Source organism: Solanum dulcamara, chromosome 1 (assembly GCF_947179165.1).
Source record: "Solanum dulcamara chromosome 1, daSolDulc1.2, whole genome shotgun sequence".
NCBI classification, from domain to species: Eukaryota; Viridiplantae; Streptophyta; class Magnoliopsida; order Solanales; family Solanaceae; genus Solanum; species Solanum dulcamara.
Window position 1 is genome coordinate 74887324 of NC_077237.1, and position 72089 is coordinate 74959412.

Below are 72089 nucleotides of genomic sequence, written 5' to 3' on the forward strand. Positions count from 1 at the left end.
CGACCCAATACCCAAGGCGTATTGGGCCCATTAGGAAGACCACCTTGAGTTCAAAACGGCCCTCGGCCTAAATGGACAATCATACCTATATGTTTAAATTTGAAGGTTTTATACGCGGTTTGGCAAACCATTGTCCCTCGGGGCTGAGAGTTTTTTTTTGTAGCTTAGTCTAATCAAAGAAGGACCTTCAGTAAATGACACTTCATCCAGAAGGCGTTGGCATTCAGAGATGTCAAAAAATCAAGAAAGAAGGATTTTCCACGAAGGCTTAGTTAGGATTGTACCCCTGCGTGAGACTGATTATTTATATTCCTTTTTTCCATTTATGTATCCCCATTCAAATTATTCATAATATTTGTATAAATATAAGTTTTGGGGCAATGGAATGTTTCAAATGACGTAATACATCCTTCAAATCGTTAGGCCTACCTTTGGCACAAAAAGGTCACATATCTGTTTAGGATGTGCAATAATTGTTTGTGTGTTATATGCTATAACTGTTTTGTGAATATGTTGTTTTATTTGGAGACATGCTAGTCCACTCTTTTAGATTTTTTTAGAGCCTCATAGGCATAAATATCGAGTCACTATCGATAGTGCGTCCAAATATTTAATGAGTCTTTAATTTCCTAACAAAATTCGAACTTTACACTCAAATCATAAACTTTGCTTTCTCATCTCCACAAAAAAAAAAATCAAGTGGTCGAACTACGTAGGACCTGAATTCTCCTTTGTGAGATACGTAGGCAGTCTTTCAAGGCTCGGTCCCTGTTTTTAAAGTTTTCAGTTTTCCTCATTCTTTCAAAGAAATTGAGAACTTTTTCTGCATCTAAGAAAAACAAGGGTACAAAAGTTGAAACGCAAAAAAATCTGTGATTCACAAGTCAACTTTTCTCACACATTTATCATAAAATTAATTTTTGTCCGTTTACTCTTTCTTCACCCATAGATTAGTTTGTCTTAAAACAAAGCAATATTTATGTGTTTAGTGTTTATGTGATATTTTGCATTAATTATTATAAACACAAACTAATACTTTAGCTTTTGAGTTATTCTTCTTTTTCAGGGAAAGACTAATTTATGTCGGAAAACAAACTTGCTTACTTCTCAAAGATCGAGGGTTCAACAAAGTTGTTTCTTTCTTTGTAGGGGCTGTTATCAAAGGACATCATGCGATAAATGAAAGGATCTCAATTTTGAGGTCAATTCTCTCTCCCTAACTAAGAAGTTTCTTTGTACACAGAAGAGACGACATTATTTCAAGAGAGGGGATCACGGGACAAAGAGTTCATGGGAAATAACGATAACATTAAATTTCACAAGACACCAATACACAGACTGAAAGATAAATCGGGGGAGTCTTTGACTATGAAATCTTACTCCTATATCTTGTTACTTATTTTTTTTATAATGGCCCCGCTTTCACACTTTTCTCATGTCTTTGCAGGAAAACTGTCCCCGACAATAGTCGGGGATGGTTATAACAATGTATGATTCTTTGAATAGTTGGAAGAATTCAAATCATAAGAGACAGTCCTCAAGAAAAACACAACAACAATAACCAGAGCTCAAGAAATTGGATTTATTGGAGAAGTATCAATTTGAGGAAGAAAGATATAGGGTGATAAACATCCAACCTTTATATTGGATGAAGAATTAAAGAGATACATATTCCAAGAGTCTCCTAAAAAATGATGTAAAAATTCAAGATAAACAAGAAATAGTTACTGAGTATGACAACATACAATACTGAAAGCAGAGAGCTAAATATTTGGATAAATTATTGGAAACAAGTGTTCAACAGGATGCAAATACTAATTGAGAAATTACAGGAAAGCATAGAAAACATTGAAAGACAATCCTCTCGAGTAGAAGAATTATCCCAGATTCTGAAAAGAGCAGATAATTTCGTACAATTTGTCCTCCAAAATGCACCCGTTATTATCCGTCACCAGGACAATAAGTTATGTTATCTACAATTGTTTGTCAAGTCTGCATGAAGAGGACATCATCAATAAATAAATGTAAAGATTTTACTAGTACTGATGTAAAGGAATCTCGAGACTTCAAACAAGAGGTTTTGGAAAGGGGAATATCGGCAAAGAAGGGATTATTTAGGTCAAAGAATTCTCTAATATATGTTGAACCTGTGTTCAGTAAGGCAGGAGAGACAATTGGTGTAAATTACATAGGAATGGAGATAACTGATCAGATAAGGAAAAAAAAATAGCAAAATTGCAAGAAGAGATAGTTGTACAGAAAGCCAAGGAGACTGAACTTAACAAAACTATTCACATAACAGAGAAAACTATGTGAGAGAAACACATGCTTGCAACCATGTCTCATTAGATTAGATCCTTTTGTCAGGAGTGGTCAATATGATCGCGATTTTTTCTACCATAAAATTGGATAAGGAACATCGTCAGCTTGTGAATGTAATATTGTCTTCAGGAGATTTGGTTCTTCAACTAATAAATGACATCATTGACCTCTCCAAAGTCGAATCAGGAGTAATGAAGTTGGAAGCCACAACATTCCGACCAAGAGAGGTTATAAAGCACGCTGCAGCATCTCCACAGAAAATATTAACATTGGAAGACCACACCAAGTTTGTCTAAAGCTCTAAATTATTTTATATATCATATCTGCAAGAACTACGCACACCTGATTCTCATCTCGATGAGATACGTAGGCAGCCCTTCTTGGGTTCGGTATTTCTTTTTTCATAAAAAAAAATGATTAAAAAAATAGAAAATAAATAAAATAATAAATTGTGTACATATGTTAAGTGTCATATCTTCTTGATTGGAACGAATACAGTTAGGAGCATGCGAAATATTTGGTATGATGAAAATGATTGGCTTTGTGGTAAACCATAGCTTCTGTTGGTATCTTTCATTCGTACTTTTGTGATGCTTAAAAATTCTCTTGCGGGCATTCAAGGTAAGAATATAACCAACCTCATGGCTTCATGTGCATTGTGTGGTGAGCTTTAGATTAAAATTCAATTGCATCGCACTGTTGATCTAGAACTTGGCCTGATATGTTTGTTGAGGCGAAATCTTGAGTTATGTTTGGTTTGAGAAAGGATTGTAGGCCTTTTTTGACCCGATTGTGCCTTTCAAAGCCTACCAAATAACATTAATCCCTAGTTTTCCCACTTTGAGCCTAAAACCTTTTCTTTGGAATACCACATCTTAGCCCTTTCCCTTCTGAGTGCTTACATGCACTATCCCTCTCTTGGCCCAACCTCCTTGAGCGCACCAAAAATGTGCAAATTATAGGAGAAGATCCAACTTTGAAATTGCCAAACGCAAAAGACGTAAAGTCTCCAAAGTTAAGAAAGCAAAGAAGACTTTCTCATAAAAAAAAATTCATACAAGATCGATGTAAGACAAAAAGAAAACTACTTCAGCAAAAGAGGAGAAACCTTAAAAGAAAGGGGTGAAAAAGAGAAAACCTCTAACAAATAAAGACTCAAAGAAGTCAAGACAAAAGAAAGAGGTGAAAAGAGGAAAAACTCTATCTAATAAAGACTCGAAGAAGTTGAGACAAAAGAAAGAGGATTAGACGTCAAAGGCATATCAATCATCAAAAGCACAAGTTTAGTGTGATGCTCAAGGAGAGATTAAGTCACTTTTATCCCAAATTAATATCTCACCCGTTCCCTAAGCCTACATTACAAGCCAATAAACAAGCCCTATATGATCTCATTCCAAATATTCTCACATTAGTGGAGACTTACAGGCAGGCCAAGCATATGATATCACGGTTGCATGCGTTGAACTTTCTTGAGAGTGTGAGTGCACTTTGTAAAATGTTCTCAAATCAAACACTTCATATATGTGCGAAATAGAACTTTCTTTATTGTGAGGGCATTTGAAACATGATGATTGGTATAATTCTAAACTTTTGTTGGAAGCAGGATGAAAAAATCTTGTCGACACTTAAGTATGTTTGAGGTACTACTTGAAGCTATAGGAATTACCTTGAAGTCAATCTCAGTTATAAAAAAGGAAATGAGAAATATTTCTATGCATTCCTAACTGTTGATACCAATTGTAGTCAAAATTTGACTATCTCTTTACACTCACTTAAAAAAAAAAAAACTCTTGCATTTGTCCTTTGAAGGTGGATAGTTTGCTCTAAATAATGTAACATTAGGCTAATCCCATTGATGTGAGATGCCTGTTTTACTTCATTGAATCATCCATATCAAACGGGTGGAATATCTCGTGTTTTTAAGCTAGAAATGTTGTAAGTAATACAGTTTTCCATGTCATTATGCTCATATTACACATGTGTCTACTGATTATCTTGTCTCAGATTTTGCAGCATTCATCATCCAGAGAATTAGAACTACATTTGACCCGATTCTTGCACCAATAGGATATGTAGGCGCCACAATGGCTCAATCATGTTCCCGATAAGATTTTCATTTCTCCATTACAATAAAAATTGAGACAGAATTTTTGAGAAGATCTCAAAAATTCACAAGAAGATACTATCTCCAGCAAGTCAAGATTGAAGATCATGTTAATATGTGCAACTGGGACAGAATTTTTGAGAGGATCTCAAAAATTCCACAAAAATGTCAAATTCTTTTTCAGCAGCTCGACATTTGTCAAGAGATCTAATTGGGATAGAACTTTTGAGGAAGATCTCAAATAATAATAATAATAATAAAAAAAAAATAAAAAATAAAAATCTGTCAAGAATTGTCAGAAGTTCGAATTCAACTCCAAATGATCTCCAACATTGCTAGAATGGAACACAAATTCAAGATGCGACCCACCGATGTCTCATATAAACTTCTATCAAGACATGAGTTCCAACGAAAACAAATTGTTCAAAAAAAAAAATAAAAAAAATTTAAAAATAAAATAATAATAATAAAAATGATAACATTCCATTGCATTTTCATTTGCCAAGAGGGCCATTGCATATTCATTGCCAAGAGGGCCATTCATATTTTATTTTATTCATGTTATATTACCGGAGATGGTAATATCATTGCCAAGAGGGCCATTGCATATTCATTGCCAAGAGGGCCATTCATATTTTATTTTATTCATGTTATATTACCGGATGTGGTAATATCATTGCCAAGAGGGCTATTGCATATTCATTGCCAAGAGGGCCATTCATATTTTATTTTATTCATGTTATATTACCGGATGTGGTAATATCATTTGCCAAAAGGGCCATTGCATTTTCATTTGCCAAGAGGGCCATTCATATTTTATTTTATTCATATTATATTACCGGAGGTGGTAATATCATTTGCCAAGAGGGCCATTGCATTTTCATTTGCCAAGAGGGCCGTTACATTTTCATTTGCCAAGAGGGCCATTACATTTTCATTTGCCAAGAGGGCCATTCATATTTTATTTTATTCATATTATATTACCGGAGGTGGTAATATCATTTGCCAAGAGGGCCACTGCATTCATCATTGCCAAGAGAGCCATTCATATTTTATTTTATTCATATTATATTACCGGAGGTGGTAATATCATTTGCCAAGAGGGTCATTGCATATTCATTGCCAAGAGGGCCATTCATATTTTATTTTATTCATGTTATATTACCGGAGGTGGTAATATCATTTGCCAAAAGGGCCATTGCATTCATCATTGCCAAGAGGGCCATTGCATTTTCATTTGCCAAGAGGGCCATTGCATATTCATTGCCAAGAGGGCCATTCATATTTTATTTTATTCATGTTATATTACCGGAGGTGGTAATATCATTTGCCAAAAGGGCCATTGCATTCATCATTGCCAAGAGGGCCATTGCATTTTCATTTGCCAAGAGGGCCATTGCATTTTCATTTGCCAAGAGGGCCATTTATATTTTATTTTATTCATGTTATATTACCGGAGGTGGTAATATCATTTGCCAAAAGGGCCACTGCATTCATCATTGCCAAGAGGGCTATTGCATTTTCATTTGCCAAGAGGGCCATTCATATTTTATTTTATTCATATTATATTACCGGAGGTGGTAATATCATTTGCCAAGAGGGCCATTGCATTTTCATTTGCCAAGAGGGCTATTGCATTCATCATTGCCAAGAGGGCCATTGCATATTCATTGCCAAGAGGGCCATTCATATTTTATTTTATTCATATTATATTACCGGAGGTGGTAATATCATTTGCCAAGAGGGCCATTGCATTTTTATTTGCCAAGAGGGCCGTTGCATTTTCATTTGCCAAGAGGGCCATTGCATATTCATTTGCCAAGAGGGCCATTCATATTTTATTGTATTCATATTATATTACCGGAGGTGGTAATATCATTTGCCAAGAGGGCCATTGCATTTTCATTTGCCAAGAGGGCTATTGCATTCATCATTGCTAAGAGGGCCGTTGCATTTTCATTTGCCAAGAGGGTCATTCATATTTTATTTTATTCATATTATATTACCGGAGGTGGTAATATCATTTGTCAAGAGGGTCATTGCATTTTCATTTGCTAAGAGGGCCATTGCATTTTCATTTGCTAAGAGGGCCATTGCATATTCATTACCAAAAGGGCATTGCATTTTCATTTGCCAAGATGGCCATTGTATATTCATTGCTAAGAGGGTCATTACATATTCATTGCCAAGAAGGTCATTGCATATATCCTACCAATGGATCTTCATTCGTCCTATCAATGGACATGCAAATATCCTACCAATGGATCTTTATTCGTCCTACCAATGGACATGCATCATATCCTACCGATGGATCAGCTTCATTCATCCTATCGATGGACACGCATTTTGTATCCTACCAATGGATCAATTGAGATTTTCAACATGCAAAAAGAATGAAAGAAAGTGCAAACGACATCAAAAAGGATGCAACCCAACGTGGAATCTTTCTGTAGCTACGAACTAGACACAATCCGAAGAGGAATATCAAGCTCATAGGGCATGAGCTGAGAAACGACTTCCACCACAGTAAATCACATTTCTATCGGAAAGCGTGTGGTTATTTCGGGGTCTAACCATAATTCCAAAATCCATATCAACCCCTTTTAAAAAGATGAAATGTGGTCGGTCAAAATTGGTTTTGTCAATTTTCTTTGTCCAGGATCTCTTTCATCGACCCTACCCAAAGAAAGGGACAACTGTTGACACCCAATTTGACCCTTCACAAAGGAAATTAATTTTCATATAGTAATTTTTTTTTATAAATCTAACCATTTCTTTTTCACTCCACCCTTAACCAAATTTCAAGTCATTTTTTTTAAACTCAAAATTTGGGCCCAAATTCATCCAATCCAATATTGTCATCCACTCTCTACAAGTCCAATAACAACAACAACCTACATTACTACAACATTCTAACACCTATTCACCTAAAGCCCAATTCTTATAATAGTTTTGGCCCAACACCAACTTACTACAATACATATATTATACTTATACAATACTAACCCCACCCCTTTCTACTTTTTCCTTTTCCACCTCTCAATCCCACCTAAACCACCTTTTCTTAAAATCCCAAACATCATCATTCTCCTATCTTCATCTTTTTTCTTTTCCTTTTTTTCTTTTTCCTTTTTCACCCCACCAAACCCATCATTATTCAAAACTTCATTATTATTCTCACCAACCTCATTCTTTTTAAAAGACATCTTCATCTTCTTCATAAAAAAAAAGATGAACAAGAAAGAGAGAGACACCATTTTTTTTTACCAAGAACACACACACAAAAAAATAAATCAAAAACACACAAAAAAAAAGGAGAGAAAGGAAGAAGAACAAAAGGGAGAATTAATCTACAATCATCAATATTCATCAACATACAAGAAGAAAAAAAAAAGGAAGCAAGAACATAATACTACAAAAAAGAAAATCATAAAAAAAAAAGTTTAGTCTCGGATTTTTCATTTTTTTTTTAGTTCTTTCTCTCATTTCTTGATAGGTTAAAGGAGTTCATCGCCCTCAAATTCGTTGTCTCAATCGCTGCCCGAAAATAGGTAAGAATCTTTTCTCGATTTTATTTACTTAATTAATAATTATTTCATGTCTTCTATGTAGTTGATTTGTAATTATTTTTTAGTTAGCATGTGTTAGAATCAATTAGATTAATAATAAAAAAAATAAATTTTTTTTGTCTTGCTTAAAGTGTAGAGACATCTTATAAAAAAAAAGAAAAATCTCAATTTCGTTCATGACTTTTTTAGTAGTTTTGTTTGACCATATAGATTCTCATATTTTTAATTTCTTCTTTATCATGATTTAAATAATAAATATATACTTAAGTTATCATTGAGTTAGAATTTCATTTTTTCATGGCTTAATTGATGTAAATCTTGCTTTAAAATTTGAGTTAGTTTACTATATAGGTTAATTTCATGTTCTTTAGTTATTTGAATATATTTCTCTCTCTCTCTCTCTCTCTATATATATATATATATATATATATTATTATTATTTTTTTTTTACATGTATGCATGTTATTAGTCACTATGTTACTTTATATGCACTTCTAGTTGCATTCTCCAAATTGACATAGAAAGATAATCTTCAATTTATTGTCTTAAAATATTATGTTATATTTGTTTGTTCAATTTAAAATGAGTAGTAGCTTATATGATTTTATTTTGGTGCATGTGACACCATCCGAGTCCATCTTTGGACTAAATCCTCGCATATCATTGAGTTTTGAGTCAACTTCACCCTTGTTCGAATTTTGAAAGCTGATACGCAGATGTAAAGGAGGTTTACTATAGGTTCCGGAGGAAGAAAATAGGCTGATATACAATCTATATATAGGAGATACAGAAAAAGGATGACTGTATATATTGATATATATTTATATATAATCATGATATACAGAAACGAAATGGGCCAAAGGCCCAAAATACAGGTGGCCCAATATCTTAGTCCAGGTGTACAGAAAATAAGTATTGGGCCGGATTTTTGTTTTGTTTATATTGTTATTCTATTTATTTGGGTTGTAATAATTTAATTTATTTATGGTTGTGTATACTTGCTTAGATGTTATTTTTAGTTTGGTTTGACTTAATCGAACTCCCCTTAAAAGAGAAACCATTTTTGTATTAATTTGCTCTAAAAATGACTTTGTTCAAGTATTTTTCTTTTAGTTAGACATTTTAAAAAAAAAGAATTTTCTTTCAAATTATCTTAAAGTTTATTTTTATAAGTTGATGTTCTTTCAAATCAATTGAGTTTAAAGTGTCTTTCTCTAAAAAAATAAAAATAAAAATATTCTAAATAGCTCAAATGATTTGTCTTATGTAATCAAAGTCTTAATCATCTTTAATTATATATATATATATATATATACATGTATATTATAATCAAATGTTTAAGTTTTATCAATTTTGTTATTTATTTTATTTATTTTTTTTCTAAAAAATAATTTCAAAGTCTTCGTTTTCTTTTAAATTAATATTTCCCAAAGTTAGTCAAATAAATTTCAAATCGTTGGATAACCGCATGTTAGCGGCTATTTTAAGTGCTAAAACCTTCTTAAAATAGTAATATGAACCTCGTACCCCTTTCTCTAAATTTTTAAGACTTAAATCTGTTAGAGTCTTTTAAATTAAGTTTTCTTAATTTCTTTAAAAAATTAAGTGGCGACTCTTTTTTTACTAAAATTGATTTTTTCTTATAAAGATGAAATTAATTTTGCACTTTGTCCATTTTTCGACATAACAAGAAGAATACAAAGATCCAATTTTTTTTTAAATTGTGTGCGCAAGCAAAGAGTTCAAATCTCTAAAATTACTGCACCAATAGTTCACCATTGATGGCCATTAAAAAGATTCAAGCTTTGAATTCATTATTTGGATTTTACGAATTTTTGATTTGTTTGGATTGGTTGTTCTTTCAAATAATAGAAAATAACATTTGGATTTTATATATCAATTTTAAGGTGGATTGGTTAAGTTTAGAATTGATTTTAGAAGTAATATTAGATTAAAGCTCAAAGAGGATGAAATTTTCGGAATTGTCTCGCAATTGAATTAAAATTGAATTAGATTTGTTTCATAATTGTATTAAATTGTATTAAAACCATAAAAAATATATTTATAATATATATTGCAGACATATCATCTTCTTAGTGACACCAATCAGATTAATTTAGGTAACTCACTTATAATACATGCACAATACATTTTTAATACATATTGCAAACATCACTCATTTTCTTAGTGATACAAATCAAAATAATTTATAAGACATATAATACATATTTTTATTCATGAAAAATATATTTATAATACAAATTGCAAACTTTACTTCCTTCTTAGTGATATACCAACCAGAATAATTTAGATAACACTTTTATAATACATTTATAATATATGCACAATAAATTTTAGATATATATTGCAAACATCATTCATTTTCTTAGTGATACAAACCAAAAAAAATTTATAAGACACATATAATATATATTTTATTCATTAACAACATATTTATAATACATATTGCAGACATCACTCTCCTTTTAGTGATACCTACCAGATTAATTTATAATACACTTATAATACAATATAATACATGCACAATACATTTTAAATACATATTGTAGATCTCATTCCAATTTTAATACAATATTCAAATCTTCATATCTTCAAACTTTCACATATTCAGATTTTCATATCTCCATATCTTCAAACCTTTATATATATTCATATATTCAAATCCTCATATATTCAAATATTCATAACTTCAAACCTTCAAATATTTATAAGGTATGAAAAAGATTATTAATATAACTTTCACTAGAATGGGAATCGTCTCCAACGCCAAAGCGACAAATGAGAAACAGACCAACTTCTCCAACAAATTGAGTAGCCAAGTTCTTCGGTCTATGAAAATAGCCCTAACTTCTCTATGGATCTTCAGTCTTTGATAAAAGCTCAACTTTTTTCACAATATTGAGACATCAAGAAATAGCATATATATATATATAGAGAGAGAGAGTAGAGAGAGAGAGATAGGGAGAAAGAGAGAGAGAGAAGAAAGGAAAAAAGAGCGCGAGATAGAAATAAAGAGAGATATATCTAATAAAATACTATAATGACCCTCCTGGTCATTTCTGGATTTTCGTGCATTTTTTAGCATGTCAAGTTTTTATCAACAGCTACATGTCTTTTATGACTTGTGGGGATTGTCGGTTCGACTCCCGGGCTGCTCGTTTGGTCTTTATGCAAGTTTCCCTATTTTGGAGGTTTTGAAGTTTGAATATTTGACTTCAGTCAAAACATTAGGTAGACAGCCTCAAAATACAATTTTGATGGTTTTTATAGCTCTAAAAGGTTGATTTTAGTCTAGAAGGACCTTTGGTTCGGGTCTCGAGGCTTTCGGGTTCAGCCCGAGCTTTCTTGTGGACTTAAGTTGAAATGGGCCTTATTGGTATGGGGCCACTTTTCATTGAGATGACTTGTTGGACATTTCGACAGCTTCGTTTAGTCTAGAATGTTGAATTTGATAGGGTGGCATAGTTCGTTTGCACCCATGAGGTCCAATCCGAATCCCAAGTACCCAAACGAACATCGGAGTCTTAGATGATTTTTGACTTTTCTGATGCACGTCAAAATCTTCGTTGCGATTGCGAGAGAGGCCTTCGCAATCGAAATGGTCAATCTTTTGCTTTTTGTGATCGTGGCCCCTGGGTTTCGCGATGAACAAATTCCAAGCCTTTAAATATCAACCCCACGATTTTTAACTAATTCTCTAAGCCCTTTTCTTCATTAAAGGTTCGTTTGAGCTTGAATTTTTGTGGGAATTTAGGGGTTCAAGCTGCGGATCGCTTAGGAGCGTGTTGAGGGTAGATATTCTTCCATTGTTCTTGTAAGTTTCCATTAATTCTTTCATTAAATTTCCTTTAATAAGTGTTCTTGAGGTTGTTGGTTGCGAGACTGTTTTGAGGTCATTGGGGGCACGGATTTTGGCCAACTTTTAGGCACAAGTTCCTTGAGCTATTGGAACCTATTGATGGAGTCAATTTTGTGATTCCATGCGCGGGTTTCATGAGCCTATTTTTGACCCAATTTTAGGCCCAAGTTGTATTATAAAAATATGGATATCACTTTTTTTGTAGTGACACATAGTTTACGATATGGATAGTGACGTGGCATTCTGAGGACATGAAGTAGAGATGAGCAGCTCGTGGATGGTATGAGTTTGCAGTTTGGCTTCTAAGTAAGCTATGGCGTACTTTATTTTAGATTGTGCTATATGTGATATTATTTAGTATAGATTGCATGTGGGGAAGAGATGTATATGGTAGGTTTAGATCATTTCCTTATTCCTATTTTCTTGAATCTCGTAGGAGCTCCAGGCTAGTATTGTGTTGCATAATCATTAGGCTAGGCGGGAAATGTTATACCCCGTACTTTTGTACCTTGAAAGGTTCTTAAGCTTCTTAGAAGTCACCATTTGAGCCGGATAATCTATAACGCTATCAAACAACTCTAAAAAAGGAAGAATGTGACACCCCATAGTAAGGAAGATTGGAAATATGTTATATTAAGAAAATATTTACTATTTATGATAATTAATTTTTAAAAAATTAAATATAAATTTTTTTGGAATTAGAAATAGTACAACACTCAAAGGACTCATTTTATCTCTATTTCTCTCTCTCTCTCTACCATTTTTTTGCAAACTCATGATTTCTCATTCTCTTATTCTTCAAACATCCAAATAAATATTTTTAAATATTCGTATATTGAAATCAATTTTCGCTCATGTTTCACGACTTTCACTCAAAATCGACGAGGAGAAGAATAGAAAGATCCAAAATTTGCACAAATAACTATCTTTAAATATTCATATCTTCAAATTAATTTTCGCTCATGTTTCACGATTTTCACCCAAAAAACTACAAGGAGAAGTAGGGGTGTGCAAAAACCGAACCAACCAATAAACCGAATAAAAAAAAGTGTCATTGGCTAATTGCTATTGGGTTAACGGTTATTTAATGGTTTTACAAAAAATTACTGGGTTATCGGTTCGGTATTGATTTTTTAATAATGGGTTATTGAGTAAATCGATAACCCATTAAGACTAGAATAGTTTACTAATTTAATTTTTAGTTTTTTACTCATACACAAATATCAAAAAAAAATATCAATATAAATATATAATCAGTTAATCACTATATCATACTATTTAATATTTGGTATTTACCCAAAAATCGATAACCAATATTTTATTAATTTGGTTATCCATTTAGCAATTTAGAAATCAAAAATCAATAAACCGAACCGATAATACTTAAAATCAAACCGAACCAACCAATACACACCCCTAAGGAGAAGAATACAAAGATCCAATTTTTTTTAAAATTGTGTGTGCAAGCAAAGACTTCAAATCTCTAAAATTACTGCACCAATAGTTCACCATTGATGGCCATTAAAAAGATTCAAGCTTTGAATTCATTATTTGAATTTTACGAATTTTTGATTAGTTTGGATTGGTTGTTCTTTCAAATAATAGAAAATAACATTTGGAGTTTATATATCAATTTTAAGGAGGATTGGTTAAGTTTAGAATTGATTTTAGAAGTAATATTAGATTAAAGCTCAAAGAGGATGAATTTTTCGGAATTGTCTCGCAATTGAATTAAAATTGAATTAGATTTGTTTCATAATTGTATTAAATTGTATTAAAATCATAAACAATATATTTATAATATATATTGCAGACATATCATCTTCTTAGTGATACCAATTAAATTAATTTAGGTAACTCACTTATAATACATGCACAATACATTTTTAATACATATTGCAAACATCACTCATTTTCTTAGCATATATATATATATATAGAGAGAGAGTAGAGAGAGAGTAGAGAGAGAGAGATAGGGAGAAAGAGAGAGAGAGAAGAAAGGAAAAAAGAGCGCGAGATAGAAAAAAAGAGAGATATATCTAATAAAATACTATAATGACCCTCCTGGTCATTTCTGGATTTTCGTGCATTTTTTAGCATGTCAAGTTTTTATCAACAGCTACATGTCTTTTATGACTTGTGGGGATTGTCGGTTCGACTCCCGGGCTGCTCGTTTGGTCTTTATGCAAGTTTCCCTATTTTGGAGGTTTTGAAGTTTGAATATTTGACTTCAGTCAAAACATTAGGTAGACAGCCTCAAAATACAATTTTGATGGTTTTTATAGCTCTAAAAGGTTGATTTTAGTCTAGAAGGACCTTTGGTTCGGGTCTCGAGGCTTTCGGGTTCAGCCCGAGCTTTCTTGTGGACTTAAGTTGAAATGGGCCTTATTGGTGTGGGGCCACTTTTCGTTGAGATGACTTGTTGGACATTTCGACAGCTTCGTTTAGTCTAGAATGTTGAATTTGATAGGGTGGCATAGTTCGTTTGCACCCATGAGGTCCAATCCGAATCCCAAGTACCCAAACGAACATCGGAGTCTTAGATGATTTTTGACTTTTCTGATGCAGGTCAAAATCTTCGTTGCGATTGCGAGAGAGGCCTTCGCAATCGAAATGGTCAATCTTTTGCTTTTTGTGATCGTGGCCCCTGGGTTTCGCGATGAACAAATTCCAAGCCTTTAAATATCAACCCCACGATTTTTAACTAATTCTCTAAGCCTTTTTCTTCATTAAAGGTTCGTTTGAGCTTGAATTTTTGTGGGAATTTAGGGGTTCAAGCTGCGGATCGCTTAGGAGCGTGTTGAGGGTAGATATTCTTCCATTTTTCTTGTAAGTTTCCATTAATTCTTTCGTTAAATTTCCTTTAATAAGTGTTCTTGAGGTTGTTGGTTGCGAGACTGTTTTGAGGTCATTGGGGGCACGGATTTTGGCCAACTATGGAGTCAATTTTGTGATTCCATGCGCGGGTTCCATGAGCTTATTTTGTCCTAATTTTAGGCCCAAGTTGTATTATAACAATATGGATATCATTTTTCTTGTAGTGACACATAGTTTACGATATGGATAGTGACGTGGCATTCTGAGGACATGAAGTAGAGACGAGCCGCTCGTGGATGGTATGAGTTTGCAGTTTGGCTTCTAAGTAAGCTATGGCGTACTTTATTTTAGATTGTGCTATATGTGATATTATTTAGTATAGATTGCATGTGGGGAAGAGATGTATATGGTAGGTTTAGATTATTTCCTTATTCCTATTTTCTTGAATCTCGTAGGAGCTCCAGGCTAGTATTGTGTTGCATAATCATTAGGCTAGGTGGGAAATTCCTCCCTTATGTCTTAGTTGGTGTTATTAGCCTCTTCATAGTTAATGTTCGACGCTTTAAAATATTTTGGTAATCCGTGTGCCTTAAAATGAGTTCTTAATGATCCTTTAGTTAACATAGTTGCCCTTTGTAGTAATTACTTTGGATTGGTACCCTTTGTTAGTGCCTGGACCTTGTGTTAGCTTTCATATTGTAGAAATTCACCCTGAATAGACCCTTAGACTTGATATTGACCCATATCTCAGATTAGGCTTTGAAACCTTAGTTTCTTGTTATAGTTATAGGTTGACATAGCTGTACTTAGTGTTGACTTGAGTAGGACCTTTGGGTAAAGGTTGACAGCTTTTAATCACTACTATATAATACCAACAACTACATAATTATAAAGGGCAGCCCGGTGCACTAAAGCTCCCGTTATGCGCAGGGTTTGGGGAAGGGCCCGACCACAAGGGTCTATTATACACAGCCTTACCTTGCATTTCTTCCAGAGGCTATTTCCAAGGCTTGAACCCGTGACCTCCTGGTCACGTGACAACAACTTTATCAGTTGCTCCAAGGCTCCCCTTCAACTATATCATTATAAGAAAACTAGAAAAATCTAAAACCTAAAAAATCGAAAGAACCAATTAAAACTGAAGCCAAAAACCCGACTTTATATTGAGTTGATATGGTTTATAGATTTAATAAACCGATATAATTGGTTTAGTTAATTTTAGTGAAAAATCAAATCAAACCGACCTATGTACACCCCTAATTGTCATTCTTAGTGTTGAATTGATCTTTTTTGTTAGCATTAATATTGGTTTGAGCTTTATTAAAGTTACAAATATCTAGGACTATAAACTTTATTGTACCATTTAAAATTCTAAGTCTCAAACTTGAAATAATATGTTAAAAGATAAAAACTATGAAAAAGTATAAGAAATATTTAAAAATTATATGAAAGTAAATACTTTTATGTATAAAATAATTTTTAAAAAATTATATATATAATGTCGGGTAGGTTTAGTCTCGGGTTGGCTAATTTTAGTTAAAATCAAATCAAACCAATCCAAGTATAGTCCATTTGTTTTCCAATACCAAACCACCAGTCGAATTGTTTTCTGATTTGACTCAATTTACGATTTGATTCGATTCTCGATTCGATTTTGTTCACCCTATAAACATAGTTGAACCTAGGGGTGGTCATGGTCCGATTTGACTCGATATTTGGCTAAAACTAAACCAAACCAATTAAGGCGGCTTTTTTAATATTCCAACCAAACCAAACCAAACCATTATAGTATAAATTCTATCAGTTTTATTGGTTTGGTTCATTTTTTATGGGTTGAAATAATATATTTTATAATGCAAAAAAATTGACAAACTTATTTACTATCTTCATACTGCAAATCAATAGAATTTCAAAACAACTGCCATTAATCTTCAAAGATACCTGAACTCGTTCAGGGATAGTGAGGACAGAAGAAAAGTATATAAGCTAAATAAGTTACCATTTAAAGTCCAAGCTGGAGCTATAAGAGAGAAGCAAATATGGTTTTAATAATAACAAACTTGAATATGTACTGACTGAAACTATGCTTGATGTTCTTGTAAAGTATATAAGCTAATATGATAAGCTCTAAAAAGGGAAAAATATTAGCAACATAAATTCATAAGTTGGTGGATTGTTCAACTCCTACGGTCCACGAAGGAAATGACTTCAAAAATAAAGAATTGATAGCCTGTTTTGACTTTCCAAGTTCGATACCGAATCTGAGAAGAGGAACCACCAGAACAAAAAGAAGTCCTTTAAGAAACATCATTTTTTTCACTATTGCATGAAGTAATTGAAGCATTCCAGCCATGACCAATAGAAAACTTGCTACTTTACCTTTCTCCAAGATGAAACTATTTGAAAGAAAACTGAAAGCACGGATCAGCACAACAACATATGCAAAAATAGCCTCGAAAGAAATTACAAAATTTCCATCGTGAGGAAGATAGCAACTACTGCATAGTAGTACAACCTCCATAGAAATAAAATTAAGAAGGCTAGCCCATAAAAGGTTAATTATATACATTACTTTTTCATTAATCAAGTTGGGAAAAATAACAAGATTTTTAAACAGTCCTCCAATGATCAACATTCAACACAAAAGAACCATATACCCAACTGTCACCAGAGAAAAATCACTTAGTTGCTTGCATAACAGTGTGATTAAATATAAAAAATAAGTCAATAGCATAATCCAAAAGTACTTCAGGAGAGGCAACAACAAAAACCTGAAAATTAACTACCAAAGAGCAAAACAGTTGCACTATGAATTTTAATTGCAACATCCAAACTAATCAATGCTCAAGGTTGTGCCAGCATATTCTGAAAAAAAGAAAGAAGAAAGTTTAACAAAGTAGGTGTTAAAACTTTTTAAAACATAAAAGACATATTCATAAATAGTTAAATGTGTAAATTTACCTTTTTCAACTATCTCAAGTTTTTGAATTTCTTCTAAAAGATCTTCAAGCTTGCATTTTTTGGAAGTTGATCTTAACCATTGTTGAGTGCAAATAAGAGCTTCTACTATCTTTGGAGATAAATAACTTCGATAAGAGTCAAGAATCCGACCGCTGGTGTTAAAAGTTGATTCAGAAGCAACGGTAGAAATAGAAATAGAAAGAACATCTCTTGCCATCCTAGAAATAATTAGATATCTAGCCGAAGAAAATTTCCACCAAGCCAAAATATCTAACTCTTTGGTCTTTTCCAAATCATCTACCAAGTACTTCTCAAGTTCTGATTTATTTTCAGTATTGTCTTCATCTACCAAATATTTCTTCCATTGTGATTGCCACATCTCGTCACTATGCATGGTATCAATTTCATTATTCAAGCTTGTTTGACCACCAATTTTATCGATATGAGTCCTACAAAAAGAACTCATGTAATAATCATACAAGCGACTCAAAGTATCCATCACCTTTTTTGATTTTTCGGCTCCTACCAAACAACCATAAGAGTTTTTAAACAGATATTCCACATATTTCAATTTGTATCGAGGATCCAAAACAACAGCAATGAATAATAACTTGTTCATACTTTCAAAAGTACCAAGTATTTATTAAATTTAAGCTCCATCTTTTTAGCCATGCCACTCATAGAATCTTCACTACGAATATATTTGCATATCTTTTGAAGATTAAAGATCTCATGGAAGAAAGAATTGGAAGTAAAAAAATGAAGTTCCCGAGAATTTCAAAGTTACCTCGTAGAAAATCTCAAGGAACTTAATGAAAACTTTAACATTCTTCCAATCATCTATCGATGGATGCCCTCCCACATTATTTGTTTCTAAACAATACTTGAGGTACTTGTGATCATCATCATACATTCTTGAAAATGCCCTTTCAAATTTTATAGCTGTATCTAGCATCATATACGTGGAGATCCACCTAGTCTCAGTATCTAAAGTCAAAAGACCATGAGTGTCAATCTTAAACTTCTCAAAAAATGACTTAAAGGAATCAAACCTTCCAACTGAGGACTTAAACTATTTGATAGCATTTCTTACTCGAGAAATAGACTCATTTTATTCACCGAGTTCTTCTTTTACGATCAAATTTTGAATATGAGCATTACATCTAACATGTAAGAACTCATTTCCTAAGATGCCTCCTTTTCAATCCTCAATTCTTCTCTTCAAGTGTTTAATTGCAGAATCATTAGCAGTTGCATTATCTAAGGTCACTGTGAATATGCTATCAATTTTCCAATCAAATAAGCACGCATCAATCCCCTTAGCAATTGTTTCACCCTTATGATCTGATGTTTGGAAAAAGTTGAGAATTTTCTTTTTTAGATTCCACTCATCATCGATCCAATGGGCAGTGACAATCATATAAGTTAGATTTTGAAGTGATGTCCACGTATCACTAGTAACACATACACGTTGATTATGAATAAACTTTTCTTTCTCTTCTTGATATATTTTCAAACATTGTCTAGCAGCAGTCAAACGAGAAGGTAATTGAAAATTAGGCAAAGAAACTGCCATTAATATCCTAAAACCTTCCCCTTCTACAACTTTAAAAGGTTGTTCGTCAATAATGACAAACTCAACAATGGCTCTCCTAATCTCATTGACGTTAATCACAACCTTTTTTACAGTACATGTACTATATGCTTGTTCCCCATTTTTAATTACCTTAATTCTTGTTTGATTTCTGTCAATAATTCTAAGAGGGGAATTAGGACAAACCTCATTTAAATGTCTCCATAGTGTTGAGGTCCCATTCGTACTTTCAGAAGCAAAGTTACTAGTATAGTAGTTACATTTCGCTCTTTTCTTACCCCATTTATCAAGATATTCAGTATAGTGTTTCCAAACGCCGGATGTTCTCATGTCACTACTCACAAGGCTGTGATCAGGGTCGCAAAGAGTTGTTTGTTTCCGCTTTTTAGCATGATTGGGAGTAATATCACGAGTTTTATCACCGTCAAGCTCAGGTTCCAGCAAAGTAGTTGGAGATACTTTGTTGGTTACCTCCACTAGCTCCCCCTCTTTTTGAGTAGTTGTAGTTTCTATCTGAAAAAAGTATCCGAAAATCTAAATAAATAGAGAAATCCAAAATCATTAGATAAAAACTAAATCAACAGAAAAAACCTAAATCAGTGGAGAAAATCTAAAATAACAGAGAAATAAAATAAAAAACATATACAAGATGAAAGACTAGAGAAGCAATTCATTCAAGTAAAACTTCAAAGACACAAAAATAATTGCACAAACAAAGAGTAGGAAACATACAAAAAGTAACCAAAAAAGTAAAAGGAAGAAAAAGTTACAGACTTGCACGGATTAAAGCTTCTTGCACTCAATTGTTATCGTAAGAGACTGAGAGCAGAATAGAGTTCTACAGGGTTTGGGAGGAAATAAGAGGGAACTGAAAATCTAACGAGGGAAAAAATTATTTATGCTAACTATTCAGTAAGGATTTTTTATTTTACTTTAAATGTAAATGGGCTTGGGGAACATGGACTAGACTTTTTTCTTAGAATGGTCCTAAATTATGAAGAAGTTAAAAAATAGATAAAATTTAATAAATATATATAAATATATATAATATTTTAAATATGTACATATTTATCGGTTCGGTTCGGTTTAGTTCGATTTTCTTTATGGGTAACACCAAACCAAACCGAGCCGGTTTTCGATTTATTAAATCGGTTTGACTTGATTTATCGGTTTGGATCGATTTTTCGGTCTCGTTCGAACACCCCTGATTGAACCGCTTTAATTATTTACCCAAGAAAAGGAAATCTAAAAGTGAACGTAGTCACCTCTTAAAATGCTCAAGGGAAAAGAAAGAAAGGAAGCACATTAGATTTTCTTGAAAATTTGTAAAAGGAGAGAACATTAGATTTTTGCCAAATATTTTGGGATGAAAATCAGTTGCTGGATGTCTGCAGTGCAACAATTTGGGTCCTTAATATAAGAAAATGGGGAGATAGACATGTCATATATCGTATAGGTATGGGATGAAAAAAATAGAGACTGCCTGCTTAGTCCTTTGTGATGAGAATGTAGCTCTAAAATTTAAAAGTAATTTTATAAAGTGATGGTTAGACTGTGTATGTTGTATGAGACGGTGTGTTAGCTAGATGAGAACTTCCATAGTTAGCTAACATATGTAAAATTTGTAGATACGTGATTTTGACCCTTCTCGAGTTTCAACCCATTTTTAGCTTTTAAAAATTTATTTCTAAATCTAATCTTTATTTCAATTTTTGTTTCATTTTTCTTACTAAATTTTACTTGAGAAAGCTGAAAATAACACAAATAGTTGTTTTTAGATAACACTCTTGTTTTCGATTTTTACGGAAAAAGAAAAATTACAAAAAATATGGTTTTTTATTTTTCTTATATTTAATATTGACATAATATATAAATATGCTCTTTAATTTGGCTTCAGCTGATAAGTATGCCCTTCAACTTTTGGTGTGCATAAGTAGATACTTAAACTTGTATAAAATTGAACAAGTAGACACACGCGTTCTATGTGGCATAATACACGTAGAATGCTACATAGGACACAAAATTTCCATATAGGACACCACATAAGACAAATGCGTCTATTTGTTTAATTTTGTACAAATTTAAGTGCCTACTTGTACACACAAAAAAATAGAAGACATAGATGTCACTTGAGACTTAGTTAAATGACACGTTTATGTATTATGCCTTTAATATTCTAGTAATATTATTATTGGTTATTTTCAAAATTGAAAATCCAAAATAAAATAAAATGATTGAAATCGTCAGATGGTAAATTTCATCCTAATTTTGTTCAGAAGCTTATTCCATGGGAGAGAAAAATATTCCATTCTTCCTAAGCTTTTTGATATTATCCAAAATTAATAAGGACATTTATGAAGGATTGGACCAAAATATCGACATCAAACCTTAGACCTAGTAGAAACTATAAATAGAAAACTATAGGAGAGCTAAAAAAAAATGAATGAAACACCAGCCCCAAAACCAGCCACCAACCTCAACCCATTAAAATCAGCTCCTGATAACTCCATTTTTGATAGCCATGTGACCACCGAAAATAGCCGTGAACCACAGCTGGCCAGTCATCGAGTTTAAAGTCCTGGTAGCTCCGATCTGAACAAAGAAAAATGTTGGTTCGATGAGGTTTCCCATTGATGATTTCAGTTTGAAGCTCTAAAAGGCTCGAGTTTGCTATACATGATCCAGAATTGTGAAAGTTCTTCTATATAAGGTCCATTCCAAAGCCTATATAATTGTTTATTATTTTAAAATGTGTGGATTAAGCGTTTATTTACTCTTGAAAAAAAATGAACGTGTGATAATTTGGTTTGCTCAGATTTTGGAGATAGAAGTTTGGCTTAAGTGAACCGTAGGCAAACAATTTATCCAATATTAATTTAAGTCATGTATAAATTGATAAAAGTGATCGTGTTAAAATCATGGGACTCAGGGCTGCCTTATATCTTCCCGAGTCGACAAAATTTCTTACTTGTCATTTGTTTTCGCATATCAATTAAAAGAGTCATTGCCTTTTGATTAGAGATTCAAAAAGGTTAATTGAAACACCATAATTCAATTCAAGTGACGACTCTATAAATAATATAATCCATATTAAATATCATCACTTTAATTGGAAAAAACCTTCGCCATGCATATAACAGGGTGTGACAAAAAAATAATACGATATTTGATTTGTAATTTAAAAACCTACACATCATGAACTAAAAATAACTAAACCCCCGTATAACTAATTTCCACGTAAAATAATACAAATTCTCTCCTAACTACTCTTTGTATTACTTGTATACTTGCATAAGCATCTACCAAACGACAATGTGTAGGGACTAATTGATTTTATAAAGTAATCCTCATATTTTGTCAAACTTTATTGAAGGAAGAAATATGACCCTCAGGTTTCATTTCATCTATAGGAAAACGGTCATAATCAAAGGTTTCTGATTTACTTTGTAGATTTTGTAATCTAGTCAATGTATAGTTCAAGATTATTTAATATTTTACTTATTTAATACTATTATTTATGAAAGTTGGTATATAAAGGTTTTCTCATTTACTTTCTCATTTCCACCTTTTTGAGTCCAATTTATCAAGATTTACCCAAATTGTTGCTATCATCTATTCTTAGATCCATGATCATCAACTTGAAAGTTGCACGCTATTTTCATTGTTGAAATAGTAGTTGCAATTATATTCAATTATATCAGGCCATACCGAACTGAACTGAATTGTTTTCGGTTCGGTAAGCACCAGTGAAAAATTGAGTATCGAAGAATCAAATTAGAGTTTTGAAGAATCGAATCGAAGAACCAAACATCCACTCCTAGTTTTGAGGTATTATGACAAAATTATAAGTTAATACTCACTAAGGTCCATTTTAGTTAGAAAATCAAGATATAATTAATTATTTATTTTCATATTTATTTTTACTCAATATGTGTGAAGAAAAATTAATTTATGTGGTGAAATAGAGAATACTATTAACATTGAAGTAGCAGGGTTTCACCTTTTTACTGTCCCATTAGGGTTTGATAATTCAAGTCTGGCTAATCGAAATTCGTGCCAATAATGCTCTGAAATCTAATCGAGACCTTTGATTAAGGTAAAGTTTTTTTCATTCTTATAAGGCTTATTTTGTTGGAATAGTAGTTGCAACTTCAAATAGTATTAGAATGAAACATCGTCAATACCAATTGTTTATTTATGAGGAAATCATAATTAAAATACTAAATCATCTGCCTTTGAAATCGCTAGCAAGGTTTGATTGCATATCAAAAAAATGGTAAACGTATATCGTAGAAATTGCTACTTCTGTCAGTTCTTTAATATGCATTTAAACTTTGCTAGTGATTTCAGTAGCAAACGATTCAGTATATTAATTATGATTCCTTACAAAGAAACAATTTGCATTGACGAGGTTTCATTCAAATACTACTTGAACTTGCAACTACTATTCCAACAAAATAAGCCTTAGAAGAATTAACAGAACTTCATTTTAATCAGAGGTATCGATTAGACTTCCGAGCATTATTGGAACGAATTCCGATTAGTCACACTTGAAATATCAAACTCTAATGGGAAAATGAAAAAGTGAAACCTCGCCACTTCAATGCTAATACGATTCTCTTTTTCGTCACATAAATTAGTTTTTCTTCACATGTATTGAGTAAAAATAAATAATTAATTATATCTTGATTTTCTAATTAAAATGGACCTAAGTGGTTTTAACTTTTTTATTTTGTCATAATACCTCAAAACTAGGAGTGGACGTTGATTTTCGATTAGAAACTTGTGAGTACCAAATTCCATAGTTCATAGTTCCAGCGATATAACACAAAACTCTATTTGCTGCTCCAAAATGAAACTTTGAAGGTTGTTGCATAAACCTAGAAATGAAACCAACAAAGAATGTAATATTACGGCATGTGTGGATTAGATAAATTAAACCTCCAACCAAGCTCCTAAAAGTTTTGTTTTCTCTGCTCCATCATTAAGTTGCAATTTTTCACCAACATTCGTAGGTGTAGTTGGAGGCTTGCAATTAAGCAAACCAAATTTTATATCAACATAAATGCAAACAATGATGAAATCATTACCTTCCTTCTTTACATAAAAAGTACATTCATTCTCACTTCTTATGTATCCTGTTTTTTGAAAATATCCATCGATTTTTCTATACCACACTCGAGGAGATTGCTTCAAATCATACAATGCCTTTTTTAGCTTGTAGACCTTTGTTTCATCGCCCTCATTTATGAAACCTTCTGGTTGTGCTACGTAGACCTCTTCTTGTAAGCTTCCATTGAGAGATGCCGACTTACATCAAATTGATAAACTGCCATTGCGACTGAGCAACCAATGCTAGAACAAGTCTCACAGTTTCAAACCAAGATACTAGAGAAAACTTTGTCTTGAACACCCACTTCAAGCCAATTGACATTTTGCTTTCTGGTAATTCCACCATCTCCCATGTGCCATATATTCAATAGATTTCATATCTTCGAACATCGCTCTCTACCACTCTTCCTTTTCAGCTACTTCTCCATAATGTGTAGGATTTGAAACAACAAAAGAAGATTGACAAGTTGTATACATGTCATTAGCATACTTGAGGTTAGACTTTGTTAAAACAACTTATAGAATAGATAGAGAATGAGAACAACCGTTGTTTATTCATACACTAATCAAGAATATATAGGAGATGATACAACAATGAGTCCTAAAGTGATACAACATCTAATGCAAGTTGTACAAGCAGATAATTATGACATAATTAAAAATTATTCACGTATATGCCTTTACACTCTCGCAAGTTGGTGTTCCGTCACGACTTGATTTCTTAGGTCATGATGACATCTATTATAACACACTAGTAGGTAAATCAACCCGTAACCCGGAACAACTAATAATGGGTTTAAGGATAGAAACTAAACAGGAATAACCAATTCTAACATAAATAGCATAAGTATGCGGGAGACAAACCAAAATGAATATATATAACTGATCCCTCCCAGAACCTGGAAGTCACTAGTATAGAGCTGTCTAACTAAAGAGTACGTCCCAAAAGTGGAACAAGGAAATAAGACATCTCAAAAGGCAAAACACTAGTATATAACTATTGATGGAGACCAGAATAGTACAAAATGCCAAGTGCTCACCCCTGTCTCTGAATTAGACCGCTCTAAGCTCGAATCAAGCAAGCCACTAGTGCTTGAATCTGCATCACGAAAACAAATTTAGAGTGTAGTATGAGTACCATAACAACATGTACCCAGTAGGCATCATAGGCCGGCTGAGCTTAAAAAGTAAAGGCGATATGAAAAGAGAGAACATATTCGAATAGAGGTCAAGAGTGGAAGTCTAAAGTAAAGTAAACAAATGAGATGCACACGAGTGTAGAAAGAACTAACTAAAGTAATCTACAACTAAACTACACCTAACTAGACCCCCAGAAGGTACACTCGTGCGAACTTGAAATATAAATTCGAATAGACCCTTTTAAGCCCGATGAGTACACAAAATAGCTATAACTATTGAGATTTGAGAACCAAAGATCGGAGGATATGTGATACGATTCGACCTAGGAAAATAATAACAAAATAAGAAATCGAAAGACAAGAAAATAAAGATAGATAGATAGACACAAGATGGGAAATCGAAAGCAAATAAAGGGTATATTAAACCCAATAACCTCAATCGAATTAATCCTACAAAGTACCTAACTCTTACGAAGACCTCGAGGGAATTGAATTCACCCCCCAACCTATGTTTCTAAGAAAAAGACAATCAAAGCTTAACCAAGCTCTCAATCTCTCTCTAGGAGTATTGTTCATCAATAGTCAAAATAATCTACCTAAGAATGAAGACTAAGCTAGCTATTTATAGTGTTTGACTAGTTATTACAAAAATGGCCATATTCTGGCCGATGCTCTAGTGACGCCCAAAGTGAAGGGCCGTCACCCACTTGACGAGGCATCACTACCTACTTCACTCCTAGGCAGTGTACTGCCAACAACCTTTCAAGCGATGCCCATGCTGATAGGCCGTCACCTCTTTGACGCCCAAGTTGACGATAGTCACTCCTAAGTAGTGAACAACTTGTCTTTTCTCTAATTCCATCATCATGTTGTGGAACCCTTTGTATGGACTCAAAATATGCTCAAAGATTTCCAACACGGCCATCTTCACAAATATGCTTTGAAGAACTTGTAGCTCTCGTACTTGGCTCTTTGTAAATGGATTAGAGGCGACTTGGGTCGCATCATTCTCCCCTTCTTGAAAAGGATTCATCGTCGAATCTAAATCTTGCAAAATCCTAGGAGAAACAAGCAGCAATAATATCTTCATAATATGAGGGTTTGCATTAGTAACAATAATTTTATCACCATGCCAAGGTTGCATACACTTAACATATAACCAAGTATCATGTTGCACAATCACAGGTTTGTAACCCCACAAAATAAAAGACACTTGGCTACTAAAGATATTTTGACAAAAGGGCAAATCATAAGGACCAACATTGGCTATACATTTAGACAAGTACAATTCCCCTTTTAAGTCAAACAAGATAGGACATCCCTCATTTCACTTCTTCATTGAAGGACACTCTTTATCGTTGAAAGTTTCCCCCATACACAACTTTGATCCATCAAGGAGATCGTAAATCCACAAGAAAGACCTTTTGTCATAGGGAAGAAGTTCAACAACCTTAACCAATTTTTGCTTCTCATCGTGACCAAGAACCAAATTGTCACACCCCGGGAGGGTACCCTAGACGTGGCTGGCACTCGAGAGCCATTTCTAGCCTTCAAGAGAACCACTTGGTCCAGTCACACTTTCATTCATTCATATTTTATCAGCGGAAGACTCTATTATGGGACTACTAACCATAATATAGGGCCAAAGGCCGAACAACCATCAAATCATTACTCAGCTAGAACAAAACTAATCAAAACAAATGAATCATCATTTTCACACTCTAGTCTATGAATCCTCTATCAATAATGTAGGAGGTGCCAATGACAAGCCCATGGCTACCAACAATCAAAAATAAAGGAGACAAAACAAAGCTATAGAGATAATCTCGGTATCCTACGGAAACTGGGAGGACTCACCAACTAGCTGGAAGTGAGGAGATCTTCAATGGTGCGCCGGTTGATGATCTCTAGTACCTGTCTCTGCATCATGAAATGATGCAGGCCAAATGGCGTCAGTACATGGAATGTACGAGTATGTATAATGGCCAAATGAAACAACATCAAAAAGAATCGAACCAATTCGGAATCTCAACTCAGAAAGAAGAACAACTCAATCAAGTGTCCTAAGTCTAAACAAGAATATGGTTTAGATAGGACCAATCACATACAATTCAACCCAATCCGACTCAGAGTACTATCAAGACCTATATGAGAGTTTCTCTTATCCGACAACCATCACTTATGAGCCAGTAAAAGTACAACAAACCGACATGCCGCGTCCGTTTATACTTTTCCAGGGTATGAATGAATCAACCAATCATGGATCCAATCCAAATAAGTCCTATAATGTCAGGACAATAAATTTGGGGAAACATTCGACTTTAACGGTTCAATCCCCTCCTAAGTTTGGCGACATAGTTATTGGATTCGAATTATTACTTACTCTTACCTAATTCGGTGCTCGATACTCCTCCCAAGACTCAATGCTCATAAAACTCCATCTAATCAACTCAATCAAATCATATTGACAAGTCTCATTTACAACCTTGTCAACTCATCAACTCTATCACAATCAAACCTTTCCCAGTCATACTATCCGATCAATCCCAACCATATCTTTCAAGAGTAGATTACATATGCATTTATGACAACATACAAACCTATCCAATCGTTCCTCTATTCATTTAACAAATCTTTTGGGACTCAACACAACTCCAAGGTTCTAAATCAACAATTCAAAGTGAGAATTCACATATAAGGAAATTAACATATTTAGCATAGTCAACGTAGTTAAGAAAATCAACGAAATATATATATTCAACCTCTCATCTCAATCAACTCATACCAACATCACTTTCTTGACTCCACAACATCAACATAATAAAAAGTTAGGATAATAGATGAAAAGACCTAGTTGGACATAAATCTATCATTAAACTCTATTCTTATGAATAATAAATATCAAAGAAGATGTAGGGCACATGGGTGGACTCAACCCATGCTTTGAGTAGCCTTACATACCTTAGTGAAGACTTGAAGAAAATCTTGATGTTGGGTCTTCAATGGAAAGCTTGAATCTTTGAAGTTCTTGAAGCAATCCTTGTTGGAAATGGAGAAGAAGCAGAAGAGAGGGAAATTTCTAGGGCTTTTATATATAGAGAGAGAGACTAAAAAATGTTCCAAAAACATTCAAGGCTTGTGTATATATAATTTAAGAAATACCCAAATTGCTTCGAAAATGTGAATAAAATGGCTAAAACACTCTTGGCGCAATAGTGGCGCATCGCGCCACTGCGGCGCCATGTCGAATTTAGGCTTAAAACCTGCACATTTGATAGTGGTGCATCGCCCCAAGGACCAAACTACTGAGGCTATTTTGTGGCGCGATAGTAGCGCGTCGCGCCCTTACAGCGCCAAGCCCACATTTTCTAGGTTTTAGAAAATAGGCTTAGAAACCCTGCACATCTCCTAGTGGCACACCGCGCCAGGGACCAAATTATTGAGGCTTGTTCCTGGCGCGTCGCGCCACTGTGGTGCCAAGCCCAGGTTTCCAGTAGTTGTCACCCAGGCCTGAAATTCCTGCAGTACTAGTCCGTCTTAGGATAGTTATAACTTTTGACTCCGAACTCCAAAAATTACGATCTTGGCGGAGATGGAAAGAAGACTCAAATACCTTTAATTCAATAGGTCATGGGCCACCCAGATCGTCCTATTTCAAAAGATATGGTCGCTAGAAGTCGACCCCTTATATGAACTCATTCTAAAACTTAGGCAGGACGAATTCTTTGGGCTTAGCTTGGTTCTAAAGATCCTTTATGACCCCACATCACCTCTAACACTCTTCAATTCCTTGGGAACTCATACTAACTCATTCATACACTTCACAATAGTCGGGTTCGATCCTACACATATACGAAGAAGGGTTTGAATCCTAGTGAAGAATTTTGGGAGGTGTTACACAAATAGTAGAAATCACAAACATCTCCTTCCAAATGATCACCGGGGTCAAATGGAAAGATTGTCCATGAACAAGGATCAAGACCATACCCAATTTCCCCATGGGTGTCATTATCATCACAAGTCATACTCTCCACACAAACACATGTATCATCAAAAGAAAATAGAGAGTAAAGAAACATGTCACGCAAATGAACTTCATCTAAGGTGCCTTCATGTACATACTTACTATTAAATTCAAGATCATTGCCATGAGTACTCTCAAGAATTGGGACATACAAAGAAGAAGTAGCAATTTCTAAGCAAATTTCACCTTCCTTCTTAAGAGAAGATTCCCCGATTTGACACAAACCACCACTAATGCTAAAGATGTAATAACTCAAGTCATCCCCGAATTAATTAAAACACTCATGTATTCATCAAACATAGGTGGGGTGTCATACAAAGGATCACAACCATCATCACAAGAACGATCATTAGTTGGGATTCTCAAATAATCAAGCAAATAAATATCATATTTACCCCAATGATCATCCTTTTTAAGAATTGAAAGATCACTACCATCAATCGGGTAGCCAGCACAATCTTCACTCAACCCTATATTCTTAATGGATTTTAAAAAATAGGATAACGTGTGAATTTTAAGCTTACCATCCTTCCTTACAAGCACATCAAATGAAAAAGGATTCTTAGTCAAGTTCTAAGTTCCAACACTAGGTGGACTCAAATTGACCTTACTAGAAGTCAATACGGTCATCTATAGGATCAACTAGTGTTTGCAAACTGACAACAAGGGCATGCTCATCATGAAACAAAGTGTTATCAAGGGTATCATAAAATAAAGACTCATTATGTTTAAATAAAGACAAGCCATCACTCACACTTTTTTGGTCACTAGCCACACCATGAATTTTTACGTTTAAAAAAGTGTAAGAGTTAGCGTTGTTACCTTGATGTTCATATGAGTGAGTCCCTTCACATTGTTCATCAACATGGGAGTACATTTTCTCCCTTGGAAGTGTTTTCTCGTGGAAAAGGTATTACCATACAATTTATGTGGATCATAGACAGTAATACCTTTTCCATCATATGTTTTTTTTACCATCCTCATCACTTTTAAACTCATCATCTTCTTGGTTTTCTTCTTCATAACCCTCATCTTGTCCTCCTTCTCCTCCGAGATACAATTCCTCTCCTTACACAAGAGCATTCAAATGATTGGGGCACTCATGCATCATATGGCCCCATTCTCAGTATTTATGACATTGAATACCTTTTGGGAACTTGGTTGGTTCTTTGTTACCTCCCTCTCTAGGTGGATACGTAGGAGTGCACTTTTCAAAGGGTTCTTTATCATAGGGCTTCTTGAAGTGCTTACTTTTTCTCCAACCTGGTGACTTTTGAACTACCTCTTTGTTTTCACCCCAAGAATTTGAAGATGAATTACCTTTGTATTTGTAGCTCTTCTCCTCTTTGAGTTCTCTCTATCTTAATAGCCACTTCAAAGATGTCACTCAAGCTAGAAAACTTTTGAATGGTCAGCTTTGAAGAGATGTCTTTGTTCAACCCCACCTTGAAGCGAATAATGGAATGTTCTTCATTTTCACGGTACTCAAGCTTCAAGATCATGTTTTGAAGCTCATCGAAATAAGCCACAACACCTTTGTTTCCTTGTTTCAAGTTGTAAAATTTAGCAAGAAAGTCTTATCTATACCTCTCTGGTACATATTTAACTCTCGTAAGTGTTTTTAATTCAGTCCATGGTGGAGGTAGTCCTCCTTGAAGGATTAGATGATACTTCTTTATGTATTCCCACCATGTTATCGCATACCCTTTAAATTGAACAATAGCAAAGAAACTCTTCTTGACTTCGATCAAATCATTGATTTGGAAGATCCTCTCACAAAGTGACTTTCATTCTAGATACACACCGGGTTAACAATCTCCTTTGAAAGTGGGCAAACTAGTTTTGATTGAATTGATTCTCACATCTCGACCTCCATTGTCGCCTTGTTCCCCAAAATAATTTCTCCATCCTTTACCTCCTTGGTTGTTGTTATGGTAACCTTTTTGACCTTCCTCTTGTTGTTGGTTACCTTGATCTTCTTTAGGACTTAACCATATTGATGATACCCATAAGCTTCTCTTGGTCTTACAACTTGAGGAGGGTTTCCATAGTTCCTCCTACCACATGGCATTGGGCCAAATCTACCTCCTCGCCCTCGATAACCCATTTGACCTCTTGGTCTACTTTTTTGTACATCATTCCATGGGGCTTCTTTGCCTTCACCTTCATACACTCATTGGTATTCATCATCCCTCACTTCATCTACTTGGATTGGTCAATTTTGGTTTTGGAGAACTTGGTAGGGTGGATTTTGTTTTTGGGGTATTTGGTAGGGGAATTTTGGTTTAGTGGAGCTTGGTATGGTTGGTTTTGGTTTGGTGGAGCTTCTTGATTGAGTTGGTGTTGTAATGGTCGAATGGTGTTTTGGATATTTGGATCGGGACTGGTTGGGGTTGGGTTAAATGCTTGATGGAAGGCCCCGATTGTGATAGTAGGAGAAGTAGCATGGGTAGGCCACTTTTGGAAGCTCGATAGGTAACTTGTGGGGTAGAATTGGTAAAGTTAAGGTGACCCTCCATATTGATCCTTCTACCATCCATGGCCTTCTACCATCCATGGTAGATACACTACCTTGGACAACGGTCACTTGGTTTTCCATTGCTTCCATTCTACAACTCATATTGGTAATTACTTCCATTATAGAGTCCAAGGTAACCCCTCCCGAGGGTTGGGGTATTTCACTTTCGGTTGTCATGGTACCTATTAAGAAAACACTCAACAAAATAACAAACAAAGTTAGCATTAGTTAAGAAGAACTCACAATCGCTTGTGTTTACACACCTTTGATTGCCTCTCAAATTGGCTTTGGATAAGGTTGAAGATTGCTTGTACTCAGTTAGTTCACGAAGTGTTAATTGCTACTCTTGGCCAGAGTGGATTTTTGTTTTCAAGAAGAACGGACGACTCGATTAAAAATAAAAGGACTTGAATCAAGAAGTTATCTACAAAGTAAAAATGAGAAAAGCATACAAAAGAATAGGACGAATGAAAAACAGACATAAGAACTAGCACTCACAAGTACAAAAGAGTACTAAATGCACACTAGTTCTGGAAATTTAAGAACGAGACCCTGAAACCGGATAAGATTAAAATTTTTAGGTTCCATTTGGGTGATCACTTGAAACACACTCTAAATGACCCAAAGAAGCTGTGGTATCGAAATGAGGCAGCGAAATTTCAAAATTTCCATACTTTTTTTATTTACCTCTAACTCAACAAAGTGAGCCTCACTTCACCACAACAGAAGAGAATTTAGAAATTGAAACTATGAATTAGGTAAGAGATCACCGGAAAAATACCTCAAAAGCCGAACGAAGAAAGTTGGTGATGGTCTGCCTGATGGTTCGTCAGATGTGTGATGGGCCGTCACTTGTACCGTCATAAATGACTCAAAAATAGAGTTCACTAGATAAGAGTGACAGTGACTCTGATGGTCCCTCAGATGTGTGACGGGGCATCACTTGTACCGTTAGAAAAGGGGTTCGAAAAGTGAGCTACTGGTTAATGGTGATGGTGACCCTGACAAACGTCACTCAAGTGACGGGCTGTTACTTCTATCTTCACTTACCACCCTTTTGGACTCCGTGAATTTTGCTTAGAAATTGATTTTCTTAGGTCTACTTCTCTTAATCCTTACCCTTTTTGGGGTCAGAAACACTTTTCCTCAAACTTGTTCCAAGAGTTTTGGATCAAATATACCTTTTCTAGCTTCTTCCTCTCATGAACTTTATAAAGAACTTCAAGAACACCTTGATAAATTCAAATTTGTAATTTCTTCAAATTAGCTCGAATAAAGCCCAAATTTCAACTGTATCTTCCTTTCATCATGGAGAACAAAGTCCACAACAAATTTGAATCCAATCAACACCCAATCAAAGACCTATTTCTTAATCTTCAAGCTTCCTTCAAGCAACAATGGTGGAAACTCAAAAATCCTTTTCTAAACTTGGTGAAATCTCAAACCTAAACTATATTAATACTAAAGAACGAAATTCTAGTATTAGAAACATCAAACAAGACTCAAAATCACAAAATATTTTTGGGTTTTCTTCAAAAACGAATTTGAAACTTTTTTTTTGATTTTCTTTCAATACCAGAATCTAAGACTAGAATCATTAAAACAAATCTAAGCTCAACTTTGATACCAAATGATATGATTCAACCTAGGAAAAGAAGACCCAAATAAGAAATAGAAAGACAAGAAAATAAAGATAGATAGACACAAGATAGAAAATCAAAAGCAATAAAAGGGTATATTAAACCTAATAACCCCAATCAAATTAATCCTACAAAGCACCTAACTCTTAAGAAGACCTCGAGGGAATTGAATTCACCCCGCAACCTACATTTCTAACCAAAAGACAACCAAAGCTTAACAAAGCTCTCAAACTCTCTCTAGGAGTATTGTTCATCAATAGTCAAAATAATCTACCTAAGAATGAAGACTAAGCTAGCTATTTATAGTGTATGGTTAGTTATTACGAAAATGGTCTAAAAGTGGCCTAAAAGCTTTATGAAAATGGCCATATTCTGGCCAATGTTTAAGTGACGCCCAAAGTGACAGGCCGTCACCCACTTGATGAGGCATCACTGCCTACATCATTCCTAGGCAGTGTGCTGCCAACAACCTTCCAAGTGACGCCCATGCTGACGGGCCATCACCTCTTTGATGCCCAAGTTGATGATCATCACCTCTTTCATGCCTAAGTTGACGGTAGTCACTCCTAAGCAGTGAACAACTCGCCTTCTCTATAATTCCATTATCGTGTTGTGGAACCCTTTGTATGGACTCAAAATATGCTCAAAGATGTCTAACACAACCATCTTTACAAATATGCTTTGAAGAACTTGTAGCTCTCGCACTTGGCTCTTTGTAAATGGATTAGAGGCGACTTAGATCGCATCAATATGGAACCAGAACATCAACCCAATCCAGTAAAATATGATAGTAAGGAGGCTGGACCTTTCTAACCGAATGCTCCCCAGAAGTATCCAAGAACTAATCAAGTATCAAGTAGCTAAAGCCGGACCTTTAACCAGATACTCACTATAAGGATCCGAATGATCGAGGTCAGACCTATCTAACTGGATGCTCTTCAAAAGTGCCAATATGGTGGAGGCCGGAGCTTGAATCCAGATACACTACAAGGTGCCCAATATAGCTACAACAAGTGCTCCCAATGATCAATAGTTGCCAAACTCTGTGCATCACGGTCCACACTTACTCAATCAATATAACCTTCAGATCTGAACCCCAAACCAATCTTGAATCACAGAATGAAACCTATTGTCGCCGCCGAAACTCATAAAGCCGCAAAATTAGGGAAGTAAGGATAAACATTATCGAAGCAAGTATATCACCTAGCTAAGACCCAAACTATCAGACTCAAATCTGCTACACCAGTCTACGGGGATCTAAGCCGGTCAAAAAACATTGGGGAAAACTAAGGCTTATTAGGTCCGTATCATGTATTTCTAAGACAAGCACTAGTCAAACCTACACTAAGACCGAACATGTTTCAAATATATGATGAAACGAGCATATAAATACATCACAAGGCATGGAAAATCAACAAGACAAGCAACATGCTTACAAGTACCCAATTTCTCAAGTCATGATGACACCTACTATAACCCACCAGTAGGCAAGCCAATCCATAACCGAAATAGATAGTAATGGGTTTAAGGATAAAAACTAAATAGGAATAAGCAATTCTAAGATAAAACGCATAAGTAAGTGGAAGACAGACTAAAATGAATATATACAAGTGATCCCTCCTAGAACCTTGAAGTCACTAGTACAAAGTTGTCTAACAAAAGAGTACAAGTCCCAAAAGTGGCCCATGGAAACAAGACCTGTCTCAAAAGGCAAAAGACTAGTCTATAAATACTAATTGAGACCAGAATAGTACAAAACGCCAAGTGCTCACACCTGTCTCCGACCGCTCCAACCTCGAATCATTATTGGCCGCTGGTGTTTGGACCTGCATCATTAAAACAGATGCAGAGTATAATATGAATACCAAAACAATAGGTACCCAGTAGGCATCATAGACCAACTGAGCTTGAAATGTAAAGGCGATAGAAAAGAGAGAAACGAACCGAATAAAGGTCAAGGGAGAAAGTATAAAGTAAAGTAAAGAAATGAGATGCACACGAGTGTAGAAAGAACTAATTAAAGTAATCTATAGCTAAACTACACCTAATTGGACCCCCATAAACCTAGAAGGTACATTTATGCGCAAATTTAAATAAGAAACAGAATGAACCTTTATAAGCCTGACGAGTACACAAAACAACTATAACTACTGAGATTTGAGACTGAGAACCAACGATCAGAGGACATAGAACTAGAACGTCAACTCAATCCAGTAAAATGTAACATTATGGAGGGCATGACCTTTCTAACTAGATGCTCCCCAAAAGTATCCAAGAACTGATCAAGTATCAAGTAGATGAGGCCGGACCTCTAACCGGATGATCACTATAAGGATCCAAATGATCGAGGCCAGACCTCTCTATCGAATTCTCCTTGAAAGTGCTAATGCATTCAAGGTCGGAGCTTAAATTCAGATGACTGACAAGGTGTCTAATATAGCTACTACAAGTGCTCCCAAGGATCAATAGTTGCCAAACTCTATGGATCGCCGTCCACACTTACTCAATCAATACAACCTTAAGAGCTGAACCCCAAACCAATCTTGAATCAAAGAATGTAACCCGGTGTCATCATCAAAAGTTGTGAAATCTCAAAATCTTGGAAGTAAGGATAAACATCATTGGAGAAAGCATATCTCCTAGCTAAGGCCCAAACTATTAGACTCAATTCTTTTACACTAGTCTAGAGAGGGATCTAAGCCGCCCGAATGACGTCAGGGTAAAACTAAGGCCTACCATGTCCGAATCATGCATTTCTAAGGCAAACACTAGTAAAACCTAGACTAAGGCCAAACATTCTTCAAATAGATGATAAAACAAGCATACAAATACATCACAATGCATGGAAAATCAACAAGACAAGCAGCATGCACACAAGTACCTGATAAAATCCTGAAAAGGCCTAAGACATGATTTCGAAATGTCTAAGCCTTATTCAATACTATCCAATCCCAAATTCCAACTATTCAATATGCAATTACATTCTCAAGCTCAATCTAAAGAAGAGGAAACCGTATCCTACCTGTAGGCTGATCACGCGCGCTTTAAAATCACAAAATCAAAGCTTTCCCCTTCCTAACGGCCTTTGAACACTACCACGCTATCAAAAATAGGTACACAATGTTATTACGGTTGTTTTAACATTAAAATTTTTAAAATCAGAGACGGACCAATTTCAAAGTGAAAATCGGGAATATGGGACTTAATGGTGCATTCGAAATTCAATGTTCTGGACTTAATGACGCATTTAAAATTCTAATACGAGTTCATTTTAATAAAAGGTGGGTCCCACACCCAAGTATCATTTTTTGCCAAATTCCACAACGACTCTCAAGATTAGACCAAAATCTTCGAGAAGTGAATAAAAGGTCATTCTAGACCAAACTCGACATTCCAAATCTAACCAAACTGATAGAATTTTTATTCGAGCGTATTTTTCAAGAATGTTGACCAAAGTCAACCTTAAGCCAAATTTCAAAGGCTAAAGCACCAAACTGCCTCAAACTCGGACCAATTACCTCGATTCTCATGCCGATTATGCTATTAGCCTAATTTGGCCATTTTGGAGCTGATGGAACCGTCAAAATTCCATCTTGAGGTTGTTTACTTGAGGTTATGACCGAAGTCAACTTTTTAAATTATAAAAACTCAAAAATTAGGAAATGAGCCTAAAACCCAAATGAACGACCATGCGACTGAATAGTTAGTGCTAACAAAAATGCTCTAAACTGTAAGAAAGAGGTATTAAGATAAAACTAACTAGAGGGTCATTACAGACATTGACAATACCCAACTTGTCAAACATACGAATGAAAGAAGCACACGATAGTCGCTCGGTTAGGACATCAGAAATCTTATCAGTACCATGTAAATGCTTCACTTCAACTTCTCTGAGTTGCACCTCATCACGAACAAAGTGGAAGTAGATGGAAATATGCTTCATCTTGTTATGAAAGACATGATTCTCATAGATGTATGTAGTTCCAATGTTATCACATAGTACGTGCGATATGAAAGAAAGGAAAAGGTGAAGTACATAATATGTTGGTGATCCAATTGGTTTCTATAAGAGCAGTAGTAACAACTTAATATTTAGCTTTGGGGGATGACCGAGAGTGGGACTGCTATTTCTTGAAGGACCACGAGACTGTCAACTTCCAAGATATATAACATAGTTAGTCATGTAAGTTTTATCAGTAGGGTCATCATCCTAATCAGAGTCAAAATACACCATAATCCGGTTATCGGTCTCATGGGTTATTTTAATCCCAAAAGAGGAGGTTTGATTGAGATATCAAAGAAGCCACTTAACAACATTCTAATGATTAGCTTGAGGAAAATGCATAAACTAGGTAAGTCTATTCACTATAAACACGATGTCAGGTCCAGTGAAGGACAAATATTGTAGCTTTCCAATAATTTTTCAAAAGAAAGATCCATCAATATTAGGATCAGCCTGGTTTACCCTGAGATCAGTTGCAACAGACATAGGAGTAGGAACTCCTTTTCTATCTTGCATATTGTCTTCCTGGAGAAGGTCTTTTATATACTTTTGTTGAGACAACAATAGGCCACCTTGATATAACAGAATCTCAACACCCAAAACATAATTTAAGTGGCTTAGGTCCTTGAGAGAGAAATATTGAGAAAGAGCATTGATAATTTGTCGAATACCATGGTATTGATTTCCTATAAGAATAATTTCATCCACATATACAAGGATATAAAAAGTAAATCCTGAATTATGGAACATGATTCTACATCCAGCTCTATCGCTGTCACTCATCCTATGCTAACTCACTCCAAATATGTGATTTCTAAACCTAAAAATCTCTTTTCCCTATGTTCAATCATCTCTGACATTGAACCTTTATGTTTCTCTCAGGCTGTGAAAAATCCCAATTGGAAAACTGCCATGACCTATGAATTTAATAGTCTTTTGGCTACCCAAACTTAGGTTATTGTCCTTTATAACCCTAACATGATATTGTCCCTTATAATCCTAACATGAACTTGGTCGGTTGTAAATGAGTTTATCGCATTAAGTATGATTAAAATAATTCTATTGAGTGATACAAACCTCGCCTTGTACCATAGGGATTTCACCAATAACCTAATATTGACTATCATAAGACCTTTAGTCTTGTTGTCCGTGCAACCACTGTATGCATTGTCCTTTCTCTTTCCCCTTTAGTCCTTTTGTCCGTGCAACCACTATATGCATTGTCCTTCCTCTTTCCATCTCTCTTTCATATTCAATTCGTCAACTAGATGTTAAAAATATATTTTTACATGGTGTGCTTCGTGAAGAGGTGTTAATGAAACAACCACTAGGCTTTGTTTATCCTTACTATCCTCATCACATATTCAAACTAACCAAAGTTATTTATGGTTTGAGCCACACTCTCCTGCGCTTGGATAATAGGTTTGTTTGTAGTAAATCAGACCCCTCTATGTTTATTCATCACTATTCATCTGGAATTCTGATTTTAGTACTCTATGTTGATGACATTATTCTAACTGGAAGTCATGTTTCTCTAGTTGATAATTTTATTTAGTGTCGTTCACATCAATTTGCCATGAAATATCTTGGTGATCTCCATTACTTCCTTGGTGTCCATGCTACCCATACATCTAATATCTTTCATTCATCTCAGCAAAAATATGTATTTGATTTATTGCTTAAGTTTCACATGCACACTTGCAAGCCTTTTCATACCCCTTTTGCTTCCCGCACTTTTCTTTTGCTTATAGATGGTGAGTTACTTTCGGATCCTACTCAATATCTGAGCATGGTAGGTGAACCTCAATATTTAAATTTGACTCGTCCTGATATAGCTTATGCAGTAAGTGTTATCTCTCAGTTTATGCATGCTCCTTGTACTAGTCATCTACACTCTATGAAGCATATTTTTAGGTACTTGCACGGTACTTTTACACATGGAGCCCGTTTGGATGGACTTAAAAAAAGTAACTTTTATGTATGAAGTGCTTTTAGAACTTTAAAGTGCTGAAAGTTATTTTTATAAATAAGCAGTTGAGTGTTTGGATAAAAGTGCTTAAATGAGGAAAATTATGTGAATTTTAGGGTTAAAAGAATAAAAAGGGTAGTTTGGGAATTTAGTTAAAATATAAGGGATATAAAAGTAATTTCCATGGTCAAAGAAAATGACTTTAAGCACTTAGAAATAAAAAGTTAGGAATCCTAACTTTTCATTTTTGATTGACTTTAAAAACTTTCTGGCTTAAAGTTAGCATTAGACAAACACATCCAAAAGCTGAAAAGGGGCTTTAAGTTGGTTTTGACCAACTTAAAGCCAATCCAAACGGGCTCATGGTCTTTTTCTCAGCGAATCATCATCCACTTCTATGATGGTTGCCTACTTGGACGTTAATTGGTCTGGTTGCCCAGATAGTAGATGTTCCACTATTGGATTTTCAGTATTTTTGGGCTCTAATCTTATCTCTTGTCGTGCAAAGAAGCAACTGACTATCTCTAGATCCTCTACTGAAGCTTGGCTACACTGTTGCTGAAAATACTTGGACTCGACACATTTTTTCTGAGCTTGGTGTATACCTTCGTGAACCAATTCATATGATGTGTGATAATGTTAGCTCTATGTATATGACTCGCAATCTAGTGTTCTATGATTTCTCCATACATATTAAATTTTCATTATATTCGTGATAAAGTTGATAAAGAGAAGTTGTTGTTCAGTATGTGCCCCCTCGCTTACAGTTTGCTAATATTTTTACAAAGGGATTATCCTTATCTCAGTTTTCTTTTTTATGTGACAATCTGTCTGTCATTTCTGTCCATTCAGATTGAGGGGGCGTATTAGGACTCTTAATTTTTTTTGTACTTATCTTTGTATATGTTTTCCTATATATACAAATAGAGGCAGGCTCTACGATTTCTGGAGCCATCATACAAATATATTCTCAGCCTCCACAGCCTTGAGGGATAAGAGTGTGCCATTAAAAGTTAGAGGTAAGTTATAGAGTGGTGGTTAGATTGACTATGTTGTATGGAACAGAATGTTGGTAGTTGAGAACTCTCATGACTAATATATGTAAAAAATTAAAATGATGTTTGGTCAACAATTTAGAAAATCACATAACTAATACATGTGTAAGTTATTAGAGAATCTATATATTATTTCATGTAGGATAGAAGATGGAATAACTATTCCATGTATAAAATAATTCCCCCCTGTTACAATTTGTTTGACCTACTTTTCTTTTTAGTCTGTTTTAAAAAAGAATAACTCTTTTCCCTTTTTGCAACTCTTTAATTCCAATATTCCACACAACTCATTTAAGACCACAAGTTTAAAGTGCATTTTTGTACATTTAACATATCTTTAGTTTAAAACCACAAGATTAAAAAGTCATCTTTATTTTCTTAATCTTCATGCCAAGTCAAAATAAGCCAAATAAATTGAAACGAAGGGAGCTCAAGATTCCTTATGCCAAGTCAAAATAAGACAAATAAATTAAAACAAAGGGAGAACAAGATTCCCTCATAACTAATCTCTGTATTATTACTAATACTTGCATGATTCTAACCAATTACCAAACGACCCATAAAAGTGTAAGGACAAATTGATTTTACGAAAATGGGTTAAAATTCCCTTGAGATATGCGAAATTGAACAGAAATGGACTCAGTTAATAGTTTGATCCCAAAATGTCCCTATTGTAACTTAATGGGTCAAATATCTTCTTTTTCTCAATAATATATTATGTTATTTATTTTTTTAACACATTCTTTTCCTAATAATAAATTTTTTATTAGCAAATGCTTATCCTACATCAATTCGAAAAAGATTAAGAAATATAAATATTTTCTATTTTATTAGAATTTTTATCATTATCAAAATAAAATAATAATGGGGTTATTATGATCTTTTATATGTGATCTATATTATCAGTTAAAAGGTACTATTTAATTTATAAAATGAGATCAAGAAGAAAAAAAAGATGATTTCCTACTTATTTATTAGTTAAAGTGATTTTAAAAGAAAAGAAACGAGAATAAGTTTCTTTAAAAGTAATATTTTTATTAGGAATAGAATGTGTTCAAAAAGAAAAAAAATATCTTTTATAAAAAGGGCATTTTGACCCATAAAGTCACAATAGGGACATTTTTTAACCAAACTATGATAGAACATTATTGGACAAAACTATTGATGGCAGGTCACTTTTAGACCAAAGTAATATGACTTTTTTGTTTAATTTAGTATAGTTCAAGGACATTTTCGACACTTTATAATAAAAATGGAGAATTGTAGGGAATAATTGATTTTATTAAATATTTCTCATATATGGTCGTACTTTATTGAATGCAGAAACATTACAGATTAGATCTCATTTACTCATTTGAAGAAAATTGTCATATTCAAGGAATTCTTATTTACTTTGTAGTTAATATATAGTTGCAGATTATTGTAATATTTTAGTTATTTAATACTTGTAGTTTTGAATGTTGCTATATAAAGGTTTCTCATTTCCACCTTTTACACACAAAATATTGCAATCATCTATTTTTATATACATAAGTTGCAATTTGCAAGTAGAATTAGAATGAGTAGTAGTAAACACAAATTGTTTATTTATGAGGAAATCATAATCAATGTACTGAATCGTCTGCCTTTGAAATCGCTAGCAAGATTTAAATGTGTATCAAAGAAATGGCGAAAGTACATTGCTGAAGTTTATCGTTGTCGTCTCCAATGGCCCAAACCCTACCTGATTGGTTTCTTTTGTGTAGAGAAACGTCTCCAAAGTCGTTTCTTCTTCTCATCTAAGGAATCACCACTGTTAATTGGTACTAGTTTGGATGAGTCAGTCGATTCCATTGGTGAGAGAGTGTATGTTGTTGCATCTTCCAATGGTTTTCTCCTCTGCAATAAGCTTAGGAGCTGGCAGAGAGTTTATTATGTTTATAATCCTGCCACAAGGCAGCGTTTGGATCTCCCTAAAACTTTAATTCTTATGGATGATCCATATGTTGGATTTACTTATAAGGTAGATGAAGATGACTCTGTCTCGTTTACTATAGTTCGTTTTGTAGTACCAGTAAGTTGGGAAAAGTTTGGGCTCCAGTATAGTTTAACAATTGAAAGTTTCTCTTCAGAGATTAATATTTGGACTGCTAACAAGCTGATCGTTGATGTACCTATTGATTTGTACCCTTCTAGGGATATGACTTCATCAACATCTGCTGGTGTAGTCGATGGAGTATTCTGTTGGCTTGATAGTAATGGGCGATGGATGACCGTTTATGATAGTATAAGAATGTGTTTTTGGGCATTGGAATTGCCTGAACACACGGTGGTCTATCCCGGCTATTGTTGTCTTGGATTATCAGGTGGGGAACTTTGTTTTGCATCAAATCGTTGGACAACAACCATAACTTGTTGGCGGCTCAGCAATTTTCCTAGTCGAGATGCAGTTTGGGTTTGGAAGTATGATGTAGATGTTGCTACTGTAGTTCAAAAATGTCAAGAGGATTTTGGACTCGGAGGAAACAATGCTCTCGGATTTGATGTTGGGAACATGATTTTTCATCCTGCTCTTTCGGACATCTTGTATTTGCAAATAAGAGGCAAGGTTATTTCTTATGACTTGAATACAAGTGCTGTAGAACTTGTGTATGATTTTGGACAACCTTGGCGGAAGACACTACACTACAAATTGTTTTCCTATGAATGGCCTCAATGGCCACGTCTCCAGTAGGCTATCAACAGGTATTACATATTTGTACTTCTTTTAATACTAACTTTACTTATTTAGTGTTCTGCTCTTCATAAATAAACATTTTGTGGACTTCTTGTTCTACAAACACCTTTGTTATTGATACTTTATGATGCTTTTGTTTGCACATTTATCCTTTTATATCTCTCATTTTCCATTACATGAAAATGATTAAAAGAAGTTTCATTAATACCGGGCCTATTGGCACGCCTCTTCTTCATACATTAAAGTGTCTTACATGGTTACCTCATGCCCTTCATTAGTTTTGTCCCAAAGGAATAATTTTCAATTGTGATGAGAATTACTAGTTTGATATTGCCTTTAGTGTAGGTGACTAAAGCAATGGCCTAATAGTTATTGCCTTGTGGCCGGAGGCAGCCTTCATATGTGCATCTTGCTACAAGCTCAAAAGTTTCAGAATCAGTGGGAATATCTCCTAGCAATTGAGAAGGATCATCTTCAGAATTCTCTTTCAGCAATGCTGCTACCTTTGCAGATCATGTCATATTTCTCGTTTTCAAGTCATCAAGTTTTAGGGCCTTTCAAGCTAATATGAAGTAATCTTGTTCCAGCTAGATTCTGATTGCTGCTACTATGAACAACCTGAAAAAACTTGAGTTTTTTTCTCCTTTTTAGATGTACTGATTCTCTTTCTTTTTGTTGTTAAATCTCTCTTTGATTAATTCAATATGTGATATTTAAGCCCGATTGGTAAGGTAAGCCCTAACCCTTTACTTGTACTTATAGTTATATCTGTTGAAGTTTTTTTTTTTTAAATTTTTGTTATTAATAAAGACCGCTAGACATAATGTCTAGTGGTATAAGTTTGTTAGTTATATTATTGTATAATTTTGTCTAAAAATAATATTAGTTTTCTTAATGGATGTATATTTTTAAAATACTTGATAGTTGTAAAATATAATGGACGTACAAAAAAGTGTAGCGTCATTTTGCGTCTTTCTAAGACCTACGATGAACGTGTCAATAATATTCCTTCTGAAAAAAAACACTCTTTTGTACATATACTCTATATGAATTTCACAGTCAACTACATGAAAACCTATGGTAAATTGTTTTCTCTCCTAACATGAGAATAAAATGATATCTTCGAGGCGAGTGTAAAATTTCAAATATACATATTTGGACTATTGTTCCCAAAATTTATTTTAACTTGTTAATATTAATTATCACTCTTAGAAATTAAATATATTTGCTATAGGAAAGTTACATTTTCAATATGACATACTTTTTGTAACATTTCACTCAAATAATATATAAAACACAAAATTATATATTTTTTAAAAATATTAATCCGAGATATGACTAGTTAAATGTAAATGTTACAACACCTGTAAAGAATTGATTAAAAAAATTTAAAAGATTACATTTTATAAACTGAAAGTCAGATCAAATACATAAAAAGTGTTCAATACTACGTATATAAAAAATACACATGCAAAAGAGTTGCAAGTGTATTTATTACGCACGCAGTATGCGAATTATATCCTTTATATTAAATGTTTAGTTCCAATACTAATTACTGTTCCCTTTGAGTTGTCTCAAAATTGTATGATTCCTCCTTTGAAATTTGCTACTGATTTGAATGGGTTTTTATCTCCTGTCATGCGATCTTAACACACTATCAAAACATCATTTCCCTTTTACTTCATGTTACGCGGCATTCATTACTTTCTTTTAGGTACCCAAGTTTTCTTGGGTCCTTTGGGGTTATACTTTAAGTTACTAGAATTGTTTTTGGGTCTCCAAACCCTTCAAGCAAGATCTGCAACACCAAATCTGCAATTATAATAATTATGATCAACTTTTGAAGAAAATAAGGAAATGAAGACAGATTTTTGAATTTTTTCTTTTGATGATCTCCCCTCTACAACCTTCATGTCTATATATACAAATATAAAAGATAAACAACAATAAAAGCCCATACTAGTTTAAATAACAATAAAACCCATAAAAGATAAATAACAATAAAAAGACCCATACTAGTTATATTAACAATAAACCCATACTAGTTTGCTTATCTTTGTCTTCTCTTCTTTTTATTCCAACATCCCCCCTCAAGTTGGAGGGGAGAGAATTAACCCCCAACTTGCGAAGAATGGTATTGTGAGCTGGTCCTGATAAAGGCTTTGTGAAGATATCTGCAACTTGAGATGCAGATGGAACAAAATTTAGAGAAATGAGACCTACGGTGAACTGTTGACGCACAAAGTGGCAGTCAAGTTCGACGTGCTTTGTGCGTTCATGAAACACAGGGTTTCTAGCAATGTGGAGTGCCGATTGACTATCAGAATGGACCGGGATTGGTAGCTTAGGCGGAGCTGATAGATCTCGAAGAAGACGATTCAACCATGTGACTTCAGCAACAACTCGTCGCATTGATCTATATTCTGCTTCCGCAGATGAAAGTGATACTGAAATTTGTTTCTTGGATTTCCAAGAAATCGGAGAGCCACCCATGCTTATAAAATACCCGCTGATAGATCTTCTCGTATCCAAACACGAGGCCCAATCGGCGTCACAGAAAGCAAGAATGGAAAAAGAAGGATTGCTACTGAAGAACAATCCTTGACCTGGAGATTTTCGAAGATATCGAAGAACACGAATTGCAGCATCGTAATGAGGTAACCTTGGGGACTGCATATACTGTGACAAATGCTGAACCGCAAAGGCTAAATCTGGACGAGTGTGAGTTAAATAGTTGAGTTTTCCGATCAATCTTCGATAGGAAAAAGGATCTGTGAGTGGTGTCCCTTCATCAACAGAGAGTTTTTGCGAAGGATCAAGTGGAGAAGGTACTTCAGCTAAGTCATCACAGTTGTACTCAGACAGAAGTTCAAGAGTGAATTTTCTCTGATTCACTATCAGACCATGGTCTTCTCGTACCACCTCCAATCCAAGGAAATAATGTAAGTTTCCTAGGTCTTTTATCTTAAATTCAGTGTCCAAAAATTCCTTGAGGTTAGACAACTCTGTAGAATCATTCCCAGTAATAATTATATCGTCGACATAGACTGCAACCAAAGAAACTGAGTGACCTGAATGCTTGTAGAATAAAGAGTAATCATTCAGAGATGAAACATACCCTTTGAAATTAAGAGCAGCCCCTAATTTTGCATACCATTGTCTTGAGGCTTGTCTCAATCCATACAAAGATTTGTTTAGTTTGCAAACTAAGTTAGGATTAGAAGATTCCATACCTGGAGGAAATTTCATATACACCTCTTCTTGCAATTCACCATGCAAGAAGGCATTATTGACATCTAGTTGAGATATATTCCAACCTTTCTTGACTGCTACTGCAAGTAAGCATCTTATTGTTGTCATTTTGACAACAGGAGAATACGTTTCATTGAAGTCGATGCCTTCTCTTTGGATGTCTCCTCTTACCACCAATCTTGCCTTTAATCTCTCTATAGACCCATCTGCTTTGTGCTTTACTTTGTAAACCCATTTACAGGGTAAAGCTTTCTTATTTGGAGGTAGACTCACAATTTCCCAAGTGTTGTTGGAATTTAATGCCTCAAATTCAGTGTCCATAGCTTTTAACCAACCAGGATCCATAGTTGCCTGGGAATAATTCTTTGGTTCACTTATACTTGAAATTGCATTCAAGACCTGCTGATTAGAGATAGATAAAGCAGCAAAAGAGAAAATAGGAGGATCAATGGGATCAGTGAAACATGAAGTGGAAAGATCAGTGAGATAAACTGAGTTGCAAACATACTCATCTAGATACACAGGCCTTTTAGGAACCCTCTCTGATCTTCTTTCAGGTGCAACAGAGACGGGATCCACATCATGAATTTGAAGACTATTAGATGAGGAAGATAGACTTGGGGAAGGTGGAGGAACATCAATAGATGAGCTAGATGAAGGAAGTGAGCTAGAATCACTAGGAATGGACCCTAAGGAATCAGATTCATCAGGGTTAGAAACCAATGGAGATAGTGTAGGAGAAAAAGAAATAGATGATCCTGAACCAGCTGTGGTTGTAGTGAAAATACGAGGAGAAGGAGTTTGAGTGTGAAAAGGAAATGTAGTTTCATGAAAAACTACATTTCTTGAAACGATGATTTTCTTAGAATTCATTTCCATGACTTTATACCCTTTCTTCCCTACAGGATATCCAAGAAATATACAAGGGACTGCCCTAGGGGCAAATTTGGGTCTGTTATGTGAAGGGGTTGAAACAAAACACAAACATCCAAAACTTTTCAAAAACTTGTATGAAGGACAAGTTCCAAAAATCAATTCAAAAGGTGTTTTTCCTTTGAGCACAGATGAAGGAAACCTATTTATTAGAAAAGTTGCGGTCAATAAACAATCACCCCAGTAGCAAATAGGCACTTTAGATTGGTGTAACAAAGCTCTAGAAGTCTCCAAAAGGTGTCTGTGTTTCCTTTCCACAACTCCATTCTGTTGTGGAGAGGAAGTGCAAGAAGTTTGGTGGATGATTCCTCTTAAGAGAAAATATTCCGAAAGAATCACTCCACTGCCTAACTCAAGAGCATTATCTGACCTTATCATTTTTATCTTAGCCCCAAATTGTCTTTCAGTGTAAGCTAGGTAGTTCTTTAGTGTAGGAAAAGCATTGCTTTTAGTAGTCAAGAGGTAAGTCCAAGTTGCTCTACTAAAATCATCTACAATAGTAAGAAAATACTTGTATCCATTATAGGTAGATGATTTATAGGGTCCCCAAGTGTCCACATGGATTAACTCAAAAATTGCTTTAGTTTTGATGCAACTAGAAGGGAATGGCAGTTTAGTTTGTCTAGCAACAGGGCATATATCACATTTGTGATCAAAATGAGAAAAGAAAGAAGAGGAACTGATGTTTTTCATTGAATCAAAAGGCATGTGGCCCAATCTAATGTGCCATAATTTTACATCATCCCTATTGTTTACTGGAATAGGAAAAGAGCTAGGAAAAAAACTACAACTGGAGAGTAAAACATCAGATTTAGAACTAGACTTGACAAGACTTTGTAGACCTGAAGTGGTGGTCATGATATAGATCCCATCCTTTGCTTCACCAATAACCAGAGGGGTCCTCATTGAATGGCCCTGCATAACACAACGAATGGAAGAAAAATTTAGTGTGCAATAGAATTGTTTGCAGAATTGATGAATTGATATCAAGTTGATTTTAAAAGAAGGGACAAGCAAAACATTCTTTAGTAGCAAATTATGAGGGAGAGTGACAGTTCCTCCATGTGTCACCCTTACCCTGAAAGAATTTGGGAGCTTGACATAAATAGGAGAAGACAAAAGTGTAAGAGTAGTAAAGAAAGCAGGGTCAAAAGACATATGAGCAGAAGCTCCTGAATCTAATATCCAGTAGCTAGAGCTAGCATGGGTTTGATATAGTCTTGGATCACTGAAAGTGTTACCAGAAAAACAGTGCACCATGTTAGCTGAAACCTCACTTCCTACAAATGGCACATCTCCAATCTGTACATTCTGGAACTCTTCTCCCAAACCACCATAGTTCTCCTGAGCAACAAATCCATTTGCTTGTTTCCCATTTGTTGCGTAACCTGAGCATCCACCTGTTGTCACTGCATTAGCCATAGAGTTCCCTTTGTTGTTTGGTTGTGATTTTGGCCCCTTGGTGAACTTAAAATCAGGTGGATAACCTATTATTCTGTAGCATTTTGCAATTGAGTGCCCAGATTTCTTACAATTTGTGCAATACAGATTGTTGTTGTAGTTATTGTTGTTGTTCTTTCTTGCTCTAAAATCAGTATTGTTGTACCTCTGACCTGAGAAATTCTGATGTGTTGCAAGAAATGAAGATGTGTCACCTGGAAAGTTAGGATTAACATATGCCTCTCTCTGTTTCTCATCTTGAATGAGGAGAGAGTACGCATGATTCACATTTGGGAGAGGTGACATCATGAGTATGTTGCTTCTTACTGCTGCATAAACATCATTAAGTCCCATTAGAAATTGGATCAATCTTTCGTCCTGCTTGGATTTGACTACTTTCTTCTTTCCTCCACAGGTGCAGTTGCAAGAACATATTTCTCCGCTGGAGAGAGCATCCAGCTCATCCCAAATCCTCTTGATTCTTGTGAAATATCCTGCTACATCAGTTGTTCCTTGCATCAGATCTGTGAGGCCTTTTTGAAGGTGATAGAGTTGAGCTCCATTGGACTGACCAAACCTGTCATGAAGGTCAGTCCAGAGATCTTTAGCGGATTTAGAGTATATCACACTCCCTGCAATTTCTTTTGAAAGAGAGTTAAGCAACCAAGAAATCACCATGTTATTGCACCTAGTCCAAAACTTGAACTCAGGTGTATCAGCAGATGGTATTTCGGCAGAACCATCAATAAAACTCATCTTGTTCTTAGCTGATAGAGAAATAATGATGGACCTTCTCCACGCAGCAAAACCAGTTCCATCGAAAACGAAATTCACAAGATTCATTCCTGGAGAATCTGAGGGATGAAGATGATATGGACTGCTAGAATCCATTACTGCAGATGAAGAAGAAGAAGAGTTTCCCTCAGATGATTGTGATGTGTTTTCCATTTGGATTGAAAGAACAAAAATAAAGAAAAGATTTGGATCCTACTGCTGCTCTGATACCATGAAGAAAATAAGGAAATGAAGACAGATTTTTGAATTTTTTCTTTTGATGATCTCCCCTCTACAACCTTCATGTCTATATATACAAATATAAAAGATAAACAACAATAAAAGCCCATACTAGTTTAAATAACAATAAAACCCATAAAAGATAAATAACAATAAAAAGACCCATACTAGTTATATTAACAATAAACCCATACTAGTTTGCTTATCTTTGTCTTCTCTTCTTTTTATTCCAACAACTTTACCATAGTAATAAGAGGATTGAGAAAAGGACTCTTCAGTGACTAACTTATGGAACTGGGCTCTGGGTTCAATATTCTCTGACTTAGGTTCATAATAGCGCATTAGCATTAGTGTTTTACTAGTGTTGTAACATTGTTTTACTGTGCACAATTTGATTAGGATTAGGTTTGTTCAATTTATTTAGTGTTAGTTTGTATTATCTGTTGATATTTGTTCCTAAATTGTAGAAGTTAGTTTAAACTAATTTTGTTAATTTCATTTGTATATAAACTCTACAGGAGTCTCATCAAAGAAATATATTTTTTTCTATTCAATTTCTCTGTCTTTATATGGTATCAGCGCCGCAAATACTCTAACGAGTAATTTTTTCTCCTGCATATCAATGACTCCCTCTACCCCAGTTGCTAATGTTGATGCCTCCTCTGTCGTTAAACACTTGATTCAATTCAACCCAGCATCTCAACTTCCCATTACACTGTCTGGCAGCCACAACTTCACCGTTTGGAAAGCCCAGATGCCATACTACTTCATGGACATAACCTCTGTGGTCATCTTGATGGCACCAAATTGTCTCCCCTCCGAAAACAATCATCACTAATGAAATTGAAACTGCCAACCCGGAGTACAAGGATTGATTTCGGCAAGATAAACTAATCCAAAATGCTATTATGGTCTCTCTGTTTGACGCCATAATCGCCTCCATTGTCCCTTCTACAGACAACTCCAAAGCTGCCTGGGATCAACTTCACACCTCCTTTGCGAACAAATCTCAAACCCGCATCTTTAGCCTCCGTCCTCATCTCAGTCGAGTAAGCAAAGACAACAAATCTTTTGTTGACTATCTGCGTGAGATTCGCTCTCTGTCTGATGAACTCACCGCAGCCAGTTCACCAGTCAACAATGTAGATCTTGTGGTTAAAATATTAAGCGGACTCGGTCCCAAGTTCCGTGAGATTTCAGCCGCAATATGGACACGAGACTCTCCAATCAGCTACGCCAAACTCTTTGACAAACTTCTTGATCACGAAGTGTTTCTCAAACAGGAGGGTGACCACAGTTATTGCTCAATGAGTAACATATTCTCAAACAGCCCCACGCAATAATCCCCCCCCCCCCAACAACAACTGGCCTCCCCCAAACAAGACAGCCCACTCAAAACGCCACTCCCCAGGATTCAAACAATAGCTCTCAGTGATGTAACTTCCCACAGAAACCCTTCCGCTGTCTGCTCTGTGACAAATTTGGGCATACAACAAATGTCTGTCGGTCCCGGTCCCGGTCCCATAACCACTTTGAAGCAAAGGCTAATTTTGTTGCCCACACACTGGCACATGACCCCTAAATTGTCGACTCGGATGCATCTCACCACATTACCTCCGAAACCAACTCCCTGCATTGTTCAGGACTTCAAAGGGATTGAGGACATGACAATGAGTAATGGTAATGTGATTCCAATTACTCACATTAGTACCATTCATTTATATGCGTCAAATAATGCCTTCAAGCGCTCTATTGTTTTATGTGCTCTTGCTATCAAGTGTAAGCTTCTTTCAGTTTCTCAATTTTGCCAAGACAACCTAACCTCAATAGAGTTTTTTTCTTTCAATTTTCTTGTGAAGGATCTGACTAAAGGAACTCCTCTTCTGTGCGGCCCGAATAAACCAGGACTCTACGAATGGTTGTTCCTATCTCGCCCAACCATCAATGTTGTTGTTACCATCCCTTCCTTACATATGTGGCATAGAAAATTGGGTCACCTTCATTCTTGAGTTTTATTTTGCATTCCAAATAAGTTCAGACTTTCTTATTCTTGAAAGACAAATTCACTTATTCTAATTGTTGTTGCTGCAATAAAGCCCACAGATTTCCATTTTCTTCAAACTCCATTAGGAACACTTTACAGTGATCTGTGGAGGCCCTCTCCGGTGCTCTCAATTGATAAAAAAACATTATTATTGTATTTTTGTTGATCAATATAGCAAGTACATCTTGTTATACACACTGAAAAGCAAAACTCAAGTTAAACAATTTTTTTACAACTTACATCCTGTACCTGAAAAACATTTTGATAAAAAAAATACTCACCCTTATAAACTGATGGAGGAAGCGAATATCAAATACTAGACCCCTACCTGCATTCCAATGGCATAAAACACCTTGTTTCTCCACCATACACGCCTCAAAGGGTTGCCATGGCTGAAAGACGCCATTGTCATCTAGTTGAGACAGCCAAAACACTACTTTATCAAGTTGCCTTACCATCCGATTTTTAGTCGTTTGCCTGCCATCATGCCGCCTATCTCATCAACCGTCTACCCACTAGCACCCTTAATAACAAGTCACCATTTGAAGTTCTTTTTAATGAAAAACCATCTTATGCATCTCTTTGTACATTTGGTTGTTTGTGTTATCCGTGTGAAAGAAAGTATAAAAATGAAGACAGATTTTTGAATTTTTTTTTTTGATGATCTACCCTCTACAATCTTCATGTCTATATATACAAATATAAAAGATAAACAACAATAAAAGCCCATACTAGTTAAAATAATAATAAAACCCATAAAAGATAAACAACAATAAAGACCCATACTAGTTATATTAACAATAAACCCATACTAGTTTGCATAATTTTCAGCAAGTTGCTTCTCTTTGTCTTCTCTTCTCTTTATTCCAACATCCCTCCTCAAGTTGGAGGGGAGAGAATTAACCCCCAACTTGCGAAGAATGGTATTGTGAGCTGGTCCTGATAAAGGCTTTGTGAAGATATCTGCAACTTGAGATGCAGATGGAACGAAATTTAGAGAAATGAGACCTGCGGTGAACTGTTGGCGCACAAAGTGGCAGTCAAGTTCGACGTGCTTTGTGCGTTCATGAAACACAGGGTTTCTAGCAATGTGGAGTACCGATTGACTATCAGAATGGACCGGGATTGGTAGCTTAGGTGGAGCTGATAGATCTCGAAGAAGACTATTCAACTATGTGACTTCAGCAACAACTCGTCGCATTGATATATATTCTGCTTTCGCAGATGAAAGTGATACTGAAATTTATTTCTTGGATTTCCAAGAAATCGGAGAGCCACCCATGCTTATAAAATACCCGCTGACAAATCTTCTTGTATCCATACATGAGGCCCAATCGGCATCGCAGAAAGCAAGAATGGAAAAAGAGGGATTGCTACTGAAGAACAATCCTTGACCTGGAGATTTTCGAAGATATCGAAGAACACGAATTGCAGCATCGTAATGAGGTAACCTTGGGGACTACATATACTGTGACAAATGCTGAACTGTAAAGGCTAAATCTGGACGAGTGTGAGTTAAATAGTTGAGTTTTCCGATCAATCTTCAATAGGAAAAAGGATCTGTGAGTTGTGTCCCTTCATCAACAGAGAGTTTTTGCGAAGGATCAAGTGGAGAAGGTACTTCAGCTAAGTCATCACAGTTGTACTCAGACAGAAGTTCAAGAGTGAATTTCCTCTGATTCACTATCAGACCATGGTCTTCTCGTACCACCTCCAATCCAAGGAAATAATGTAAGCTTCCTAGATCTTTTATCTTAAATTCAGTATCCAAAAATTGCTTGAGGTTAGACAACTCTGTAGAATTATTCCGAGTAATAATTATATCATCGACATAGACTGCAACTAAAGAAAATGAGTGACCTGAATGCTTGTAGAATAAAGAGTAATCATTCAGAGATGAAACATAGCCTTTGAAATTAAGAGCAGCCCCTAATTTTGCATACCATTGTCTTGAGGCTTGTCTCAATCCATACAAAGATTTGTTTAGTTTGCAAACTGAGTTAGGATTAGAAGATTCCATACCTGGAGGAAATTTCATATACACCTCTTCTTGCAATTCACCATGCAAAAAGGCATTATTGACATCTAGTTGAGATATATTCCAACCTCTCTTGACTGCTACTGCAAGTAAGCATCTTATTGTTGTCATTTTGACAACAGGAGAATACGTTTCATTGAAGTCGATGCCTTCTCTTTGGATGTCTCCCCTTACCACCAATCTTGCTTTTAATCTCTCTATAGACCCATCTGCTTTGTGCTTTACTTTGTAAACCCATTTACAGGGTAAAGCTTTCTTATTTGGAGGTAGACTCACAATTTCCCAAGTGTTGTTGGAATTTAATGCCTCAAATTCAGTGTCCATAGCTTTTAACAAACCAGGATCCATAGCTGCCTGGGAATAATTATTTGGCTCACTTATACTAGAAATTGCATTCAAGACCTGTTGATTAGAGATAGATAAAGCAGCAAAGGAGAAAATAGGAGGATCAATGGGATCAGTAAAACATGAAGTGGAAAGATCAGTGAGATAAACTGAGTTGCAAACATACTCATCTAGATACACAGGCTTTTTAAGAACCCTCTCTGATCTTCTTTCAGGTGCAACAGAGATGGGATCCACATCATGAGTTGGAAATGTTCCACATGAAACTAGCCGTGAGGGCTTGTTTGAGATGATTGCAGGGATTCTTATGAGCATAGAGTCATGGGAGGAGTATCGAGCACCGAAGCGGGAAAGAGTATAGTCCAATCTCGAACCCCAGAAACTATACCACCAACGTAGGTAGGGATGGAATCGTTAAAGTCGGATGCTTCCCGTGGGATCGAACCGTTAAAGTCGGATGTTTCCCATTTTATTGTCCTGAAATAATAGGACTTGACTAATCGATGGTATCCATAATTAGGGAGGCGTTCATGCCCTGGCAAGGTATGGACAGACGTGGCAACAACATCTGATTATTGTACTATCATTGGCTCATAGGTGATAGTTGTCGGATAAGAGAAACTCCCATTTAGGTCTTGATAGTACTCCGAGTCAGTTGAGTTGAGTGGCTTGTGATGGGTCCCGTCTAAAATATTTCTTGTTAGACTGAGGACACTTGTGTCACGCCCCGGGAGGGTACCCTAGACGTAACCGGCACCCGAAGGCCATCTCTGACCTCCGGGCGAACCACTTGGGACAATCACTCATTCATTCAAGCACATTCTATTAGCAGAAAACTCAATTTAAGAAATACTTCTCATATCATAAGGGCCGAAGGCCAAATATTTACAATCAAGACGATAATCAAAATAGGAATCCTCAAGATGGCCGCTCGACCTCCTCACATCTTAGTCTATGAAGCCTCTATTCAAGTCTAACAGGTGCCAATGATAAGCCCATGGCTACCGACAATCTAAATAAAGAAGAGACAATCCAAAAACTGTACAGGAAGGCCCAATATCCTCCAGGAACTAGGAGGACTCACCGACTGGCTGAAAGTGTAAGTTGATCTTCAACGGAGCGCCGGTTGATGATCTCTAGTACCTGTCTCTGCATCATGAAACGATGCAGGCCAAATGGCGTCAGTACATGGAATGTATGAGTATGTAAAATGGCCGAATACAACGAACATCAAGGAAGAATAAATCAACTCGGGAGCTCAACTCAAAAGGGATGACAACTCAATCAAATGTCCTAAGTCTAAACAAGGATATGATTTAGACTGGACCAATCATATACAATTCAACTCAATCTGACTCAGAGTACTATCAACACTTATTTGGGAGTTTCTCTTAACCGACAACCAACACTTACGAGCCAGTGAAGGTACAACGAAACGACGTCGTTGCCACGCCCGTTCATACCTTGCCAGGGCATGAACGACGAACACTCATGGATCCAATCCAACCAGGTCCTATAATGTCAGGACAAAAGCTCTCGGGGAAGCATCCGACTTTAACGGTTCAATCCCCCCTACGTTTGGCAACACAGGTATTGGGTTCGAGTATGGACTATACTCTTGCCCAATTCGGTGCTCGATACTCCTCCCAAGACTCAATGCTCATAAAACTCCATCAACTCAACTCAATCAACTCATATCAACAAGTCTCATTACAACCTTGTCGACTCATCAACTCTGTCACAATCAAATATCAATCTCAATGCTCAATCTCAATCATATCTTCAAGGAAGCTTTAAATGCACATGTATAACATCATCTAGATATAATCAATCATTACCTCATCCATTTGAGAAAATCCTCATGACTCACCACATCTTCGAGATTTCAAATCGACATTTTTATAATAGGCAACATTTTTAAGAAAGTAATATACTTTATCAAACCTACATAATTAAGAAGATCAGTAAAACATATTTAGCAACTCATTCCTTCATCATCTCATACTCACATAAGGGCTCATTTTAGGAACCTCTTAGCTCAACAACATTGGCACATAAATAATTAAATAAAATGGAGACCAAGTTCATTCAAACATGTACCATACCAAGAAACTCAATTTTTCATGGATATCTAACCTCAAGACAAGAATAGGGCACATGGGTGGACTCAGCCCATGTTTTGGTTAGCCTTACATACCTTACTGAAGACTTAAAGAAAACCTTGTAGTTGGGTCTTCAATGGAGGACTCAAATCTTGAAGTTCTTGGACTCTTTTTTTTGTTGGAAATGGAGAAGAAGAGAAGAGACAGGAGCTAGGGCTTTTAGAGAGAGAGTGAGGGCTGAAGAAAATGGTCCCAAAATATACAAGGCTTGGGTATATATAATTTGGGACAATTCCCAAATTGCCCTTCCTCCAAAATTCTGAAAAATTAGGCCAAAACGCCCTTGGCACGATAGTGGCGCGTCGCGCCCTTGCAGCACCAAGGCCAATTACGCCTAAAAACCTGCACACCTCGTAGTGGCGCGCTGCGCCAGAGACCAAACTACTGAGGCATGTTTCTGGCGCGATAGTGGCGCGTCGCGCCCTTACAGCGCCAAGCCCATTGTTCTGAATTCTAGAATTTTGGCCTGAAAAACCCTGCACACTTTTAGTGGCGCGTCGCGCCAGGGACCTAACTACTGAGGCATGTTCCTGGCGCGATAGTGGCGCGCCGCGCCCTTACGGCGCCAGGGCCATTTCCCCAGCAGTGGTAACCCAGGCCAAAATGAAGTCCCTATCGTGCTAGTTCGTCTTTGAATCGTCATATCTTTTGGCCCCGAACTCCAAAATATACGTTCTTGGTGGCGTTGGAAAGAAGACTCGACGACCTTTAATTTGATAGTTCGTGGGCCACCCAGATTAAAGTCTTTCAAACAATAGGGTCATTGAAAGTCGACCCTTACGTGAACTCGTCCTAAACTTAGCCACGACGGATCTTTTGGACTTATCTCGGTCCTAGGGGTCCTCAATGACCCCACATCACCTCCAACGCTCTTAAACTCCTCAAGGACTCATCTTAACTCAAGCACATACTTCGAAATAAATACGATGGGCCCCACACGTGTACAAAGAAGGCCCGAATCTTGGGAAAAAGTTTGAGGGGTGTTACATTATCTCCCCCTTGGGATCATTCGTCCTCGAATGACGAGCAACCAAGAATAGACTCGGGGTACAAATCACAATCAAAATTCAGTCATTCAATCAATCAAATTCTCAATCAAATATCAATCAAAACTCAAAAAGGTACGAATGAATTCGAGTCAAGGAAGTGGTCATTACCTTCAATGCTCTCCTCGGTAGGCACGAATAGATGTGGGTATTTAGACTTCATGGCTTCCTCCGCTTCCCACGTGGCTTCCTCAACAAATTGGTTCCTCCACAAGACTTTGACTGAGGCGACCTCCTTGTTCCTCAATTTGCGGATTTGGCGATCAAGGATTTGGATTAGGACCTCCTCATAGGATAAGCTATCCTTAATTCCAACGCTTTCAATAGGGACTACCAATGAGGGGTCACCCAAGCACTTTTTCAACATTGAAGCGTGGAACACCGGATGAATAGAAGCTAGTTCTGAGGGTAGGTCTAGCTCATAAGCGACACTCCCGATCCGCCTCAAAATTTGGTACGGGCCAATGTATCGAGGACTAAGTTTCCCCTTCTTTCCAAACCTCATGACCCCCTTCATGGGTGACACTTTCAAATACACCCAATCATCCACCTCAAACTCTAAGTCTCTCCTCCTCACATCGGTGTACGATTTTTGGCGACTTTGGGCTGTCTTTAGCCTCTCTCGGATAACTCGTACCTTCTCCATGGCTTGATGGACGAGGTCAGGTCCAATCAACTCGGCTTCACCAACTTCAAACCACCCAATGGGCGGTCTACACCTCCTCCCATACAAGGCTTCATAAGGAGCCATTTGAATGCTTGCATGGTAGCTATTGTTATATGCAAACTCTATAAGAGGCAAGTGATCGTCCCAATTTCCCTTGAAGTCAAGCACGCACGCTCTCAGCATATCTTCTAATGTCTGAATTGTGCGCTCTGCTTGGCCATCTGTCTGGGGATGGAATGCTGTACTCAAGTTCACCCTCGAACCTAATCCCTTCTGAAAGGATTTCCAAAATTGGGAAGTGAATTGGGCTCCTCTGTCTGAGATAATAGACAAAGGGACCCCATGCAGTCTGACGATCTCCTGTATATACAACTTTGCATATTCTTCTGCGGTGTCAGTAGTCTTAACCGCCAAGAAGTGAGCTGATTTCGTCATTCTATCCACAATTACCCAAATGGAATCATGGTGCTTTTGGGACTTCGGCAAGCCTGTAATAAAGTCCATGTTGATCATCTCCCACTTCCATTCTGGAATTTCTATGTTTTGGGCTAGACCACAGGGCCTTTGATGCTCAACCTTCACTTGTTGACAATTCGGGCATTTGGAAACGAATTCTGCAATATCCTTCTTCATTCTGCTCCACCAGTAGTTCTCTCTTAAGTCATGGTACATTTTTGTGGAACCCGGATGAATAGAGTATCTAGAACTATGCGCTTCGGCCATGATCCTCTCTCGAACATCATCAACATCCGGCACGCACAATCTATTTTGGTACCGCAACACACCATCTCCCCCTTAGGTAAAAACCATTACCTCTTGTTTGTGAACGCCTCCCTTCAATTGGAGAAGGATGGGATCTTGGTCTTGCTTCTCCTTCACCTCTATCACAAGTGAGGACGTAGACCCATCCTGAATGATAACTCTGCCTTCATTGTTCTCTTCCAGATGAACTCCCAATCGGGCTAATCTGTGTACCTCCTTCGCCAATTCCCTCTTTCCTTCCTCCACGTGGCTAGTGCTACCCATGGACAACCTGCTAAGAGCATCAGCAACAACATTAGCTTTACCTGGATGGTAGAGGATGCTCATATCATAGTCCTTGAGTAGCTCAAGCCATCTCCTTTGCCTAAGGTTGAGTTCCTTCTGGCTAAAGACGTATTGCAAGCTCTTGTGATCGGTGAATACATCGATATGCACTCCATACAGGTAGTGGCGCCAGATTTTAAGTGCAAACACCACAGCTGTCAGCTCAAGGTCATGAGTTGGGTAATTCCTCTCATGAAGCTTAAGCTGTCTTGAAGCATAGGCTATCACCTTTCCCCTTTGCATCAACACACAACCCAAACCAACTCTGGAGGCATCACAATAAATCACAAAACCTTCTGTTCCATCGGGCAAGGTTAGAACAGGAGCAGTGGTTAGCTTGGTCTTCAATTTCTGGAAACTCTCCTCACAAGCATCAGACCATTGGAACTTAGCCTTCTTTTGGGTTAGCTTAGTCAATGGTGATGATATGGATGAGAATTTCTCTACAAACCTTCGATAGTACCCGGCCAAGCCCAGAAAGCTCCTTATCTCTGTTGGGGATGTGGGTCTAGGCCAATTTTTCACAGCTTCTATTTTCTGAGCATCCACTTGAATACCATCTCCAGATACAATGTGGCCTAAGAAGGCCACCGATGCAAGCCAAAATTTACATTTAGAGAACTTTGCATACAATACCTGGTCCCTCAAAGTTTGTAGAACGACTCTAAGATGATAGGCATGCTCCTCTTCATTCTTGGAGTAAACCAGAATATCATCTATGAATACAATCACAAACATATCAAGGTACGGTTTGAATACTCGGTTCATGAGATCCATAAAAGCAGCGGGAGCATTAGTCAACCTAAAAGACATGACCAAAAATTCAAAGTGGCCATAATGAGTCCGGAAAGCAGTCTTCGGAACATCGCATTCTCTCACCTTCAACTGGTGGTAGCCGGATCTCAAGTCTATCTTTGAGAAACAAGTGGCACCTTGAAGTTGGTCAAATAAGTCATCTATTCTGGGAAGAGGGTATTTGTTCTTTACGGTGACCTTATTTAACTGCCTGTAGTCGATACACATTCTAAGGGACCCATCCTTTTTCCGCACAAATAGGACCGGAGCACCCCATGGCGAGACACTCGGTCTAATAAATCCCTTATCTAACAAGTCCTTCAGCTGCTCCTTCAACTCCTTCAACTCGTCCGGAGCCATTCTATATGGGGGAATTGAGATAGGCTGGGTATCAGGAAGAACATCAATCCCGAAGTCGATCTCCCTATCAGGAGGGACTCCAGGCAGATCTTCAGGAAAGACATCCGGAAATTCGTTGACAATCGAAACCGACTCAAGGGATGGAGACTCAATGCTGTTATCTTTCACTCGGACAAGGTGATAGATACACCCTTTTGAGATTAGCTTCCTGGCCCTAAGGTATGAAATAAACTTACCCTTAGGCGCAATAGGACTACCCCTCCATTCTATGACAGCCTCATTCGGGAATCTGAAAGTGACAATTTGAGTTCTACAATCAATAGAGGCATAGCAGACATAAAGCCAGTCCATACCAAGGATCACGTCGAAATCAACCATGTCTAACTCAACCAAGTCAGCCAAGGTATCCCTGTGATGAATTGACACAGTGCAATCTCTATAGACTCTCTCAGCTAAGACAGAATCACCGACAGGAGTGGCCACACAAAAGGGCTCAAGAAGACGTTCAGGGATTTTATTGAACTTACTAGCCACATAGGGAGTTACAAAAGATAAGGTGACACCTGGATCCATCAACACATAACAATCAAAGGAAGAGACTCGAATCATACCCGTCACGACGTTTGGAGAGTTCTCCTGATCTTGGCGACTACCCATGGCATATAGGCGGTTTGTACCTCCACTCGTACCTAGAGTAGCGCCCCTATGATTTCCTCTAGCTGGTGGTGCGATGGCAGAGGACTGGGCCCTGTTCCCCCATGTTGGACATTCCCTCAGAAGATGGCCCATTTGGCCGCATTTATAACAACCAACCCTTCCTGCTCTGCATTCTCCCAAGTGGAGCCTACCACACTTGCCGCATGGTGGCTTTCCCTTCGAACCCTGACTTACACTGGCCGGGGATTGAGAAACCTGGGGTCTGAAATTCTGGCAACTTTGTCCCTGCCGATCATACCTGTCTTGCGGCATTGGTGCGCTGGCGGTAGATGAGGCATAGGTGGAAGGCCTCTTCTGGAAGAAGGACCTGTTGCCCTTGCTTTGCCTCTGTTCATTCTCATACCCAGATGACCTTGCCTTTTTGCTCAGGTGCTCTTCTCTGTCTTTCCTCTTCTCCTCCTCTACCTGTTGAGCATACACCATTAATCTGGAAAGGTCCATATCCGAGATCAACAATGCTGCCTTGCATTCCTTCTTCACATGCCTCCCTAATCCGGAGATGAACTTCCTCATCTTCGACCTCACATCAGGAATCATTTCTGGAGCATACCGGGACAGCTGGATGAACCTTAGGCCATACTCCTTAACCGACATTCCTTTCTGCTTCAGATTAACGAATTCCTCCACCTTCGCTTCCCTCAATTCTCGGGGAAAGAAGTGGTCAAGAAAAGCCCCCTCGAATTCATCCCATCTAGCAGGTTCAGCATCTTCACCTCTACTCTGCTCCCATTGATTATACCAAATATTTGCCACATCTTTGAGTTGATAAGACACCAACTCGACCCCCTCGATTTCTGTAGCGTGCATAGCTTTTAGAATCTTCCACATTTCATCAATGAAATTCTGGGGATCTTCATCAACCTTAGAACCCGTAAATGCCGGTGGGTTCATCCTCAGAAAGTCTCTAATTCTAGTGGAAGCAGATGGTTCCTGGGAACTAGAGCTGAGAGTCGGCGAACTCTGATTGCCACTTCGGGCGGCCATTAGTTGGGTGAGCATGGCAATTGCCCCTCGAAATTCAGCTTCTGATGTGGGTGCAGGTGGAGTAGATGGCACTTGAGGTGCCTCCGCATATCTCGCGGGTCGGCCTCTAGCTCTTGCTGGGCGTGCCTCTGACTGTGGCATCCCTGCATTATCAATATTCCTCTGGCTAGCGGTACGTTTAGGAGGCATTATCTGTAATGTATGAACGCACGAATTAGAAAGGAAGTTTCATGGAGTTTAACTCCATCGCACGAATTCAGAGTATGAAAGAAGTGAAATAATTCCTAATGTCTTATAGCCTCCTGATTATAAGTGTGGTGCACAACACACCCATAAGAAAGACTCTACTAGACACGGCTTCATGGACTCCCTAGGACACTTGAACTCTGCGCTCTGATACTATGTTTGTCACGCCCCGGGAGGGTACCCTAGACGTAACCGGCACCCGAAGGCCATCTCTGACCTCCGGGCGAACCACTTGGGACAATCACTCATTCATTCAAGCACATTCTATTAGCATAAAACTCAATTTAAGAAATACTTCTCATATCATAAAGGCCGAAGGCCAAATATTTACAATCAAGACGATAATCAAAATAGGAATCCTCAAGATGGCCGCTCGACCTCCTCACATCTTAGTCTATGAAGCCTCTATTCAAGTCTAAAAGGTGCCAATGACAAGTCCATGGCTACCGACAATCTAAATAAAGAAGAGACAATCCAAAAACTGTACAGGAAGGCCCAATATCCTCCAGGAACTAGGAGGACTCACCGACTGGCTGAAAGTGTAAGTTGATCTTCAACGGAGCGCCGGTTGATGATCTCTAGTACCTGTCTCTGCATCATGAAACGATGCAGGCCAAATGGTGTCAGTACATGGAATGTATGAGTATGTAAAATGGCCGAATACAACGAACATCAAGGAAGAATAAATCAACTCGGGAGCTCAACTCAAAAGGGATGACAACTCAATCAAATGTCCTAAGTCTAAACAAGGATATGATTTAGACTGGACCAATCATATACAATTCAACTCAATCTGACTCAGAGTACTATCAACACTTATTTGGGAGTTTCTCTTAACCGACAACCAACACTTACGAGCCAGTGAAGGTACAACGAAACGACGTCGTTGCCACGCCCGTTCATACCTTTCCAGGGCATGAACGACGAACACTCATGGATCCAATCCAACCAGGTCCTATAATGTCAGGACAAAAGCTCTCGGGGAAGCATCCGACTTTAACGGTTCAATCCCCCCTACGTTTGGCAACACAGGTATTGGGTTCGAGTATGGACTATACTCTTGCCCAATTCGGTGCTCGATACTCCTCCTAAGACTCAATGCTCATAAAACTCCATCAACTCAACTCAATCAACTCATATCAACAAGTCTCATTACAACCTTGTCGACTCATCAACTCTGTCACAATCAAATATCAATCTCAATGCTCAATCTCAATCATATCTTCAAGGAAGCTTTAAATGCACATGTATAACATCATCTAGATATAATCAATCATTACCTCATCCATTTGAGAAAATCCTCATGACTCACCACATCTTCGAGATTTCAAATCGACATTTTTATAATAGGCAACATTTTTAAGAAAGTAATATACTTTATCAAACCTACATAATTAAGAAGATCAGTAAAACATATTTAGCAACTCATTCCTTCATCATCTCATACTCACATAAGGGCTCATTTTAGGAACCTCTTAGCTCAACAACATTGGCACATAAATAATTAAATAAAATGGAGACCAAGTTCATTCAAACATGTACCATACCAAGAAACTCAATTTTTCATGGATATCTAACCTCAAGACAAGAATAGTCACATGGGTGGACTCAGCCCATGTTTTGGTTAGCCTTACATACCTTAGTGAAGACTTAAAGAAAACCTTGTAGTTGGGTCTTCAATGGAGGACTCAAATCTTGAAGTTCTTGGACTCTTTTTTTTGTTGGAAATGGAGAAGAAGAGAAGAGACAGGAGCTAGGGCTTTTAGAGAGAGAGTGAGGGCTGAAGAAAATGGTCCCAAAATATACAAGGCTTGGGTATATATAATTTGGGACAATTCCCAAATTACCCTTCCTCCAAAATTCTGAAAAATTAGGCCAAAACGCCCTTGGCGCGATAGTGGCGCGTCGCGCCCTTGCAGCGCCAAGGCCAATTACGCCTAAAAACCTGCACACCTCGTAGTGGCGCGCCGCGCCAGAGACCAAACTACTGAGGCATGTTTCTGGCGCGATAGTGGCGCGCCGCGCCCTTACTGCGCCAGGGCCATTTCCCCAGCAGTGGTAACCCAGGCCAAAATGAAGTCCCTATCGTGCTAGTTCGTCTTTGAATCGTCATATCTTTTGGCCCCGAACTCCAAAATCTACGTTCTTGGTGGCGTTGGAAAGAAGACTCGACGACCTTTAATTTGATAGTTCGTGGGCCACCCGGATTAAAGTCTTTCAAACAATAGGGTCATTGAAAGTCGACCCTTACGTGAACTCGTCCTAAACTTAGCCACGACGGATCTTTTGGACTTATCTCGGTCCTAGGGGTCCTCAATGACCCCACATCACCTCCAATGCTCTTAAACTCCTCAAGGACTCATCTTAACTCAAGCACGTACTTCGAAATAAATACGATGGGCCCCACACGTGTACAAAGAAGGCCCGAATCTTGGGAAAAAGTTTGAGGGGTGTTACAACTTGAGTGAGTTGTTATGTATATATATATATGAGTTGAGATCCTGAGTTGATATTGATGTTTTCTTGATGTTTGTTTCATCCGGCCATTTTACATACTCGTACATTCCATGTACTGACGTCATTTGGCCTGTATCATTTCATGATGTAGAGACAGGTACTAGAGATCATCAACCGGCGCTCCGTTGAAGATCCACATACATTCCCAGCTAGTTGGTGAGTCCTCCTAGTTTCCGGAGGATGTTGAGCTTTCTTGTATAGTTTTGTTGTCTTTTCCTTTATTTTGATTGTTGGTATCCATGGGCTTGTCATTGGCACCTTCTAGACTTTGATAGAGGCTTCATAGACTAGAGTGTGGGAAGGTCGGGTTGCTATTTTTGAGAAGTCTTATTATACTTGTTTTGATGAGTTGATAGTGATTGGCCCTCAACCCTTATATTATTGAATAATGTGTCTATGAGTGAGTATTCCTCCGAGTGTATGTGAATGAATGATAGTGTGACTGAATCAGGTGGTTCGCTTGAAGGTCAGAAATGGCTTTCGAGTGCCGATCACGTCTAGGGTACCCTCCCGGGGCGTGACAAACATGGGCATCTGGTCGGTTATTATTTGATTATACTTGTACTTATCTTATGTTGTTATTGTTGTTAGCACTCTCTGATAGGTTAAGTTGGATTATTCCCTAGGTGGCTACGTGATTAGCAGTGACAACCAACTTTTCTTTCTTGATTAGTTGACTATTATAGTGCCTTCTTATTGTAACTAGGTTGTTGGCTTGCGCTTTTAGGAGCATTTCTTGACTTTGTTCTTTTCTTTAAGTATCCTATCTCTTTGCCCTTATTTTCTATACTATTTTGTTTTAGCTCCTGATTAGTTACTTGCGCTGTATTTACCTTGTTATATGTTATCTATACTTGTTTTATCTGTGGAGCTCAACCGTCCTATGCCTATTGAATATCATTTATTTGGTACTCATACTACACTTCTGCACCTTGAAGATCATAGTATGAGTTATCGCCGATGATTTGGTCTTGGTGCATAGCAGCTTGCATTCAAAGATTTGGGTGAGCTCCTGGATTCCGAAGTTACCAATTTCCATCTATTTTGGCTAGGCTAGTCTTTATGTTGTATTCAAAGATAGTCCATACCTATTTTGCACTTGTAAAACCCGTTCATTCTTATTTTGATTAGATGCTTAAATACCTACTGATGCTAGGTCTTAGGGATGGTTCTCGGATATATCGATGTTTGTTCTCTTTCTTCACATTATTATCGGTTTCTGCTTTGTTTGTTTCTCTTTCACTTTATAGCCCGTTGCTTCTGGCTCTACTCTATGGGTTAGGATTACCTATTGGTTGGTTGGAGTAGGTGCCATCATGACCTCAGGAATCGGGTTGTGAAACCCTTACTTGTATTTATCCATGTTAAAGATTTTTTATTTTTGTTATTAATAAAAGGCCGCTAGACATATTGTCTAGCGGTATAAAATTTTCAGTTATATTATTGTATAATTTTTTCTAAAAATAATATTAATTATCTTAATGGATGTATATTTTTAAAATACTTGACAATTATAAAATATAATTGACGTATAAAAAAAGTGTAGCTGTCATTTGTGTATTTCTACGTCCTCTGATGAACGTGTCAATAATATTCCTTCTGGAAAAAAAATCACTTCTGCATATATGTTCTATATGAATATTTTTATAATCAATTACATGAAAACCTATAGCAGACTTTTCTCTCCTATCATGATAATAAAATGATATCTTCGAGGTGAGTGTGAAATTTCAAATTTACATACTTGGATTATTGTTTCCAAAAATTATTTTAACTTGTTATTATAAATTATCACTCTTAGAAATATATTCACTATAGGAAAGTGTACATTTCCAATATGACATCTTTTTTGTTACATTTCACCCAAATAATATATAAAAGCACAAAATTAGATATCTTTTCAAAAGATTAATTCGAGATATGGCTAATTAATAAGAATAGAGAATTGTAGGGACTAATTGATTTTATTAAAATATTTCTCATATATAGTTGTACTTTATTTAATGCAGAAATTATTACAGATTAAATCTCATTTACTCATTCATAAAAATATTTCTATATCATTTCAAAATATTAATTCGAAATATGGCTAATTAATAAGAATGGAGAATTGTAGGGACTAACTCATTTTATTAAATATTTCTCATATATAGTCAATACTTTATTTAATGCAGAAATATTACATATTAGATCTCATTTACTCATCTATAAGAAAATTTCATATTCAAGGAATTCTCATTTACTTTTAGTGATGTAATTTAGTTAACATATAGTTGAAGATTATTGTAATATTTTAGTCATTTAGTTAATAATACTTTATTTAATGCAGAAATATTACATATTAGATCTCATTTACTCATTTATAAGAAAATTTTCATATTCAAGGAATTCTCATTTACTTTTAGTGATGTAATTTATTAACATATAGTTGAAGATTATTGTAATATTTTAGTCATTTAGTTAACAATACTTTATTTAATGCAGAATATTACATATTAGATCTCATTTACTCATTTATAAGAAAATTTTCATATTCAAGGAATTCTCATTTACTTTTAGTGATGTAATTTAGTTAACATATAGTTGAAGATTATTGTAATATTTTAGTCATTTAGTTAACAATACTTTATTTAATGCAGAAATATTACATATTAGATCTCATTTACTCATTTATAAGAAAATTTTCATATTCAAGGAATTCTCATTTACTTTTAGTGATGTAATTTAGTTAACATATAGTTGAAGATTATTGTAATATTTTAGTCATTTAGTTAACAATACTTTATTTAATGCAGAAATATTACATATTAGATCTCATTTACTCATTTATAAGAAAATTTTCATATTCAAGGAATTCTCATTTACTTTTAGTGATGTAATTTATTAACATATAGTTGAAGATTATTGTAATATTTTAGTCATTTAATACTTGTATTTATTAACGTTGCTATATAAAGGTTTCTCATTTCCACCTTTTACACACAAATTATTGCAATCATCTCTTCTTAGATCCCTGATTAGCTATTTTCATTGTTGGAATAGAAGTTGCAATTTGCAAAGAGTTTTAGAATGAGTAGTAGTCAATGCAAATTGTTTATTTATGAAGAAATCATAATCAATGTACTGAATCGCCTGCCTTTGAAATCACTAGCAAGGTTTAAATGCGTATCAAAGAACTGGCGGAAGTACATTGCTGAAATTTACCGTTGTCGTCTCCAATGGCCCAAGCCCTTCCTAATTGGTTTCTTTTTTGTAGAGAAACGTTTGCAAAGTCATTTCTTCTTCTCATACAAGGAATCACCATTGTTAATTGGTACTAGTTTGGATGAGTCTGTCAATTTTATCGGTGACAGAGTGTATGTTGTTGCTTCTTCTAATGGGTTTTTACTCTGCAACAAGCTTAGAAGTAGACAAAGGATTTATTATGTTTATAATCCTGCAACAAAGCATCGTTTTGAACTCCCTAAAACCCCAATCTCTATGAAGGATCCATACGTTGGATTTATAGTAAAGGAGACAGATGAGTCTGTATCATTTACTATAGTTCGTTATGTAGTAACTACTCCAGTAAGTAGGAATAACTTCAGGTTCCAGTATAGTTTAACAATTGAAAGTTTCTCTTCAGAGACTAATGAGTGGACTGCTAATTCAGTAATTGAGGATGTACCTTTTGCATTGTACCCTTCTAGGGATGAGATTTCGTCATCCTCAGCTGGTGTAGTTAATGGAGTATTCTTTTGGCTAGATAATTATGGACAATGGATGACTGTTTATGATAGTGTAAAAAAGTGTTTTTGGGCTTTGGAATTGCCTGAACGGAGGACGGTGATCTATCCCGGTTATTGTTGTCTTGGATTATCAGGCGGGGAACTCTGTTTTGCATCGACTGGTTGGACAACCATCACTTGTTGGCAACTCAACAGTTTTCCTAGTCGAGATTCCATATGGGTTAGGACCTTTGCAGTAAATGTTCCTTCTGTAGTTCAGAAATGTCAAGAGGATTTTGGACTTGGAGGAGGCAGTTCTATTGATAGGGAGGTTAGGAACATAGTTTTTCACCCTGCTCTCCCGCACATCTTGTATTTGCAAATAAGAAGCATGGTTATTTCTTATGACTTGATAACAAATAATGCTGAACTTGTGTATGATTTTGGAGAAGCTTGGCGGAAGACAAAACACTACAAATTGTTTTCCTATGAGTGGCCTCAATGGCCACGTCTCCAGTAGGCTATCAACAGGTATTACGTGATTCAATCCATTGTTTCAAGGGTGCTGCATTTTTGAAGGTGTTGGCTTGGTGCTGCTGTTATCTTTTGGACATTCTAAGTGTTGTTGTTTTGGTGCTTGTAATTTTTAAAGATTTCTGCTAAATTTACTTTTTCTTGTGGCTGAGTAATTCAATAGATTTTGCTTCTGCTTGGGGATGAATATGGGTGATCTACTGATGTCTTCCTTGAGATTTTAAAGCCTTATATAGCATTTTAAATTCAATAGATATTTTCCTTTATTGTACATCAAAGATTCACTAAAATAGCTAGCGAACATTAAGTAATATAAGTGTTTCATTTTGAAACCCGTCAACAAATTGAACTTGAAATTGACCTTTCCCACAGTTAAACAAGTATTAAAATTGAAAAATGTACAAACTTCATTTCACAATCAAAAACTTACTAAATTTTGAAGCATTGCATCGATAGTGTCAGGATTGACATAAACCTGGTGGGCAGTTGGGTCATCAGTAGCAATTTAATTTTTAACAATCCAACTTGACTCAGTTTGGTATGGTTTTCCTCAAAATCGACTAATTCGGTTTTGTCAGGGGATATTGAAGAAACCATATTGTGAAGATGTACACATAATAAAAGGTATATCAAACGCAGAGGGATCTCAACTATTAAATGAGACAACCAAAATGGGTCCATGAAAATTTTCCAATAATATTCATGTTTAAGCCAACGTGTTTTTAGGGCTCAATGTCACGACCCGAATCCGGGTGTGGTGGCATTTATCCTTTCCCACCAGACAAACCAGCCTAAACCCAAACGAATACAGAAGCAGTTTTAATAGATAGATAAGTATTTAAGAGCGGAATTCTTAGTCAACTACAATACCCTAAAGGTCTGGTTGTCACATGTACAAGACTTTAATACAACATAAACGAAAGATAAATACAATTCTCGATGCTTTTGTTTCTCAAATAGAACAAAGTATAATGAAAAGAGAAAAGTGAGATCGCCAGCGTCGACAACTACCTCTCAAGTATCTTCAAATAGCCTCGGATGAAAGGAAGTTGTATTAATGCCCGGTCTCCGAACCTACACAAGTGTAGATAGCAAGGAGTGAGTACCAAACAACACAATACTCAATAAGGAAGACACTAAACATAAGTAAAGCTAAAATGAAATAAGTACTCTTGATATGTCATCCGAACCTCCATAACTATAACGTGCAAACAGAATATCCCAATCTATCAGTATAAAACTCATGTAGCACGTAAGTCAAAGTCTATCTCAACAATTCAGATAGGCCAAATAGGTATCAACCATATCGCATGTAAATCAGTTACAATTAATCAAAGGGAAAATCCTCATATAATCAATCAGATGCAATGCAAATGCAATGAGTGTCCAATCAAATGATGCATGCATGTCCATGCAACCACCATACTACGTGGCACGTCCCTCAAATGTCATAATTTAACAACCACGGCGTGCGGCACATTTCTCAAATATCATAAAATAATAACCACGGTGCGTGGTACACCCCTCGAATGTCATAAAGTAACAACTACGGCATGTCATGCGTCTCTCAAATATCATAAAATAGCTACCACGATGTGTGGCTAGTCCCTCAATTTTCATAAAGTAACAAGTGCATCGTATGGCACATCTCTCGAATACTCTTTGTTTTTCTCTTTAATTATACCTTAACTGGAACCATTTTCCATCAGCATAATCATCAATTTGGACTTTAATGATAAGATTCAACCCAATGCATATAAAAATGCTCATTTAATCAATGGGAATATGATGAAGTCCAATGTAATACACAATTCATATAAAAAATATCACAATGTAATTTCCATAACGAGTCGACAATGTTAATCTATTCAAATATATCACTTCATTTAATCAAATTTGCCTTTATAACCCCAATAATCAACCTTAGGAGTATTCATGATTCAAAATTAACCCTAAACCCCAGTTCACATTCCTTCATAACGCATGTAACAATAATACAAGGTTCTACAAAGCTTATGAAGGTATAGAGTTTCACTTGCCTTAGTCTCGACCTCGACTACTCCAAAATTTGAGCCTTTCCCTTTCGTCGACTATCTAAATCGATAAAATCTAGCTAAATATGAATTCCAAATAAAATACGAGTTCAAAGAAACCAATACATTAAATTTGAAAACCGAGCCGAAATTGACATCAAAACTCAATTCCAAAATCGAGGAGTAAATCTAGAATTTTTGGATGAAAAAGTTTTTCAAAGCATTAGGAATCTACTGGTGAAAACCAATTCAAAAACGGAGTTAAAACCAATTTAAAATCAATATTTTACCAACATTCAAATTCTTGAACAAAACCCCAATTTTTATGAACTCCAAACACTGATTTAAGGCTAAAATCGAAGTTAAATTAGTGGGTAATGAAAATTCGTGATAAAATAGCTTACCCAACTGAAAACCCTCAAAAATCTCCTTGAAATCGTCTGCCCCAAGCTCCAAAATCACAAAAAATTGTTAAAAATAGGGTTTCCCAACATTTTGGGAAGGTTACTGTTTTAGGGATTTTTATCCCTTTGTGATTGCGGCTCATTTAGCCCCGGACGTGATGCACTACTTTAAAATCCATAGCGATCGAGACCTCAACCTTGTGAACGATAGGGTCAGGGCCATTCGACCCTTTATGATCACGATCAAGGCTCTACAAACGTGGAGGCCAACAAAGGCCTACTTTCACGAATGCAGCATTATGCAAATGTGGAGGCCTACAGAGGCCTGCCTGCATGAAGCAA

The 72089-nt window shown here is 36.3% G+C and overlaps 3 protein-coding genes across 4 annotated transcripts; 2 read left to right on the forward strand and 1 right to left on the reverse strand.

Annotated features, from left to right (window-relative positions):
• The first annotated feature begins 42265 nt into the window (after nt 1-42265).
• LOC129894161 (F-box protein At5g07610-like) lies at nt 42266-43420 on the forward strand. Its single transcript, XM_055969707.1, has one exon. It carries the CDS (start codon nt 42266-42268, stop codon nt 43418-43420), a length of 1155 nt encoding a protein of 384 aa, XP_055825682.1.
• A 4976-nt stretch (nt 43421-48396) lies between these two features.
• Nucleotides 48397-50280, reverse strand: LOC129888861 (uncharacterized). 2 transcript variants are annotated; one of them, XM_055963916.1, is made up of 3 exons: nt 49724-49886; nt 48850-49625; nt 48397-48523 (listed from the first exon to the last, which is right to left on the reverse strand). In XM_055963916.1, the coding sequence occupies exons 1-3, from the start codon at nt 49789-49791 to the stop codon at nt 48489-48491; spliced, it is 879 nt and encodes a 292-aa protein (XP_055819891.1). In that variant the 5' UTR covers nt 49792-49886; the 3' UTR covers nt 48397-48488. The 2 variants fall into 2 exon arrangements, with proteins under 2 accessions (XP_055819891.1, XP_055819885.1); XM_055963910.1 differs by having other exon boundaries at nt 48850-50280.
• A 17858-nt stretch (nt 50281-68138) lies between these two features.
• LOC129894178 (F-box protein At5g49610-like) lies at nt 68139-69296 on the forward strand. The gene has a single exon (XM_055969739.1). It carries the CDS (start codon nt 68139-68141, stop codon nt 69294-69296), a length of 1158 nt encoding a protein of 385 aa, XP_055825714.1.
• Nucleotides 69297-72089: the final 2793 nt, after the last annotated feature.

Coding starts and splice junctions, on each gene's coding strand:
- LOC129894161 (XM_055969707.1), top strand. CDS start 42,266: ATGAGTAGTAGTAAACACAAATTGTTTATTTATGAGGAAATCATAATC.
- LOC129894178 (XM_055969739.1), top strand. CDS start 68,139: ATGAGTAGTAGTCAATGCAAATTGTTTATTTATGAAGAAATCATAATC.
- LOC129888861 (XM_055963910.1), bottom strand. CDS start 49,996: ATGGAAAACACATCACAATCATCTGAGGGAAACTCTTCTTCTTCTTCA. Junction 48,524..48,849: donor CATGGTGCACTGTTTTTCTG/GTAACACTTTCA, acceptor TGTGTTATGCAG/GGCCATTCAATGAGGACCCC.